The 72089-nt window shown below is 44.8% G+C and overlaps 1 long non-coding RNA gene across 1 annotated transcript; it reads right to left on the minus strand.

Moving 5' to 3' along the window:
* Positions 1-23325: 23325 nt before the first annotated feature.
* On the minus strand, positions 23326-58398 carry LOC142818545 (uncharacterized). The gene is made up of 2 exons (XR_012896053.1): positions 56903-58398; positions 23326-23622 (listed from the first exon to the last, which is right to left on the minus strand). It is a non-coding gene; the product is annotated as an uncharacterized LOC142818545 (long non-coding RNA).
* Positions 58399-72089: the final 13691 nt, after the last annotated feature.

Below are 72089 nucleotides of genomic sequence, written 5' to 3' on the forward strand. Positions count from 1 at the left end.
AATGGGTAAAGTATCTTCTCAAAACACTAAACTGAGAGTGGCTCATTCTTATGGCAGTGAGACTGGGCTGCCTGAGACTCAGAAATTCCTTAAATGATGACTTTTTAAAAACCCATAAACCAGAGATCAACCCAAACTAACCTTTCTGGTGTGTCACTACCACCGCCTCCAAGGTAGAGGATCCCTTCGAAAGGGAGTCTGAACGCCAGCAGCTGGCTACGGAATTCCCTCTCCACTTTCTGCATGGCTCTGTAAATCTACTGCTTAATATTATTCTTAGCTAAACAATAGAAATACCTCAAATAGACATATTACAAAGTTTTTATTTGCTATTTGGTGCTACCAACCCTAATCTACCTTGGAACTTCTTATCTGCTTTGGGGTGGCTCTGAAGTACCATGCGACTCTAAGGCCTCTATTTCTAGGTTTGTAGCAGAAGCCAAAGAGAAATTAAAGATAAAAGGAAATAAAATTGAAAAATGAGACTTCATTTAATCTCATCATGGTATTTTCTCAGGTGACTAAACACTCACTTGACACCTATTTTGATTAGTGCTGAATTTGTTCTCTGTTAGGACAAATACCATTTGGATACTAACTTGACCTCTGGAGTCCCCTTATCTCTGCTGTTTGCTCCAGTTATTTATCAGGTCAATATGTGTGCACAGATTCCCAGAAAACTGAACAGAGAAACAAAATTAGCAAGAAGACAAACAGAACTGGAGAAGTCATTTGTTGACTCAGACAAGCAATTTATTACCGTCTGTCGCTGGTATCAGTACATGACATTATGCGTGTTAAAGTCCAGTATCTGCCACCTACAAATTCATTTCATTGGGCATTTGGGGGAGGAGGAGAAGCCTGCTTTGAAAGAATCAGTGACCAGTAATTACAAATAAGATTGGAATTTGTGTTATCCAGGGCAGCCATTCTGGGTGCCCTAACATTGACTTCAACAGATGGACAAGTTCCATTACGGAATTTTTAAAACATTCTAAGTAAATGGTATTTAACCAAGGCTATTGTGACAAAACACAATATTATCTTCCTAATGTGGAAGACACAAATATTTTCCCCTGGAGATGAAGGCCATGTATTTTATTTAGGTAAAGGAACAAGTTTGTGAATGCTGTGGTGGCAGCAGGGCTATGTCTAGACTGCAAGCCTCTTTTGAAAGAGAGCGTCTAGACTGCACGTTGAACTTTCGAAAAAGCGGCTTGCTTTTTCGAAAGAAAGCATCCAGTGAGTCTGGATGCTCTCTTTTGAAGAAGCCCTATTTACATTGAAGAACGCCTTCTTTCGAAAGAGGAACTTTCGAAAGAAGGCGTTCTTCCTCGTGAAATGAGGTTTACCGCCATCAAAAGAAAAGCCGCATTCTTTCGATTTAATTTCGAAAGAACGTGGCTGCAGTCTAGACGCAGGTGAGGTTTTTTCAAAAAAAGGCTACTTTTTTCGAAAAAACCCCTGAGTCTGGACACAGCCCAGGGGAATAGGGCATGTGTGGGGGACTGATTTCCTGATTCAGGGCAAAGTAAGTCTTATCTCTGACCCTTAACTATATTCATTTTAGTGGACATGTTGCTGGGAAATGGCAAGGTGAAAGTTTAAAATGTATTTATATCTGCCTGTGTCAGTTCTTCTGTGCAGTGGAGCACCAGGGAGCCATAATACAGTACAATCAAGGTATATAAAAGATTTTGCTAAACAAAGCATTGCCAATCTGTTTAGCAAAAAGTCACCCTGGACACAGTCACCCTGGACACAGCAGAGAGTTCATGTTCTGCAGAGAGTTCATGTTATAAAGAGAGAAAGTAACGTGGATTTGCAAACTGTTAGCAGTCCCTCCACCATCCCTTGAGAAACACTAAGCCAGATTCAGCAGGACTGAAAACTCTTTATGATAAATGACTTCCAGCTCAAAGTGGGGGTAGGGGGGAAGAGAGGAAGAGAAAAAAAAACTTAGCACAACTCTTACATGGTTTTGGGAAGTTTCTGTTTAGCTAACTTACTTCTTAAAGATACAGAGTGCAAATTACAAGGTCCCAGTTGAGAATGGATCTGCACAAGGCTGGGTCAGCTGGCTTGTGCAGAAGACATGAAGCCTTGCTTAGGGGTTTTCCATGGGAAAGAAGGCTTTAAAAGAGAATGGTGGGAATTTCAGCACTGGTGAAAGTTGCCCAACCACAGCTACAGACACTATGAGCCTTGTTTACCCCAAGAATAAATGAACCACAGTCACAGCATTAGCCTCCCCATATTGTTTTGCAGATCTGACCTAGCTCTAAGTCCATTTAATCTTTGGTGTCTCAGGACCTGATTTCACTGCAACTCAGTTAGCACACTGGAGTTACAGCCCTGCAGCTAGTCCAGTTTGAGTGGGAGTAACCCAAACAACCCGGGTGTTTTAGTCACTGGACCAGCAAAGTGACCAGCTTGGTTTTTGATGAGTTGTTGTAACTATTGCAGTTCCCTTACATTATTAGCTGGTGCGTGTTATATTTCTAGTGCCAGCTGGGAAGGAGATGGACACACACCTGCCGGCTTGGCTAGATTTATTGCTCTGGCAGCTCAACTGAAATTAAACAGGAAAATGAGGCTTTGGAGTGGGGAGATTACAGAGATTCCTGAACATTTCAAAGGACATGACATCACAGAGTGAAGCTCAGTACCTTCAACCACCATCCCTTCCACTTCCCCCACATAGGGTTGCCAGCTGTCCTGTTTTGAACCGGACAGTCCAGTATTTGAGCTTTCAGTTCAGGAAACAAATTGAAAAAAATATAAGTGTCCGGTATTTTCTAAATAAGATGGAATTTAGATTGTGATGCAATGTCAAGTGTGTCCGGTATTTTTGTTGAAGTCATCTGGCAACCCTACTCCCACAACCCACACCCCAAGCCAGACAAATGGAGCCTTACACTGGAGCTAACTTAAGCTACAGATTGTTGTGTTTAGACAGTAGGAATAAGAGATCCTCCAGAAAAGGGCTTTATTCCGGAGGATCGCGCCAGTCTAGATGCTTTTTTCCGGCTTTCCCCAAGCCGGAAAAAAAGCGGCGGACATGTTTATTTAAATCCCGTGGGGGATATTTAAATCCCCCACGGATTTCTCTATTCCAAAGTTGGAAATTAGCATGGCTATTTTGTAATAGGGGCCAGTCTAGACGTAGCCTAGGAGAGTTAGTGGTAAGGCTTGAGGTAGGACTTGAGCCAACAGTGCAGTGAAGACACGTCCTCCACTGAGAGTGCTACCAATGACAGTTGGGGCTACAGTATTTATGAGATTGACATCTGTCCACTTGGAACTGCCCTAGTATCCATTGCCTTTTGCCCATCAGAACTTCCAGAAAAAGAATGAACAAATTTTTTCAAGAAATGAGGTAGACCCTTCAGCACAAATATAACCCAGGACGTATTGGCATTCCCATTTTTTGGATTCCCTGTTCCACATCCTCATTTCTTAACTGAGCCTAGTTTTATTGACACCAAAGGAATTGTGCCCATGTACAGCAGTTAAGGATCTGTTCCCATGTACCAGGGGTAACAGGTAATCTTTGCTAACTGACATGGATCACATCATCTACTCTTAGCATTGCATCATATGAGGGATTTGTGTGTAACAGATGCTATCATTAGTTGGAGAACTTAAGTCACCCTTTCCAGTGCCCATTGGATAGTTCATAAAAGTAGTTCTGTAAATGGTCCACTCAATGCAAAAACAGCAAATTCTTTTTACAGTATTGTAGATTAGGAACATGCTGCTTTCTTCAACTACACAAAGTTGATAGTGACAGTCACTTTTCTCATCCTCTCTCAGAATTCTGCATCCTTTTTTGCCAAAATATTCACTTTCCAGCTTTCCTTTCAAATGTAAATGTTTGGCTTTATGGGGAAGAAGGGTTCTCCATCTTGGGGAAGTTGCAGTTTCATGAGTTTAACAATGGCCTTTTTCAGTTGTATGGCAGTTTCAATAATACTCACAATGCTACCTCTTCATTCACCTGGTCAAAGGATTTTACCTCCCACAATGAATGCGGGTGGTAGTGGCTGATAGGTTATTTTAATTATCTTAATGGTGGATTTTTAAATCTCATTGTCACTGAAATGCATTGCCCAGATTCCTTGCCACAGCCACAAGGCCTGCATGCCTGGATTCTTGCTTGGGCAGACGTCATCTTAGTCCGATGGCAACATCCATTGTTCAGGATTTTTGTGAGTGCAGCACAGCGTGCTGACATAGACTGCTCGTGTGAAAGATACATGGTCTGCCATCTGTTCCTCTTCTGTTTTATGGTCTTTGAATTGCACTGTAATAATTGCCTGGCTGTCATTCTGGAAGGAGAAATGGGCAGAGCAAATTCTGCTGGCTAGCAAGACATAGGTGAGGAAAGCGTTCAGGCAGTAAACTTGAGACTAATTTTAACATTAGTTCTTGGAGGGAGAGGGGATGAAGGCAGCATCACGTGGGTAAGCCAAGAAGGATATTTTCTGGAGGCTTCCAATCTTCCCTTTAATTTTTGTTCTTTTTATATCATAATACAGAACAAAACTATTTGAGAATATACTAGTTACAGCAGCCCAGCTATGGCCACCTCTATAAGTCATCCCAATTCTCAAAGGATCTGATTTCCCTCTCTGTCCCCAACCCATGGAGGGTGGCTCTGGAGAAGGAAGAATTTGGTTGAACCCACTTATAAAATGGGGGATGGGACAGTCCTGTGTCTCTCCCTCTCACATCTACAGTAGCTATGGGAAGGAGACAGATGATAGGGCCCACCAAAAACTCTTTGGGTCACAAGTCCCACTAAAAGCGGCGAGGAGTCCTGTGGCACCTTATAGACTAACTGAAGTGTTGGAGCATAAGCTTTCATGGTCAAAGACCCACTTCATCACATGCATCTGATGAAGTGGGTCTTTTCCCACGAAAGCTTATGCTCCAACACTTCGGTTAGTCTATAAGGTGCCACAGGACTCCTCGCCGCTTTTGCAGATTCAGACTAACACGGCTACCCCTCTGATACTTAAGGTCCCACTAGAGGCTAGAGTCACCACGCCAGAGGACTCATGCCAGCTTTATCCCCCACGAGTTCCAGAGAGCATGGCTGCCCCTACCAGAACTGTGCACAGTTGTAAAGGAAGATCTCTGCCATGGAAGGGTTCTGCAGGAAAGATAACACCCCCTCCAGCAGGTACTTGTCTCACATTTTTCATAGGATGGGACAGTGCTGCAGATGCAACTAGATATCCTTTCGATGCAAATGGGTGGGGTGGAAGAGCCATATAGTAATAGTACTCTGTGTGCAGATCTAGAGGGCACAGTCCCACTCTATGAAAAATGTGATATAAGTGTCTGCTCTACAAAAGACAGATAAACATGGGAGGGCAGGTTACCAAGAGAGCAAGAACGTAGGGCAGTAAGACATTTTGCTGACGGTGACCATCCACAGGCACGCCCCTCCCCACCTCAGCTCCCGGTGACTGTGATTCACCATTCCCGGCCAATTGGAGCTGTGGAAAGCGACGGGCCACAGGGACATGGGGGCTTTAAATGAGCAGAGCGAAGCCACCCCCGGTGAAGTAATAACTTTATTGGACCAACTTCTGTTGGTGAGAGAAACAAGCTTTCAAGGTTACACAGAGCTCTCCTTCCCAGACCTGAAAAGGAGCTCTGTGTAAGCTCAGAAGCCTGCCTCCCCCTCCAACAGAAATTGGTCCAATAAAAAATATTTCCTCACTAAGGGCAGCTGACAGACTTCCTTGGTCAAGGTGAGGGGAGGGGCGGGAACTGTGGTGGGACATTGTGCAGAAAGGTCAGGACTGGGAGCCTAGCCTCCCACTCAGCACCACCCAGGGCTCTAGTCACTGTTGTTGCCACTATAATGTCCACAGGAGCTTTGGGCTCTTTAAAAATCACCAGGCCAGCTACCCCCTTCCTACCCAATTTGTTTGGGTCACTTTTAAAATAGAAAATTCCTGGGTCATATATTTGAAATTCAGAGAGGAGAGGGTGCTCATATTTTTTTCTAAAAGTGAAAAAAAAACTTATAGAAAAGGCAAATGTTAATAGTAATAAAAACTGAAGAGAAGTAAAGGTTGCATTACACATTTTTTTGAAAATCAGAAAGGCAGAAAACAGTTTCCAAGAAACTCTATGCCAGGATTAACAGAACACACAGAACATGCACTGCAAAGGAGACAAACAACAAGAAATGTGACTTTGGAATGAATCAAATACAGTAACTTGTCAAGTCTCAGAGGGGGAGCCATGTTAGTCTGTATCTGCAAAAATAACAAGGAGTCCTGTGATATCTTAGGGTACATCAACAGCTAATTCAAAGTGAAAGCGGCATGTTGGTCTATGTCGGTAACCCTGCTTTCATGAGGAGGGAGAGAAGTCAAAGGAGAGTGTTCTCCCTTCAACTTCCTGTAGTGTAGACAGAGCCCAAAGCTGAGCTAAGGTACTTCAACTTCAGCTATGCAATTAACATAGCTGAAGTTGCATATCTTAATTCGACTTTGTCCTGTAGTGCAGATGTACTCTTTGAGGCTAAGAGATTTATTTGGACACCTGACAAAGTGTTTTTTACCCACAAAAGCTCATGCCCAAATAAATCTGCTAGTCTGTAAAATGCCACAGAAGTCCTCGTTTTTGCAGTAACTTGTCAGATCTTTGGGGTTTGAACTATCTTTTGTCTGTCTGCTTGATGCCTAGCATACTTGTGTGATCAGAAAACAATCATAATAATGGGCCATTGTGTATTATCAATGCCTGAGCAGAACTCCCCATATGGGGTAATCACCCCATTGCTGTATCAGGTCCCTGTCTTTTGGCCACCCAATTGATGGGTTTGCTTCTCACTATCAAAGTTAGGCCATATTCTCTGGGGATTAATGGTCACAGCATGATGGATTTTCAGAGTTTAAATCATTTGCATCAGTAGAGTTTTGGCCCATTAATTTTAACATAAGTGAAGGTGCCCAAAAGAATTGGTAAGCGAAGCCGGTGGCACCAGCTATCCTTTTCTGAAGGAAGATTTTAGGTTGGATGCAGCAGGAGCAGAAAACACATTGCACTCAGCTGAAGCCTTTATCTGATGGTCATTCCACCTGAGATTTGTCGCCATGGAAACAGCAAGTAGTGAAACAAGCCGTTCTGCCAGAAGATTAGTGTCAGCAGACCTGCGGTAGGATCAGTCCACTTGAGTATTGCCCCCAAGCACCTGAGCCAGCTTTGTTTTTCTGTTTGCCCTATGAAAACAAAAGCTCATCCTGCAATTATGTCAGTTTTAGTTGACAAATCTTTGATTAACTTGGCTTTCAGCATGGGGATTCCATGCATGGGAGCTTTTTCATGGTGTGAGGGGATAGCAAAGTAGGGGGCAGTAGTGGACAAGTTCAGAATCTAGTTTGTCATTCAAAGACTTCATTTAAAGTACACATTAACCTTTTTCAGTTTACATTTTGAGGCACTAAAACAGCAAAACATTTGACAGTATCACCTCCATGGAAAAGAGGAAAAAAAATAGAAACCCTGTGAAACTGGATTTTTAAAACAAAACATAATTGACTTCACTACAATGTCTCAGAGGGATAGCAGTGTTAGTCTGTAACTTTAAGAACAAGTAGTCCTGTGACACCTTAGAAACCAACAAAAATATACAGGCAGTCCCCGGGTTACGTACAAGATAGGGACTATAGGTTTGTTCTTAAGTTGAATTTGTACGTAACTCGGAACTGGCTCCAGATTCAGCCGCTGCTGCTGAAACTGACCAGGGGCTGACTACAGGAAGCCCGAGGCAGAGTTGCTCTGCCCCCAGCTTCCTGGAATCAGCCACTGATCAGTTTCAACAGCGGCTGAATCTGGAGCCTGGGACAGAACAGCTGGGGCACTGCCGGGTAGGTCCCCCCAGGACCAACCCGGCAGCACCCCAGCTGCTCTACCCCAGGCGTCCACAACAAAAGCCTGGTCTGCTGGGGGGGGGGGGGCGCACTAGCTGCGCCCCCTCCCCCCCAGCAGACCAGGGAGACCCGGAGCAAAGCCGCGGAGGCGGCAGAGTCCCGCGCCTCCAAGGCTTTGCTCCGGGTGTCCCTGGTCCACTGGGGGGGGGGGTCCCCAGCAGACCAGGGACACCCAGAGCAAAGCTGCAGAGGCGCGGGACCCTGCCACCTCTGCGGCTTTGCTCCGGGTGTCCCTGGTCTGCTCTGGGTGTCCCTGGTCTGCTGGGAGGGGTCCCCAGCAGACCAGGGACACCCCGAGCAAAGCCGCAGAGGTGGCGGGGTCCCACGCCTCCAAGGCTTTGCTCAGGGTGTCCCTGGTCTGCTGGGGATCCCCCCAGCAGACCAGGGACACCCGGAGCAGCTTTTCTCGCCCCGGAGGATGCGGTGGTGGGACCACTGCGCGTCTGGGTGGTCCCGCTACCCGCGAGTTCCGGGGCGAGAAAAGCCCCGTTTGTAAGTGCGGATCCGACATAAGTCGGATCCGCTTAACTCGGGGACTGCCTGTATATAGTATCATGAGCTTCAATGGGCAAAACCAGTGATGTCACACAACACACACGGTTGTTTCAAGTTCTACCAGACTGAAATTTAGTGTGCACACACTGAAAGCAGATGTCCTCTTTGAAATATTTCAATCTTTGGTAACATTATGGTGACCTTATTTTCTGAACCAAAATTAGGGACATGTTAGCAACATCCTCTAGCCCCCATTAGCCACGCCCCCTGCCACAAGAAGTCCCATCACTGGAGTTAGTACTCCCAGGGTCAAGATGGACACATGACCAGAAGTAAGGGTGTTATTTGACCCCTCTAAGAACTCCTCCCCCCATCCTCCTACCAATAGGGATGATTTTGGCCCCCACAGGGCCAAAATCAACTATCCTGCAATTGCATCCCCTTTCCTAACACCTCCCCCTTCCCCTATCCACCTTCCCTGCCTCTCTCCTCTGGTGCCTGTCCCTCCCCTCCATGTGTCTTCCCTTCTGCTTCACCCCACAATCACCTGGCACCTGCATCTTCCCTTATCCCTGAACTTTCATGGTACCTCCCCCTTCCCTCACTGCCCCTGCCCTTCTTGCCCTCTTTCTCCCTGGTACCCACCCCCTCACCACCCTCTGCTCCAGTTCTCCTCATGCCCTTCTGTACCTGCATACATCACTTGCTCCATCTTCTGCCTTCCTCATGCCCACCTCTCCTTTCAACCCCTCTTCTCCCAGAACCCACTCCTCCCATTGTCTCTTCCTCCTTCTTGTCCCCATTGTTCTTCCCCTCCCCTTTCCTCTCCCAGCATCACCCTCTCCCCTCCCTTCTCCCACTCCCACTGACACCTTCCCTCCTGTCCCCCTTCCTGCCCTTTTCCTCAGTGTCTCCTCTTGGCCCCCTGGCATTTGTGTCTCCTCCACCCTGACCCTTGGTGTCTTCCCCTTTCTCTCCTGCCCTGTGCTCCTTCCCCTCAGCATAAGTCCCTTCCTCTCCTCACCCCCACCTCCTCGTTAGTTCTCCCTCTGCCCCTTCCCTCACCTTCTGCTTTTGAGTGGGGGCCGTGGTGCTATTTTTATTGCCATGGTCTGGCCCCAAAAGACCCTGAAATCCCAGCCCCAGCTGCTCCCAGGGCTGGACCATGTGCTGGGACTAGAGCAGAGACCACCTGCAGTGCTATTTTTAATACTGCGGTCCTGGTCCCCATGGGCTGCTCAAACCCAGCTGGAGTTAAGCAGCAGCTGCACGAGGTCCGTTCCAGTGAGGCTGCCCCCGCTGAAATGTGCTTCGTGCAGCTGCCACTTGATTCCAGATGGAGCTGGAGCTGGAGCCGCCCGTGGGGACCCGGACCATGGTACTAAAAATAGCACTGCGGGTGGCCTCTGCTGCACTCCCAGCACCTGCTGAGCCGAAGCACGCCCCACACCGCAGCACCCCAGCCAGGCTCCATGCGGCTCCTGTCGGGGCTCCAAGGCAACCTGGAGGAGGATGAGGAGGAGGTGATGCCAGAACAGGACCCCATGCAGCAGAGGTGGTCCTGCAAAGGGAAGGGGAGAGGAAGGGGCTGCAGGCCACCAGAAGCCAACCCAGATGCCCTACACGCCCTGTTGGGGAGGGAAGAGGAGGCGGCTGCTGCACTGCATGAGGAGCAATGGCACGGCACCATTGGTCACTTCTTCCCACAAGCCGGTGTCCCCATCAAATAGTGAAATGTCTCTTGGGGCTTTCCAGGACATTTCACTACTTGATGGGGCACCGGGACAGAGTATTTAAATTCAGGATTGCCCCAGAAAAATCAAAACATACCTTCAGCGTAAGTAACATGAAAAGCAAATAGACTAAAAGAGAAGGAGTTTGTTATTTTTGTTTTAAAAAACCCCACTTGATAGCTGATGAAGAATTTTTTCAAATTAGCATTGTGTTTTTGTGATTTTATATTTTTGTGGCTTTGTTAACATTAATTTTCATAAAAACATATAAAAAGGAAAACAACTTGCATATAGTGTTATTTGGTGACATATACAAGCTGTAATTTTACAAGTTTAAAGTTGCAAATCCAGGCAACACACACACACAAAAACAATACTGTATTGCACACTTTATGGTGGGGTGTAACAAAAAAAGACATTCAAAAAGGAAAAAAGGAAGGAGGGAGAGAAAAGGCAGAGAGGTCAGGTGGAATGGAAGTCTGGAATTATAGGACTGTGTCAGCATTCTTTACCCAAATTCACTGGTGGTCAAACTCGATTGTTTATAGCAGAGTTAGGCCATTAGAGAATTTGTCCAATCTTCTTCCATAACTCATGATGGGCCTCTTCCATAGTCCACTGAAGTAAGTGGAAAGACTCACTGAGTTCAATAGGCCTTATGGATTGTATATGTCCACAATAATACAGTCTCTCCTAAAATAACCAGGTTTTGACAGACTCACAAATTACAATGACTTAAGCATGTCTTTTTCCCTTCTTTTCACTTATTTGAGCATCTTAAACCAGTTTTCAGCCACAATCAGATTACTGTTTGTTTTCAATTATAGTCTTTTTTGTCTTCCGGGCATCTCAGAATTGCTAGCTCACCACATACCTCTCCAGAATAGGGATGTTAAATTTTGATTCACTAATTGAATAGTCAGTGAGATTTCCATCGACTTTTCGATTAGTTGATAAGGATTAGCGCAGCATTCCGACTTTGAAATAAACAAGAGCCCCAGCAGGGGCTCTTGTGCATTTCAAAGACTGAAATGCCCTGTGGAGCCCAGCACCAACAAGAAGTCCCCTGCTGACCCCGGGCTCCAAGTGGGTGCTTCCGCTTTGAAATGTACAAGAGCTCCAGCAGGAACTCTTATATATTTCAAAGGTGGAACGCTGCCTTCCCATGGAGCTGGAGCTGAAGGGAACTGGCTTTAAGCCTGCTCCCCCCAGCATCCCTTTCTCTTCCCCTCCCCGCCCCCATTGCTGTCTCTTTGTGATAGAGGCAGAAAGGGGTGGAGCAACTAGTCAACTAGTGTATTGACTGTCTGTTAAGCTTTTGCTTATCGGTTAGTTGACTAGTCAAATAGTCACTTACATCTCTACTCCAGAATCATGGCTCACCATGTGACCAGCTCTAATAGAGGGATTTTTTCTATTTTGTAATTGTAATGTCTATTTTAAATCAAAATGCATTGTACCTAAGATTAAATAGCATCACGTGAAGGAATGAATGCTCTAGAATATATCTTAGAAGCCATGCAACAGATGACAGAACTATTATTACTTGAACTTAGTCTCTCTGTTTGTTGCTTTGGGGAAGACTAAATAAAAATATATAAATAAAATACTTTAAACACAGGCATGTGAAATCACTCATCTGTGACTCATTTTTCCACTGGGACCCAATACTGCACAAGAAACACTGATTTAACTTGAAGTTTACCTCCTGTGCAATGAGAAAAATAACTTTTAAAAATGCAGGAGGAGACGGATTCTAAAATTACCTCTGGGATTGGTTTTTCAGTTCACTGGTGTCCTAATGTTTTGTGAACCTAGCATTTAAGATGTTGACTTTTTTATGCCCCCATTCAAGGATGGAAACCAGTGTTTATAGGGTTGAAGCTAATCCCCTGGCAAATACTCTTTTACCCAGGTAACATCAGAAAGGGATTGAGCTTTCTGAGGAGCAGGGGGGGAGACGCTGTACGACAAGATGAGCTAAATATCTACTGTGCTGTTCACAAACCTCACATTTTACGGAAACTAGTTTCCAAGTACAGAACGTTGAGTATTCTACTTGTTCTCAAGGCTTTGCACTCTGCCTGCGATATCTCCGTTTTGTTATATAATTCTATGGATGATTTAAGTATGTCTTAGGCTAAGCTTCAGCTATCTCATCCACTTCATGTCCCTTTTTTAAAATATACAGAATATAGAACAAAAGGAAACTACAAACAACCTTTATTAGCTTGTATCACACCAGATAGCTCATGCACATGGACCCAGTAGGTGTTGGTTGTATAAACCAATGATTGAAAACACTTGGCTATTCTGTCATCTGAATCATTCCTACTTACGATGCTACATAAAGTAATAGTACTACAAGTGTAAGTTATGCTATGGAATGCCCAAGCTATGCACAATGAATTAAGAGGTTTCAGCCATGCCTTGTTCCTGCAATGAGTACAAAGGACTGAACTTGATGACCTCTCGACATTCTTCCAGTCCTAGGATTCTAATTACTTAATAAAGTATTTTTGTGCTTTATCCCAGCAATCTGGGGTCTTTTATGCTATATGAAGAATACTTATTATTTGTTATGTCAGTTCACTTGCCAGGAGTTTAGTACATAAACTGTATGGCTGACTCAATGGCTTAGTAAAAACTTAAAAAACAACAAATAGTCTTGCAGCACCTTAGAGACTAACAAAACATGTAAATGGTATCATGAGCTTTCATGGGTACAATCCACTTCTTCAGATGAATGGAGTTATTAAAGGTCCAGTTTCTAAATAAATAGGGAATGGCAGGGGGTGGGAAGAGAAGGGAAAAGAAAGAAAAAAAGGGGAAAGAAATAGTCAATTAGAGTGCCTGTGCTATTTGAAGCTGATAGAGAAGGTACTAATTATTCTTAAGTACCCATTGTTTGGTTTTTTTATGTCATTAGGATATGGGATGTAGTGGACCATCCAGCCAATATCTTTACTCATACTTCTATTATAGGAATCAAACTTGTAAATGAAGTTAAGTTCTAAGACTTCCCTGTGAAGTTGGCTTGTGAAATTGGCCTGAAACAATACGGTGACTTTGAGATCCATTAATGAGTGCCTGGGCAAATTTATATTGACCGTCTCCTCAGATCCTATGCTGCCAGCACAACTAGCTCTCTTCGAGACACCACCGACTTCATGAGGAAACTCCAGGACATCAGTAATCTTCCTGAAAACACCATCCTGGCCACCATGGACATATAAGCTCTTTACACCAACATTCCACACAGAGATAGATTACAGGTTGTCAGGAACATCATTCCTGATGACACCACTGCACACCTGATTACAGAACTCTGCGACTATATCCTCACCCACAACTATTTCCAATTTGGAGATGATTTATATCTTCAAGTCAGCAGCATAGCCATGGGCATCTGCATGGCCCCACAATATGCCAATATCTTTATGGCTGACTTTGAACATTTCCTCAGCTCTCACACTGTAGCACCTTTACTCTACTAACACTACATTGATGACAACTTCATCATATGGACCCACAAGAAAGAGACCCTTGAAGAATTTCACTGGGATTTCAACATCTTCCACTCCACCATCAACTTCAGCCTGGATCAGTCCACATGAAAAATCCACTTCCTTGATGCTACAGTACAATTATACGACGGACACATTTCCACCACCTTATACCAGAAACCTACCAACCGTTACACTTACCTTCATGCCTCTAACTTCCATCCTAGACACATTTCTCAATATATTGTTTACAGCCAAACCCTAAGATACAACTGGATTTGTTGCAATCCCACAGACAGAAACAAACACCTACAGGATCTATATAGAGCATTCCTAAAACTGAAATACCCTCCTGAAAAAACATATTGACAGAACCAGAAGAGTACCCAGAAATCAGGTACTTCAAGACAGGACCTGAAAAGAAAACAACAGGACACCACTTGTCATTACCTACAGCCCACAACTTCAACCCCTTCAGCGCATTATCAACAATCTACAACCTATCCTGAAAAATAACACCTCACTTTCACAGGCTTTGGGGTACAGCCCAATCCTCACCTACAGACAACCCCCTAACCTCAAACAAATTCTTTCCAGTAACCACGCAGCACAACTCTGTCATAATCATCCAGGAACCCACCCCTGCAATCAGCCCCAGTGCCAACTCTGTCTACACATCTATACCAGTGATATCATCACAGGACGTAACATAAACCACCACATAAACCACATAAACCACCACATCAGAGGCTCATTTAACTGCACATCTACTAATGTGATCTATGCCATCAAATGCCAGCAATGCCCTTCTGCCATGTATATTGGCCAAACTGGACAATCTCTACGGGAAAGAATTAATGGACACAAATCAGATATCTGAAAAGGCAACACATGGAAACCTGTTGGGGAACATTTTAACTTTCCAGGGCACTCATTAATGGATCTCAAAGTCACCGTATTGTTTCAGGCCAATTTCACAAGCCTACTTCACAGCGAAGCCTTAGAATTTAACTTCATTCACAAGTTTGATTCCTATAACAGAAGTATGAGTAAAGATATTGGCTGAATGGCCCACTACATCCCACCTCCTAATGATATACAAAACCAAACAATGGGTACTTAAGAACAATTAGTACCTTCTCTATCAGCTTCATATAGCATGGACACTCTGATTGACTATTTCTTTCCCCTTTTTTTCTTTCTTTTCCTTCTTTTCCCTTCTCTCCCCACACCCATCATCTCCTATTTATTTAAAGGTTCAGTTTCTAATAACTCCATTCATCTGAAGAAGTGGATTGTGCCCAAGAATGCTCATGATACCATCTACATGTTTTGCTAGTCTCTAAGGTGCTGGGATACTATTCTTTGTTTTTTATGTTTTTCAAGTTACAGACTAACTCGGCTACTTCTCTGAAGTCAATGGCTTAGTGTTAAATTACATCAAATGGGACAGTTTACAGAGTTCTTGCTATCAGTTCTGGATATCTGCCAAGCTACTGAAAACCAGAAGAAGATGATGAGGTAAAAAATATTTTGTACAAAGGTAGAACCAGCTTTCATGGAAAATTAAATAAGGACCTGTCTACACTCTGAGGAAGATCCATGCTGCTGCTGTCGATCTTCCAGGGTTTGATTTAGCAGATCTAGTATAGACCCGCTAGATCCAACTCAAAGGGTGCCCCCATCAACACCAGTACCTCTGTTCCTTATGAGGTGTATGGGAAACCAACATGAGTATTTGCTCCCATCAGCCTTCTGCTGTGTAGATAGCGCAGAAACATGATGTAAGAAGTGTTGACTCCAGTATGTAGACGTAAGAGATGACTAAGGATAAAGGAGGGGCAGTGCGTTTAGTAACAGTCTACATTTACTAGAAGTCACAAACACTGCTAGAAGCTGATGTAAAAAGCACCAAGAGAAAGCCATTTGCATTTAATTATCCTATGTGTTCCTGAGTGCCATCTACTGGCACTTTCTCTATTAACGATTTAGAAATTCAGGGTATGTCTACATTGCAATACAAGAACAAATCAAGGCTCAGAGCCCAGGTCAACTCAGCCTCATGAGGCTTTGGCTTCAGGGCTAAAAATTGCCATGTAGACATTTGTGCTCTGGGTGGTGCCTGGGCTCTGAGACTCTCCCTTCCCCCTTCCCCCATTGTGGGTCTCACAGTCCCGGCTCCTGCCTCAACCCAAACATCTACACTTCCATTGTAAAGCCCCACAGTCTGAGCCCCAGTCTGCTGACACAGGCCAGTCCGGGCCATGCAGGGGTCCTTTTTTCACAGTATAGACACACTCAGGATATGTCAACACAGCAAAGTTATTTTGAAATAACAGCCATTATTTTGAAATAACTTTCCTAGCGTGTACACAGCCAAATTGCTATTTCAAAATAAATTCAAAATAGCGGAGTGCTTATTTTGAATTTGATAAACCTCATTCTACAAGGAATAACGCCAAATTCGAAATAGCTATTTCAAAATAAGTGCTGTGTAGACACTTATTTTGAAATAGGGGGCCTCCAGCCTTCCCAGGGTGCCCTGGTGGACACTCCAGCCTCAACCAAGAACACTTCTCTCCCTCCCCCCCTTTCCTGAACCCTTAAAGGGGTAGACTCTGGCCACAGTGCCTGTGCCAACTTCAAGCCTGCCAGCCTAGAGCCAGCAGTCACTGCCCCGATCCAGTGGCCCCAAAACATGAGCCAGCAAGCCACTGGCAGCCAGCCCCTCCACCGCTCCCTAGGAGCAGTCTGCCAGCTCACAGGAGCCTGCCAGGACCCAGAGAAGGCGGGCACCTTCCTGGTCCAGGGTGGAGATCATGGACCTTATTCAGGTTTGGAGGGGATGCCCCCAATGTCCATGATCTCCACACTAGATGGAGGAATGCAGCCATCTATGTCAGGATAGCTGCCAGCCTGGCCACCAAAGGCCACATGCGAACCCAGGAGCAGGTTTGCATGACAATCAAGTTGGTCCAGCAAGACCCCCAACCCTGAGCCCTGAGCTTCCCCTCCCCCTTCTTCTCCTTGCTTCCCCCTTCCAGCTCCCTCCTCCCAGGTTTCCCCCTCCCCTCTTCCACCCTCTCTTCTCCCCTCTCCTGCCTCCTTTCCCCAGTCTCACCAGAGTTTCATTCCCTCCCCCCCAGCTTTGTTAAATAAAGAGAGTTTGTGTTCATGAAAATACGTGTATTTTATTTTACATCAGGAAGGGGGGTTAGGGAGGGGTAAGTGGAAGGATGTGAGGGAGGAATGAGGCACAAGCTCCCAGTGGGGCAGACCAAGGAGACTCTTAGTGCTCCTCAGGGTGGAAGCTCTCCCACAGGGCCTCCTGGATATTGACAGCCCCCCGATGGACCTCCCAGATGGCAGCCTGCAGAAAGTGCAACCGGGCTCGCAGCAATGCATCCAAGAATGTCCAGGGGCAGCTCCGGCTCCATGTTGCAGAGTGCTGCGGTGTCCCAAGTGAGGGCAACCAGAGCACGCAGAGACAAAATGCTTTGTTGTCCCTCATCAAAGTAGACAAGCAAGCAAGGAAACCTGATAACTGGCTGTCCAGGGGGGGTCCCTTTAAGCACAAACCTCAGATAGCCTCAGGCAGCAGCCCCTCACAGTAAGTCCCAACCTGGTGCCCTGTTGGAACTGGTTCTGGCCAGCCTTAAATGTGTTTCAGAGTCCACTCAATGTGGACGTGCTATTTTGAAATAAGCAATTTTGAAATAAGATATTTTGAAATAACACTGTAGTGTAGACATACCCTCACAGAGCACTCTCCTAAAAAAACACCACGAATAGTGAGAAAGTTCTCTGTGTAGATCAAGGGGTTACATCTGGGCACAATAAGATGAAGTTATGAAATGGAATAGGTCGACATTCAGAAAAGACTCTCTGTGAGAGAGCACACTCCATATTGGCTGTGGAGAGACTTGCAAGCAAGGGATGGAATGGTAGGGGGAGGTGGGAAGTACACTAACATAGTTCTGGCAGTGACAGAGAGACTGAATGGATGTTGTAGCAAGACTTCTCTGCCTCTGGCTTCTGATTCAATCAACCCTGGCCTGCTCTTTTTTGATTATTGGCATGTTTAGGATCCTGGAACCCACTCACAAGTTTCTGGAACAATAATGGCAGTCACTTACTGTTGCCTGGATTAGAATTAAAATGGTAAGCACTTGAGCTCAGGGACTGTTTCTACTGCAGTACCTGGTGCCATGTGCCTCTGTCCCATACTGACAAACCTCTGTACCTCTGGACCCCTTACTCCATTCATCTGAAGAAGTGGGCTGTGCCCACGAAAGCTTATGATACAATCTACATTTTTTGATAGTCTCTAAGGTGCGGCAGGACCATTCGTTGTTTTTTCTGTGCCATATTGTAATACAAGAATAAGATTTATGGGCCTAGTGGGTTTTTCTGCTCTATTGCATATTTGAGTGTTATTCCGTCCGGACTTCCTCTCACATAAGGTATTCACAGTTGCTGATTCAATATGGGCCTAATACACTGAGCATCACCACTCACTTCAGTGAACACCAAAGACTCTGAGCGGGAGATTCAGAGCACACTACAGGCTGAGGCCACAATGCTAAGGTTATGTTAGGTGTTTGCATGAGAAGCATGGTAACAAGTTTGCTGCTCCCAAACATTTATGGGCTAAGTCCCTTTAAGACAGAAGTAGGCAATAATTTTTGGGGGGAGGGGCGTGCTGCTTGCTGCAGCCCAAGATCACTTAGAGCTGCAGACTATTCCCTCCATGTGGCTCTCAGCTCTGGGAGGGGGAAGAGGCTTGTACTGCCCCTATCATCCAAGCCAATCTCTCAGCTCCTACTGGTTGGTTGTTTCCAGCCAATAGGAGCTGAGAGATTGGCTGGGGTCAATTCCTATTGGCCAGTTGTTTCTGACCAATAGAAGCTGAAGATTGGGCTGGGGGCAGGGAGACCACACGAAGCCTCCCCCCCAGAGCAGAGAGCCACCCAACTGTGCTTTAAACCTGTGGCATCTGTGTGCCTCGGGGTCCCACTAGGATGGTCCGTGGGTTGGATCCGGTGGCTTTGTGGGCTGGATCCGGCCCCTGGGCCATATTTTGCCAAGCCCTGCCTTAAAAGCATCCCCAATATAGACCCATTTTACTATTTGGAGTCTTGCTGATGTCAGGAAAGCTCTGCACAGGAATACAGGATTCAAAATGGCATATTCATTTGCAGGATCAGGGCCTAAATCAGATCACTGAGGGTTAGGATTGGGATTTTTGTAGTAGTCTCTCCTGCCATAGAGTTTTACTGGCTTCCTTAAAGTAATTCTAATTAGAAAACATTATACAAGACAAAGCAAAGATGGAGGGAAAGAGAGAAGAGATCATCAGAAACAAACAAGCTGTATTTAAAAAGGGTGGTTTCATACAAGTATGGATATTTCTGTGAACCCCGACAGAACTTTCCAGATTCAAATATAAATTACACAGATTTTTTTCTGATGGCATTTTGGCTATATTGATACATTAAGCCAACAACAAAGTCTGATGCATTTTTTAATGTCATAACATTTATGGCAACAGTTAGAAAATGAACAGTCTTACAATGTGCAAGACATTTTAATTTAAAATTACTGTCATTGAATGACCTATTTATGATGATTTGCTTTGTTTGAGTAAGCAGTTTATCAGGACATAGGAAACATCTAATTTTTGTCTAGCAAAATATGGTCCAAGATACCAGGCTTTTTCAAAAGACTCTGGAGTTTTATTTTATCTCACTTTATATTTGTTCAATTGTTGTTTTGAAGTCAATAGCAAAGAGAACACAAACTGTGTGCATTCTATTCCTTCAACTTTTGTCAAATGGGAAAAAGTACTCAAATCTCTAGAAGGGCATGAAGATGAAGGAAATGCAATTTGCACAGGCTTCAGGGAAGTAGACACCAGGGCATTCAATGAGTTTCTGAATGAAGAAGTTATGCTGACAGCTCATTTGTTACGTCACATGGAGACCAAGTGTTTCCTAGAGTTATATGCCCAATTGATAGCATAGTACCACTGCTTTGCCTATCTATGCACACAGTCTTGCACATAAAATTGCATGCAGTTGAATTTGCTACCTGCCATGGAGCTTGAAGTCACTATTAATCCACAGGGCAGATGCATAATTAACAATGGTGATGCATGCTTCCATATACATGTATTGAGAGAAGAGCACCACTTCCCATGTCCACTTATTCATTAGTTCCCTGTTGAGGCCCTCCATAATGGGCACCCATCTCTTATACTGTGCTGAGGCTATCAACCCATTTCAATTACCGAACCAAAGAGCATTTAAATTCCCTTTCCATCACTAACATTCTGAGCTGGATTCAAATACTTGTCTGGGCGAGATGCTCCATTTCTGGGTGATAATTCATTGGCCAAACCAGTCCTTTATGCGTATCAAATCCAGCTCTGGAACTAGGCACACAACCGAGAGTGTCTGAGGGTATGTCTAGACTACATGACTCTCCCCTTTTTGCTTCTAATGCCATTCAGCTGAATATAGATCATTCTGTTAAAGGGAGATAAATATATTGCCGTTGATCCTCCTTATGGGCATGAGATGTATGGTGTGATCAAGAGAGCAGCTTTCCCCTCTGACCCTCAGTGTATGTCTAGACTACATGCCTCTGCTGACAGTCAATGAAGTGGGGATTTAAATATCCCCCGCTTCATTAAAATAAAAATGGCCACCATGCTGTGCCGGCTCAGCTGATTTTCGGCACAACGCGGCAGTCAAGAAGCAGATCAGTGGACAGGCAACCGATCTCTTATGCCTCATGAAATGAGGTTTACGGGATCGGTCGACAATGGCATTCCCTGTCAACCGATCTGCATCTTGACTGCCGCGTTGTGCCGACAATCAGCTGAGCCGGCACAGCATGGTGGCTATTTTTATTTTAATGAATCAGGGGATATTTAAATCCCCGCTTCATTGACTATGTTGGGTAGTCTAATTTACTATGTCGGGTGGTCTGTCAGCAGAGGCATGTAGTCTAGACATGCCCTGAGGGTCAGAGGGGAAAGCTGCTCTCTTGATCACACCATACATCACATGCCCATAAGGAGGATCAACGGCAACATATTTATCTCCTTTTAACAGAATGATCTATATTCAGCTGAATGGCATTAGAAGCAAAAAGAGGAGAAATACCAGAAGTAAACCCTAACTTGTATATTCTCACCTAGAGAGAGTTCATATTCTCATCACTCAGCATATCAGAATGTGAATTTGTGGAGCAACCTCGAGAATATCTGTAGCTATATACATCATTTTATCAGTTAAAAAAGATTTACTGTTATCTTTAGTTGTAGGGTTTAGTTTGAATAGAGGACTCCTGTTGAATCTACTGGAGCATATGGGAGATAATGACATAGCTACTTGACACATCCCTACTAAAATATAGCAGCAATTCAAAAGGAAAAATATTTGATCTGTACAGGTTCAGCAAAATTCAAATTATTCAAATAGATGGAAGAAAAAAAATAAGCTCCAATCAAGGGAAATGTCTTTCAGACCCTAGAACTAGCTCTCATCTATTTTTAAAGTACAATTCAACTTAAATATTCCACATGCATTTTCTACTCTTATTAAAACTTCTTACAGTAAGACAAAGTCAGAAGCTTAACAAAGAAAATGTTGAATACCACATTATGGTATCTGAACACCAAAGCCCACTGACGTCAATGAAAAACTTTCCATTAGTTTCAGTGGGTTTTGTATCAGGCCCTACATTTCTTGAATAATGAAAAAGTCACAGAACTGAGAATTTTGGTTGGTTTGTTCAGAATTTTGATTGTTTTTAAACATTCTTATTTTATCATTAGAGTCTGAGTCTCCTCTTGCTCACACTGGTAAATGCATTGTAAGGAAGTTCATTTAAACCAGGCATGTCCAAAGTCTGGCCCGCGGGCCAATTGCGGCCCGTGTTCCGGTTTAATACGGCCCCCCAGGTAATTTGGCAATATCTATCTTTAAAGGCCCCCAACGAATCCATATGTATTGAGATGAATACATTGTAAAATCTCAGTTAATGTCAGTTGGTCTAAATCAGTTATAAATATATTTGGACACAACATGTATACTTGGTGTTATGTTCCTGTTCATATTTTTTGAACTTAAAAGTTGACAGACAACCTTTATTACCAATAATATGTAATGTACTTTACAATGTTCCTGACATATATTTCAGCTTCCTGGATTTTTTTTTCATCTGGCCTTCAGATATGAAAGGCAGAGTGATTTAACACCTGTTTAGATTTGTCATCCATGTGACGAAATGAAAAGTATGCTGTTTGCAATAAACTTTGCATAAAATAGTTAATTTGCATTTAATTTTAATGGTTCAAAGAATGTCAGGCAAAATGGTCGGCCCTCACACATGTTCACTTCATCAAATCTGGCCCTCTTTGAAAAAAGTTTGGACTCCCCTGATTTAAACCTATGGATTCATGCCCCAGAATAAGACCAGTGTGAGAAGAAAATCAGGCTCCAACACTTTAAAATCAAAGGGACAACATAAGTGTAACTGAAGGCAGAAGTTGTCCTTAAGAAATCAAATGAAAAATGCTTTCAACAACAGCTACTCTTTTAAAACCAAGTGTTCTATCTATAACTTTGGCACTAATGCAATGTTTCACCTCTTTGATCAGGGAATCAAGTAAAATATCTACAGCCCTATACTTGTAAAAGGGTTAAGTAAATAGTACTGAAGAGCAATTTCAAACATAGATGCATGCTGAGCTGAAAACAAAAGATAGGAAACAAAAGGTAAAAATAAATGGTCAGTTTTCACAGTAAGCAGTGGTAAATAGTGAAGTCCCTGAAGGATTTGTAGTGGGACCTGTAACATTTAAGCAAGTCATAAATGATCCGGGAAAGGAGGTGAATAGTAAGGTGACAAAAAATTGCAGATAATACAACATTACTCAGTACTGTGAAGTCCAAAGCTGACTGTGATAAATTACAAAAGGATTCCACTAACCTGAGTACACCAAGAACAAGGAAATTAAACAGTAAAATCTTTCCGTACCTCATCGGCACTCCACTCCTCCATTCCCCTTCTCGCCCTGGCCTTTGTGAAAACCAGTGGGCTTCCTTGAGTTCCATGTCGGTGGACATTATGGGCCTGATTAATAAGAATCGGTGCAGCCTTTATAAGTGATGTGGGCCACAAGCCCAGTTTTGTAGCAGAGCATATGTAAGTAAGGCCTGGTGTTGGATTGCAAATGGTAGCAATAAGATGTTTCTTCTGTACAGAGAGTACTGAATGGAGGATCTTCATGGTAAATGATTTTCTACACTGGGTCCCATTCTTTAACAGAGAACTTACAGCACTGGTCACTCTCCGTGTGTGTAATTTGATGTGAGACATGGGTATCCATAATAGAATGAAGACTGCAAGTTGGTTGTTTTGACCCTTTCCACCCCAGCCCATTCCACTATCCCACTCTCACTGTCAAGAGCTGTAGGGCCAGGCCTCATGAGATATGTTGTTTTTCTCTCTGCAGCATCTCTGAATTCCCATACCCTTGTCGGAGAAGCTGACTGGACCACAGTTGTACTGGGTGAACAGCTCCCATTCAGCATATTGTTTGAATTATTTAATTATTGCATATGCTGCCTCTGCATTTATTGATTTAGACACTTGAGCAGTAAAGGAAATTTACTACTGGTTACAGCATGATTTGTTTGTGCTTATATTTACAGAGCATGCCATGGCAGCCCCATTGTCTTATAGATAAATCAGACAAACTGCTGCTGCGACTCATATACTCCAATATATTAAATGCACCGTTGTCTCGTATATCCTGTAGGACAGAGGACAATCTCGCGTCAGCAGCAGAGATCTTTCAGAATGTCATTGAAAGTCAGCAATCAGGAATCCATGGAGTACTGAATGTCCCTGAGGATACTGTGGAGAAACAGAAGGTAAATATGATACCAAACTAGCATTTGTACTCCAAGGGCTGCAAGAAAAGACTAACTTAGGGAGAAGCAAATTGTAAATTACAGAAGGTTATGTGAGACCACATCTTGTTACAGCCCCTAGCACAGTCCTGGGTCTGTTTCTGGTCATATAAATATCAAAAAATAAAAAAAAAGTTTATATTTGAATTTCTTTCAGTCAGGTTGCATCATTATTTTCTTAATCAAAACTATCTGAAAAGAAAGAGGTGGATGTGTTATGTTTCTGATACACAAAGCGCAACCATAAATTAGTACTATGCATTTTAAACCAAAGAAGACAACAAAACAAGAAGAGAGAGAGAGAGCATGAGGTTGGTCACCTTGGTAACATACTGCATCAACTCTGCCTCGCAAAATGGCAGCTGCTCTGGCAGACTGCTGGAGGTGCCAAGGTGAAGTGCTCAGAAAACAAAATCATAATGTTGTCTGTCTTCTGCAAAGTGGGAGCAGAGTTCAAGGACGTGAAGCTCAGTGTCTTGCTGGAGGAGAAATCGGTGGCATGGGGTCCCAGTGTTCTCTTTGTGCAGACTGTTTTAGTTACATCAGAGACACATCAGTCCTTGGACAGATGTGGTCAGTCACCACAAGCCAGCAATCGCAGCGAAATATTACTGCCCACTTCCCATGGAGCAGCTCTGCTAATTAAAGAGTTTAAGGCAGAGAGGAGAGTCTCCTGCTTCTTGCAACAATTCCACCAAAGAGAAACAGAGCAATAACGCAGCATTTCTTCAAAGACTGTGCACTGCCCCTAACTAAAGCACACCCCCACCAATGTGCCTAATAGGTGACTCCCACCATAAGAGTTCATAGCTACCTACATCTCCTAAGTAACAAAGGCCAGGATTTAATTTTATAGTTGCATTGGTTGGTGTAAGAAAGGAACATTACATGTAACATGTCACTGAGACAAAGATTGCTACGAAAGCAAGAAATCATCTGGGTTTCATTTATTATTGCTCCTGTTTCACTCCACATTTAGCAACCAGTAAACAGCCACAACATGATTCGACAAACAAAGACCAGCCCTGGGAATTGGCTGATAGACACAAAGATGCTTGTATGCCTTTAAAAGCCACGATAACAAGTGATACTCTTCGCTTATTTTAATTAACACCAGCAGACTGAAGTAATTGTTGATGCCAATGCAGTTGGGCTAGGAGCTATACCAATCTAAAAGGACAGCCAACATTCTGACAAAGTGAACATTGTTGCATATGCTAGCAAGTCACTCTCACCAGTGGGGCAAAGAGATTCATACACTAGACTAAAATGGAAGTATTAGTGACAGCCAGGTTGCCGGCATTTCCATCTTCATTACTCTGAGCTCAGTCTTGTGTTTATGGACAAGCCAGCACAGGCACCCTTTAGTAATGCCACTTGCATGTCTCCCTGCTGAACAAGAAGGATGGTATTAAGGCCAGGCACTTGACTACCAAGCAAATTAAAAAGCAGGAGAAAACATCCACTGGGCCTTTATATTAGGGATATAAAATCCTGCTTCAAAAGTGAATCGCTTAAGCTGTATGTTTACCCAGTTAACCGGCCCACCACATTGCGACATGAGTGGGGAACCACTGGAGGAGACCTGCGACCATGGCACAGCACAGAGGGCCCAGCCTCCACAGGGGAGGGACTGCTCCGGCCAGGCCGGGTAGGGCCTGCCACGCTGGGCTGCAGTGCCCCCCAACTGCAGTGTGGTATGGTGGAAGCAGTCCCCCACCCACAGGCTACTCCAGCCAAGTTCATTGCCAGTTAACCGGTTACCCTGGTAACCATACCAATAAAGCAGTGTTTACTGGGTAACCTGTTAACCTTTTACATCCCTACTTTATATCATAACCAGCGTTCCCTCTAAGCACAGCTTCACAGGTCATTAATCAGCCCCGCCCAGTCAGTCAGCTCCATGCACAGAGCACCATGCCACCCACCGGGCCATTTGTGTGTGCCCGCCGAGTGAACGGGGCCGACCCCGCCCCCGAGCGCACGGCGCATGGGCGGTGCCGGCCCCCTGGACGCACGGCATATGGGCAGTGTCGGCCCCGGGCGCGCAGCACATGGGCGGCCTCGCCCCCGGGTGCACAGCGTTTGGGTGGCCCTGGGGTGCGCAGTGCAAGGGCTGTGCCAGCCCTGGGCGCAAGGCATATGGGCGGTGCTAGCACCTGGGCATGCGGCACACGAGCGGTGGCAGCTCCGCCCCTGGGCGTGCAGCGCATGGGCTGTTCCCGCCCTAGCATATGAGCAGCCCAACCCCTGGGCGCATGGCACAGGAGGGGAGCCGGCGCCAGCCCCGGGAGTGTAACGCATGGGTGGCGCCAGCACCGTGCATGCGCCGTGTGGGTGGCCCCACTCCCAGGTACGTGCACGTGCACGGCCCTGCCCCCGGGAGCGTGTGTGGCCCCGCTCCCGGGTGCCTGGCATGTGAGCAGCCCCGCCCCAAAAGGTTGGGGACCACTGACTTAGAGAGAACACTGGTCATGAAAACCATCAATGCAATAAAACCATCACAGGCAGAAAGTAGTGGGATACAATAAAGCAGAAACTCTGCTCTATTTTGTCATCTCTCATGCTGTCCCCAGTGCAACGCTACTGGGTGGAATAAATAGAGAGATCATTGATAGCTTGTCTGCCATTAGGGTTTTGCTTCACTAGTTGTCACTGGCAACCCTTGTCCCCACTGCCAGCAATTCCCATCTTGAGTTCTTTTTGCCCCAACGTGTGTGTTTGGCAACTTCAGTTTTGATGTTTTCAAGTTTGTATGTTATGTCTGGCTCTTGTGACAGGTATTGGTTGGATGGATTTGAGGAGGATTGTGCGCTCACACCTCTGTCATGTCCTTTGAGTCTATCGGCTCCATTCAACAAGTCACATCACTCCCCCTCCACTGGCTTCCTCTCCCCTTCTGCTTCGTGGCCAACTCCCATCCTCGAGGTACCCCACGACTCTGACCAGGCCTACATTACAGCTCTCCTTTCCTCCTCCCCCTCTGCTTAGGCCACGTGCTCTTCAAGCTGGTTGCTCCTGAGGCCTTCTCGTCCTCTATTTGTCATGGCACCTTTTTTACACTCCATCCCAGACCCTGGAAATATGCTCCTGTATTCAGGTGCCCTCCCTCTCCTCATACAAATGCCTACTCAAAACTCCCCTTCTTCAGCTAGCTCAGCAGCACTGAACTCAGACTAGGCTCCCCCCCATTGCCACTCCCCCAACTACTAGTGATGTAAGGCACATACAGGGTTGTTGATGGGGGGCGCAAAGGGAGAATTGCTTTGGGACCCAGTGATTCTAAAGGGCCACACGGTGTGCTCCGAGCAGCTCTCAGGGCTGGTGGGGGTGGCATGGCATGCTATGGAAAACACTGAGGGCTGGCTGCCCCAGGCCCCACCTCTTCTGCCAGAGGCCTCGCCCCTTCTGGGACTACAGTGTTGCCACTCCCCCACCTTACCCAGGGGCCCAACATAGCTGTTAGCTCTGCTGGGCCCATAAATATGCCAGCACAGGTTAACCTAAACTCGATGTCACAGACAGACATAAACAGATGCAATTGCACCCCTGCTAAGAATTGAATCATAGCTTACATAGGCAAGGTGGCTGGGATAACAATTTTTATTGGGGAAAAATGCAGGCTTCTTATGCATACACAGGCTCTTCAACAAGTGACCCACCCTGCCTCTCCAATATCCTGGGTCTGACACAGCAAACCTAGAAAAGGGACACAGGAGGTCTAAAATGTTTGTCCAAAGAACCATCAAAGCTGAGCAACTAGCAGGAGTCTCTCTCTGCAAATATTCCTTTGGCAGCAAATTTTGATTTGTCTACATTCTCAACCCTTGTATGTGTGCTTTCCATGGTCATACAAACACCAACCCATACACTCACAGAAACGGGAATTTGGGACCCAATCCAGTATTCACTGAAGTGAGTACAAAGACACTCATTGACTTCAGTGAGTGGTGTCTCTGTTCTTTGGGCTCAGATTGGCAAGGTGTTAAAAATTCATACTTTAATCCAGCAACGCATTGCAGTTCCAATACCTAGAATATTTGCTGAAAGCATATTTTGAGTTTGTATATTGGTTCGTAATATTTGAAATTCACACTGTGTTGGGAAACTACTCTCTCTATGTTATCCAATCAAGGAACAGAACTGAGTCAAAAGATACATGACTTACACAGCTGATATTCACACTGAATTGTTCACAAGAAGTAGAAGCTCTCAAATAATTTAGAATAAAGGACTTATTGGAAAATTTAGCAGTCTCTTCAGAGGCAGGTCTCAAAAAGAGAATAAAAATTAAATTTCTCCAATGATTGTTTGCTTGTGTCTGACAATACTTTAAGCTGTACCTTCCATAAAGGTTTCAGAATGCTTCACACACATGAATGCAGCCACACTGCTCTGCTGGGACATGGGAGATGTCTTGTTATCTCACATTTGTAGAGGAGGGGGTCAAGGCACAGAAAAGTCAGCCAGCAAATCCCTGATAGATCTGGAGGAAAACCCAAAGACAATAATTTCCAAAATGAGTAGTAACTTGGGGGACTTAGCATGCGACACCTTTGAGTCAGAGAAGGGGGAGGAGGTTCTCAGGACAGACCATCAGGAAATGGTTTTCTAGCCCTGGGAGAGTTTGACATTTCAACTTTGCCTAGATTGAGGAGAGAATAAATTTTGAAATCTCAAAACTTTTTACAAACTGATAAACAAAACAAAAGCACAAAAGTCAATTGAAACGTGTTTTGATAATTTCAAAGTATCATTCTGATTTTTTTTAAAACCTTTTTTTTTTTCATATAGATTCACTACAATTTCAAAATAAAAAGGCATTTGGAGCCAGAAAATGATCATTTTTCATTTTGACAACTTGGAATTCTTTCCCCTCCCCCCCAAAAAAAATTTTATTGGAAGATTTGTCAAAATAAAATGTTTCCCGCAAACACATTAAAATTGGCGGCTTCCTATAAAAGAAGATCTTGTCAGAAAATTCCCACCCAGTTCTCAGGATTCATCTTTCAGATATTGCCAGACTGCTGTAAGGCATTTCAAGTGAAGCTCCGAAAATCTCTAGACCCTTTGGAAAACAATGAGCCAGATCTCCGGACTCCCAGTTCAGTGCTTTAACCACAAAAGAAAAACAAGCATTCCAGAGAGATTTTCTAACAGATATCATGGCACTAGATATGCCACATAGACTGTGATTTTCCCTGCCTCTTTCCAAGAGGGGCACCAGCTGTTTTTCTTCTTTCACACTCAGACTACAGTTATTTAACCCACTGCAACACAGGGGAGCAGAGTAAATTAATGTTTCATAAGGGAAAGAAAGAAGAGAGTCAGAAAAAGCTCACTCAAGTGCAGCAGCTTCATTACTGCTCACAATAATTATGTTTTGAGTGGTCCTAAATTTCCAAAACCAAGCAAAACTAGATCTGATCTTTGCCGGCTGCTGTCTGTGAACTCCAGAGGAAATGGCTTTCATTTTTTGTCCAGGTAGTAGGGACTTAAGAGTGAGAAACCTAAAGCAGGGGGCTTTTCACTAGTACTAGTCAAAATTTTTCAAATGCATTTTTTGTTGTCAAAAAATGATCTTAAGTGAAAAATTTCATAACACTTTTGGGAGGGAGGCTGAAAGTTTCCATTTTGTTCAGTGAATCTTTTTATTTTTTCAATTTTCGTCCTTCCTCCTCCCCTTTTATCCTCTTACTGCTTTTCACTTGCAAAATGGAAATGAGAGGGAGAAAAAAGGGAAGGGGGGGAGAGGAGAACCTCACCAAAAACACTAAAAATTTCATACAAAACTATTCCCTTTTCAAACCGGCAGAATAGAAATTAGTTCAAAATTTTCCATATAAAATGGTATAAACTTTCAAATAATCTCTTATTCTTACTTATATACAAACAACTAAAGAAATCTCAGAGAAATGAGGCACCTGTCCCTTTAGAAAATGCAAAGCAGTATCTTGCATTTCAAAGGACTTTTACTGGCTCTGAGGGCCGTTCCTGGAGGGCCCAGGACCCAGACCAACTCCCTTTCACCCCAGGTGTGGGGAAGCCACCCCAAACCATCCTATGGATGGGACAGCTCTGCTGGCTGTATTTCTCAGCAAGAATAGCACCTCACCGACCTACATTGAAAACCAAAAGGAAAGGGCTCAAAAAACAAGGACTTGCCTCCATTTTTCATCAGAGGCTGCTACTGACACTTTGAAGCAGGTAGAAGTTATATACCTTGTGCCTCTGCTTTTAGCTCATCCCAGCCCTGCAGGCGGGGTGGAAAATGTAGAGAGACAATGCAACTGGTACTCTGAATCAGCACAGCACAGCACAGCAGGAGGAAAACTAGGTACTCACTATTGTGGCAGTGTCTTAAATACATGAAATGCATTGTGCTGCTTTGCCTTTGTCTCAATGGAGATGCATGAGTAAGAATAGAAACGCAACTTCATCACCTCACAGTTGAACCCACTACTCAAGTAACTGAAGTGGATTAAAAATAGCCACCAACCACCCCCACCACCAGACCCTGCTAGTTCTTGTAACTACCTGAACTCATTCTGAGTAAGTTCATTGACACAGCTACCCTTGAAGATTTTGTCTTCTTGGAGCACTATGCAGATTCTTGATGAGCTAACACCTTGGAACAGCCTAACCTGAACACCATTGTGGTGCAGCGTGATGTTGCTCAGACTGGTTTAAGTGTGATATTAAGTTTTTTCTCTTCCTTTTTTCTCCAAAATATAAAGCTTTAAATGTGATCTCAGACTGGAGGGCTGCAGAAATAATCATCTAAACTCCAAGGCTACACCCAACCTCATTTGCATACCTAATGAGCCGCCATTTTGCTGAAGGGGCTTTTGTGCAAGAAGAAGCTGTCTACACTGCTCCTTCTTGCGCAAAAACCCCCTCTTGTGCTGGAGCCGTTCTTCCTGAAAATAAGCAGCAGAACGGCTCCTGTGCAAGAGGGGGGTTTTGCGCAAGAAGGAGCAATGTAGACAGCTTCTTCTTGCACAAAAGCCCCTTCCGCAAAAATAGCGGCTCATTTAGGGTTGCCAGGTGTCCGGTATTGCACTGGACAGTCCGGTATTTGCGAGTTCTGTCCGGTAAAAAAAATCAGAAAATACCGGACATATGCAATGTCTGGTATTTTCTGATTTTTCTGGCTGAGCACCGGATGAAGCCTGGCGTGGGTAGGGGAGCGGCTGGGAGTCCCAGCTGGGAGGGGAAGCCTCCTCCTCGCTCGTGTGTTGCCGGGAGCCTGCGCAGGACAGGCAGCAAGTGCCAGGTCAGTCTTGCTCCCCGCTGGCCAATTTGCTCACCCCCCCCCCTTCCCGGCCAGCCAGTTCTCCCCCATTTCCCCTCCTGATCTTCCCCAACCACCCCCCTGCACCGCCCCCCAGCTCTGCTTCCTGCCAGCCCGTTCCTCTTCCTTGTCTCACCCAGCCAGCGCCGCTGCACCTCTCCCCGCCCCTGCCAGCTCTGCTTCCTGCCCCCCTTTTCTCCCATCCCACCCCCGCTGCACCTCCCACGACAGCTCTGCTTCCCGCTCCCCCTTCCTCCCGGCCAGCACCGTTGCACCCCCCCACCCCGCCCCGTAGCCTGCCAGCTCTGCTTCCGGCTCCCCCTCCTCCTGGCCACCTTCGTGGCCCCCGATCTTCCCCCAGCTGTGCTTCCCCCCCCTTACTCCTGGCCAGCCCTGCCCCCTTTCGGCCGGTCCCTCCTCCCCCGATATCCCACTGCCAGCCCCGTTCCACCCAACCCTCCTCCCCCCCCCACGACCAGCCCTGCTTCCCATTGGCCCCCATCTCTTCTGGCTAGCACCATTGCTCCCCCCCCCATTAGCTGTTTCCAGACCTCCCCCCTTCTCAGCCAGCACCGCTCCCTTCCTGGTTGCCCCCCCATCCCACCCCCATGAAGCGTGTTCAGGGTTTGTTGTTGTTTTTTTTTTAAATGATAACCACTAGCAGTAATCCAGGTTCTCGGAGGTTTTTTTTTTGCTCAACAACTTTGGTCGTCCCCGCCCTCCCCCCCCCCCCCATTTTTTTCCCTTCGACAAAATTTTTTCCTGGTGGTTTTTTTTGGGGGGGGGGAGGGTGTTCGGTATTTTTCTTTCAGCCATCTGGCAACCTTAGGCTCATTAGGTATGCAAAGGAGGGGCAGCAATATTCATCGCCACACCTCATTTGCATATCTTCTTGCGCAACAATGCATAGCATAGACGTAGCCCAAGTTTCTTGTACGGGTATGACTAGTCAAGCTGCAAATGGATATCTAAGGCCTGGACTTTTCCATTTGTCAATGTTCCTGAAAGGAAAGAACTGATTATCAGAACCCTTGTGATCTCGTGAGGTTGGGGGTAGGGGACTGAGGATTGGGAAAGCAGGTGGAGATGATCAAGACAGCAAAACTGATTAATATACAGAGTTGCAGGTGTGCAAATACTTAGTCATTTTAAATCTCTTCACGAAGGAAAACACAGTGGAGCAGTGCACACCAGAGGAGGGAATGCACATACCATGGAAGAAAGAGTGACCACAGCCTAGGGTTGCCAGATGGTTTCAACAAAAATACGGGACACACTTGACATTGCATCACAATCCACATTCCATCTTGTTTAGAAAATACCGGACATTTCTATTTTCTCAATTTGTTTCCTGGACAGAAAGCTCAAACACTGGACTGTCCGGTTCAAAACTGGACACCTGGCAACCCTACCACAGCCTCCACTTACAAGAGTTACCAGACTAACAACCCTTCCGCGACATGTGATCTTTCAATTAGAGCAGAGATTGCAATGACTGTGCAAATAGTATAATACTGTAGTCCAGGAGTGGGGAGCCTCAGGCCCAGGGGCCGGATGTGGCCCATGGCTTGCCTGGATCTAGCCCCCCAGCATTGGGGAGCCTGTGCTGGCACGCCAGCCTCCTTGCCGCCCCCTCAGTTCTGGGGTGCAAGAAGAATGTGGGGAGTGTCTTTCTCCTCAGTCAGAGGCTTCTCACTTTGCTTCTCACGTGTGTGCGTCCCCCAACTGGTTTTTCTGTGGGTCAATGGCCCCCAACCTAAAAAAGGTTCCCAACCCCTGGTGTTGTCCTTATTCAGCCTGGGCTCTGAATGTGTCCAATGCAAGTTTTACATGCGTGGGGACTGAAATGTTTTTGATGCAATAATAAATCATTTTTATCATGGAGAAAGGGCTTTGCTCTTGCTCTTCTTTTTGAAACAATCAAGCTTATCTATATTAATAAGAAATACAGCAAAACACTAGGAGAGAAGTATGAGAGTTAAGAGATTTCTTTGATAGTCAGAAGGACTGAAATTTATACCTTGTTATGAGATGCTCAACACTAAAGTAGTGTGAAGCTACAGGGTATGGCTTTTAGTTTGTAACAAAACAATTAGAACTCCAGAGACTGCAGTTTATACCCTCTATGAAGTCTCAAGCAAACTGAGCGTGAAAATAATCACAGATGAATCCCTTTATAAAGAATAGTGTTGTAGCATTATCGACATGGATGGCCAAATCTCTCTCCCCTTATGCTCCCCCTGAGATCTAATTGCATGAGTAAACTAGTTCTGTGTGCTAATATGGGGTAATAAGAGACCATTTTTCAGGATGCAAGATAGTCATGTGACAGCCCAGCAAGGTAAGTTTTCAGTCATTTATAGGAAGGCAAAATCGGCCAGGTGCATTGGTTTGGATTGCTTATGGATCAGCTTCTGTTCGATTGGGGTTTTGGGAGACTGTTGTTTCTATCAGTTATTGATTACTGCAAGTTGTAGAAAGCCATATTTGATGATAATTTGAGAGTCTCATTTACACAATTAACACTACAGCCAGAAGTGTTTTTATTCAAATCACACAGTTTTCAAAGAAGGAAATAGGTAAGACTTTTCTATTGTTTTTCAGTGACACTACAAAACTGTTCACTTCATCCAGGCTACTTTGAGCAGCAAGGTTCGATGGCCAAATTAAAATTCATTGCTGGGTTCAATTAAATGCTTTCAAGATCTTTTAAACATCTCAAATGTGAGGCATAAAATCCAGATTGTGCATAAAAGAAAAACAAGGGGATATAAGATGTTATTTGAAATCCTAATGTTTATCTGATTCAAAAGTGCTCCAGTAAAACAAAGCTAAAGTGAAACATTCTTTTGAGATTAAAGGCAGTTAAAATTTCAGAAGATTTTTAATTACCTAATCCAGTTTTTAAAACACATTTTATTTACACAAAAGGGGCTTAATTATGTTGCATAAAGTATCTCTATGTACAAAAGGAAAATCAAATACTTTAATTAAGGTTTGTGTGGTAAAGAGTCCTCATCTAGATAAACTCAAAAGAATGCACTTCCAAGACTTTCAGAATCATTTCTATTCTTCCTCTCCACACACAAACAGCATCTTAGAAAAAACTGGGATAATTTGCTGCTCTGAGGCTTCATGGTGACCTAAAACTTTTATGGAAGAAATGAAGGTTTTTTTATTTTAGATGTTAAGTTTTCAATGCAGTCTGCACATGTAACGTGGTCACCACTTTGCTGCTGACTTCCTTCTAAACATTGTCACCCCATTCCATTTGCTAACTCTTGCATCCCACTAGCTCTGAGTGGCAGTTTGTTTCAGGCTATCTATTCCAGCACTGTTTTGCATCCCAAGTGCTGTTGAATACAGAGAGCAAGCTCTTTAATCTCTTCCTCCCTGGTGGTGAATCTGGCATTGCCTGCCCACAAGTTTTGGAATGGCTCCGCTGTTGCATGCTTCACATTTTCCTTTGTGTGATGCTGCTGCCACTTCCATTCCCATCTAATTTCTCTCTTTGTCTCAGCTTCACTCTTGTCAAGTGTTAAAACAAATGGCCAAATAAAAACAGCATAAAAATTAGCTTTTGAGAGGACGGGAAGTGTCATGGGTTTCCCTGCAGAAAGAAGGGTTTTGCGTTCCCAAAAAGTGAGCATTGCTTTCAATCTCACCGCAGCCACAGAGAGCAGAAAGGGCCCTCCTCATGCAAGCCCAGGTCTCCACACAGCTAGCAAGGTCTCCCCTTCACTCACAGCTATGGCACTCTCTCAGGATCCCTATTGACCTCAGCCCCTTTTACACTTCTATCCATTCCCTCACAACCCACAGAGACTCAGCTCAAATTGCATCTCTTCTTTCGATGCTATTTCGAAATAGCTTATTTCATCATTTGATGCTGTCTGCACAGCGCCAAATTTCAAAATAAAGCACTATTCTGAAACATCCCTTAAGCCTCGTAGACCATCCCTTACAGCAGGCATGTCAAACTGGCATTTGGAGGGCTGCGTGCTGCCCGATCAACATTTTTTGCGGCCCCCAGAACATTTTTATAAAAGAATGAAGTGCGGCCCCCGCTCGCCACTCAGAGCACGTGGCCGAGTGCCTGCTCACGGCCGGCCATGCTGCGCGCTCCAGCAAGCACTGACAGATGGCCGCTGTGCTCACACTGCCCCAGCGCCTCAGGTGGCAACATCGACTCTGGGACCGAGGTATTAGGTTGGGGGAGGGGCGGGGAAATCTGGCTCTGGGGGCAGGGGAGGCATTAGGTTAGGGAGGGCTGGTTCTGGGGGAGGAGGGAGACATTAGGTGGGGGGGGCTGGGAGTGCCTGGCTCTGGGGGAATGGAGGGGGATTGGGTTAGAACAGGGGTATGGGAGTGCCTGGCTCTGGGGGAGAAGAAGGGGTTATTTTGGTAATATTTTGTTTATGTATTCCCAAATAAAAATCACAAAATGTATATTTTATAACAATAAATATGTCAATTTTTTGCAATTGCATGAATAATTATATCTTTATGCAAAATCTCAAACTTACAAAGTATCTGAAATTTTCACAGAAGACTGTTCTATTTGATTAACCATGGTACCTGTTTTTAGTTCAACAAAACAAGTTATGTATCATATACAAAATGTAAAAGTACCTTGAATGTATATTTAAATTAACGATTATGTAAAATTAATGTAAAAATTATTTAATGAGCAAATTACAATTTTACACATCAAATTATATTATTATAAAATATACCTAAAACGTAATCTATAATAATATATAACTACAACTTTCCAACAAAGTACATTTTCTTTGGTGGCCCTAGGGTTGCCTTGTGCCTTCTGGCCCTGAAAGCTATCAGTTTTCGTTTGTGCAGCCCTCAGTAGGCTTCGAGTTTGACATGTCTGCCTTAGAGGGACGTTGGAATAGCAAATCCAAAATAACGGGCTTGCTGTGAAGACATGAGATAGCTATTTTGAGATACTCTAGTATACTGAAATAGCGTGGCAGTGTGGAACTACCCTCAGTGCTTGATCCATCAACACACACATTAAACCCCTTTGAGGCCTTAACCTGAGTAAACAACATTAAAATCTGATCATGTAGCAACAACAATAATGCTAATCCTGATGTGCTATTCTCAAACGGCAGATAAATCCAATTATTTTCAGTGGCGTGCCTGCAGAGCATCTTCATTCTTTGTTACTAAGGGTTTCGGGGGGAGGAGGGGGAAGGGCTGGGTCCTCAGCCAGTACATATGGGCTTTATTAAAGACAGGGGATGCTTTGGATTGGACCTAGTCCAGTCATTGGATCATACTCATTCACCCATTCCTAATTTTTGACCATTCTGTCAGTGACTTCAGAATAAACTCCTGGATTCTGAGACCTGGTTGCTGTGAAAACAGTTTTGATGCCACATATACTTGTGGCTTCCGATGGAGTTAAAGCTCAAGAGATAGCTGCATTCTTAAGAGACCAATCCCTGAATTATTGTTTCAGAGTAGTATCATGTGTGTGTCAAGTCAGATGTTGGGGTGTTCTTTAATCAATGCTGTTTCGGAGAGAAAAGAGAGAGAGAGAGAGAGAGAGAGAGAGAGAGAGAGAGAGAGCGCATATTAACACCTCAGCTTTCATATATATTTTTCCAATAATTATACTGCCTTTTCACCATAGTATTTTTTGGGGAAATAAATGACCAGACTCCAACTAATGTCTCACATATTCCAACTAATTCTCAGGATACAGCCTGGCTCTCTCTCACACTGTTGCTTAAAAAAAATTAAAAAAAAAAAAAAAAAAAAAAAGATGTTCTCTGCTGTCCACAAGAAAGCAAAGCAAACTCTAGCATAGTGATCATGCACAATCAGTGTGTCTGATTAAACTAGAGAAGCATATTTATGCATCTGAGGAGCCTGGATCTGCCGAAAAGCCTTCTGGGAGTGACTTGAAAAGAGTAATGAGAGTTTTCCTATCACTGACAGTGAATGAGGGAATTAGGGGAACAATTTTTCTTCCTTCACCAGTGCTGGAAGTACTCATCTCACACTAGTCTTCTGTATAGCAGTACTCAATGGGACAGGTACCACAGCTGGGTCAAATCCTTCCTCTCCCTCTGTAGCTGTGAAAACTTTTTTGGCTGCAAAGTGAAAATGTTCTGCTGCGCAAGTTGCCTGTGGGTCAGGATTCTAGGTACAAATCTCAGGTTCTTTGCAGGTTTCTGATATGGGCAGGCCAGGAGATGAGACAGTTTGAGGATGTGTTGCTGGATGGATGTGCTAATGCTGCCTCAGAGGGCAGGGTCATGTAAGGAGCTACAGAACCTACCCCAGTTATGGGATGAGAGTAGCCCCTGAGGAAGCCTGGGAGATTTATATTCTTTTACAAACACCATATGCCCTTCAGTGTATTTGTGGCTATGTCTACACTGCAAACCACAATTTGTGTAGCTTTTTCCACTTTTTTCTTCAAAAGAGGCTTTTCCGACATTTGGCCCGTCTACACTGGGCCAAATGTAGGGGACTTTTTTTTTTTTTTTAACATCCCTTCTTCCTCATAAAACAAGGTTTACATGGATGCCAAAAAAGCATGCCTGCTCTTCCAAAACAAATATTCCCTGGACGTGGCAGAGTTTTTCCGGGATAGAGGAAAAACTCTGCAGCATAGACATAGCTTGTGTGTTATCATCCTGTCTGAGCCCTCTGGAGGTCAATCTTCTAGCACTCAATTTAGCGGGTCTAATATAGACTCATAAATCGAACGCTAAGGGCAGCCCCCACCAGCATATGGTACTCCTCATTCTGTGTCATACTGTGTACATAGCTGCAGTTGCGTCCCTTAAACCGACCTGCCTCACAGAGGAGGCATGGGGGAGAGTTGTCAGCTGCTGCAAGGTGACACAGACTGACTGATCATCATCTGCAACAAAGCTGTACCTTATGAGACACAATGTTCCCTCTAATTTTTTCCATCCATGTGCAGAACAAATTTTGTTCTGTACACCAAGATGTGCAGATGCGCAGCATCAGTAGAAAGAACTGCTGTGGCTGTGGGCTCTCTGTGGCTATGGGCACTCTGCTAATTTCTTCTGGGTGGCACCAAGAAAATTAGGTCTGTGGACTGAGAAGTCTCTCAGAAGTGTCAGCCTACCCAGGAACCATGATGGTGTGGCTCTTACACCTTTCAACCCTCCTTCCCCTCCCCAGCACTGCTTCCCTTTTCTCTCTGTGCTATCAGCCCGTTTGAAAACACGTTGTGTTTATCTGCCCAGACACACCAATATAGAGGAATCATCAATCAGTGTAGTGTCAACTAATTTCAGACTCTCTTCACTTTGACAGCAATAAAGTAATACCTGAGTCACTGCTAAAATGACCAGCTTTATTACTTTGTTCCATTCCTCCTTTTTTCTTTGTATGTAAATATAAAACACTGGTCTTAGTCTGACACCCATGAGCTAATCTTTGTCTTGGTGTATAATGTGCTTTCACGGAAGTGTTTTATCTTACTCAGTAGTTTCACTGATCCTTTGTGGTGTACTACAACAAAGAGGCAGACAAGTGCCTGTCACATATTTTAGAAATCTAGACAGCAACAATGTTTCTTTCTGAGTGCGCTCTAAATATGAAATATATCGCAGGGTGGGTGGTCTTTAGGACAAACACTGACTGTCTGCACTGCAAATATTAAATTAAATATGGAACTGTGATGTTGTTACTCTCTATATATTTGTGGTTCAACCAGTGCAAATTAACTACCAGCCATGTTCTCTTGATCACTAGAGCAAAGTGGCAAACCACTTGCTACAAATATTTATTTTCAGGGGGGGTTTTCAGCACTGTAGCTAAATCAGTGCAGTGGAGGGTCTGCTGCTTTAAATCCAATGGACAGAGACAGAATTGGGATGAAATACAAGAATAGAGAAATTGTTTTCTTGATGCATTCCTGTCCTACACAGAACTTCATTTGTATGTCACTATGGTTTGCAAGTGAAGGTGGAATAGCATTTTGGGGAGGATGGTACAAAGGATCCTTTGTTGAAAGGTAATATGATGCGAATAAGCAGCGTACTGGAAGTTATGAATTCCCAAATTCTAATCCCAGCTCACCTATTATCTCACTGTTTGACCTTGAGTCATCTCTCTTTCTATTTTAACAGCCCTATCTGTCAAACAGGGACAACAATGCTTCCCTGCATCGCAGAAAACTTGGGAGGATTAGTTATGCAATGTTTGTAAAGCACTTTACGCATATAAGCACCGTGGGTACAATTTTCATAAGGTGCCCAAGTGACATTGAGTTTAAAGGACTGTGAGGCACTCAGTGACTGACCCGGTTTCAGAAGAGTAGCTTAGGCCCTTGAGTCTTATTTTCCTGAAGTGCCGAAAGGGCTTGTTTTCCCTTCACCCTATGGTCAGCGCAATTTGTGCCTACAGCTCCAAGCCCCAAATCTCCTTTCAAAAGCAGCCAACACACTGAATTTCTGCCCCACCCTATTGGGGGCCTGAAGGAGGAATATTTAGATGCCCCCCAAAACACATATTAAAGAAACCAAATAAGAGGTCCCCCAATAAGCTGCTCAGGGCTCTAAGCAATTGTTTAGGCTGTGTCTACAATGCCACTTCCAGTGCTAAAACTTTAGTCATTCATGGCTGCGGGGGGGGGGACCCACACCCCTGAGCTGCAAAAGTTTTAGTGCTGAAACGCGTCAAAACTACCACTCACCCTTTTTTGTTAATATCACCAGGGGAGCTCTCCCCCAGTAATGAAGTGTGATTATACTGCCCATGTCACAGCACTGCTGCGGCCCACTGTCACATGGGCAGTGTAAACAACTTGGCTGTGTCTACACTGGCATGAATTTCCGGAACTGCTTAAAACGGAATACTATTCCGTTTTCAGTTTTTCCGGAAAAGGAGCCTCTACATTGGCTGGCTGCTTTTCCTGAAAAGTTCTTTTCTGGAAAAGAGCCCCGATCGCCATTTTCGCAATTGGGGCTTTTTTCCGGAAAAGACTACTGGGCTGTCTACACTGGCCCTTTTCCGGAACAGTGTTCCGGAATAAGGACTTATGCCCGAGCGGGAGCAGAATAGTTTTTCCGGAATAGCGGCTGATTTTGTACAGTAGAGCATCGTTGCTTTTCTGGAAATTCAAGGGCCAGTGTAGACAGCTCGCAGCTTATTCCGGAAAAGCGGCTGATTTTCCAGAATAAGTGGCCCAGTGTAGACACAGCCCTTGTGTCCGCTTACGCTTAGTGCCAGCACTGCCTGTATCCCAGCCCTCCATACAGAGATCTCATGGAGGCTCACACACAGTACAAATTCACAGGGGTCAAAACACACATTGGGGGCATGGCAAGGGAGGCTGCTCCCACTATTTCCCAATTTCTCCACTCCTGTATGATACAGCACCACTCAGGAGATGTTGACCCATGGCAGGAATGGACTCAGCAGGCTTTGGACCAGGCTTAGCGATCACAATATCGCTGGGTGATGGGTTCTTCCACACCTTATGCTCTCAGAATTTCCTCTGAGAGCAAAAATTCATTATGCTCTTTGCTGGAGTGGATTAGCCCTTGCACACAATGGGCTATGTTCCCTTTTCAGTCGCCCTGCTGTAAATCTTGTCATTCCACTAAGTGCTAGTGAGATCAGAATGTGACCTCAAACCTGTGTCTGGAGAGCAGGCTAGTTGCGTTCAGTGCGTGTGGCCTTTAAGGATTAGTTTTCCTTGTATTTTCCAGGATACTCTTTTAATTACCTGATTTGAATTCTCATCTCATCTCCCAGCCTGCCTTGATGGTAACAGTACACACAACAGATTCCAACGTTCAAATAATTTTCCAGTCACGTCTCATAGATGCAGTAGGAAGGTTATTGATACTCTTATTAATTCTTTCATTTCAATCTATTTTTGTGCTCTTTTCCCAGCAAGCCCTCTATGTGAAATTATGTTCTGTGCGGTTTCCAGCCTGCTCCTGAAGTTACTAGGTTGATCCGGAGACAATACAGATGTCATTTCGCAAGGTTCCCCTGCCATGCTTTGATGAAACCAAAATTGTAATTTTGATGTTGCCAAATTATATGAGCCTATTAAGCTGTCTGTACTGAGTGATGATTTTTCTTTTTACAGGCGTGGGGCTGACACAACTCCACACACTGCAATGTTTAACATTTCAGCTCCACCCAATTGCCTTTCATTTGCCTTCGTTCAGTGCATGTTATAGCACCAGCAAAAGGAAGTAAAATCCTCACAATGACTGGAGGGGGGTGGAAGGAAGTATCCTGCTTTTAGACACAGGATATACTTGGGCAGGAACTGTTGGCTGCACAACTGACAGGAACAAGACCCTCATTCCTTATGTTTGCAACACTCAGCTTTTGGTCACTACCTCTGGGGCTTGTTGCAAGGTTAGAAATGTTTTTTCTTTGAGGTCTGGGATAGATCATCTCCATGGTATCTGGCCTATCCCAGACACAGCCACTTGCCACCCGCCTGCTCTCTCCCCTGCTGACTGCTCATTGTGCTGTTTGCTCATCACATCTCTCCACTGCTGCCCTGCTGGCTCTCAGTCACCATATTCTACCATCCACTCTTTGGCTGTGACTTCTACCCATCAGTCTCAAGCGATTTCAGCTTCCAGTGATTTCAGCTCTTAGCAAACAGGGTAGAAGAAGCACAACTCCAATAATTAACATAAGAGAGGGTATGTCTACACTACCCCGCTAGTTCGAACTAGCGGGGGTAATGTAGTCATCTGCAGTTGCAAATGAAGCCCGGGATTTGAATTTCCCGGGCTTCATTTGCATGAAGCCGGCCGGCGCCATTTTTAAATGCCGGCTAGTTCGAACCCCGTGCTGCATGGCTACACGCGGCACGGAGTAGCTAGTTCAGATTAGGAAGCCTAATCCGAACTAGCTACTCCATGCCGCGTGTAGCCGCACGGCACGGGGTTCGAACTAGCCGGCATTTTAAAATTTAAAAATGGCGCTGGCTGGCTTCATGCAAATGAAGCCCGGGAAATTCAAATCCCGGGCTTCATTTGCAACTGCAGATGACTACATTACCCCCGCTAGCTCGAACTAGCGGGGTAGTGTAGATATACCCAAAGGGGCACCTAATGATGCCTATTTAGCTCTGTTCTTAGAACAGTGGTGGTGTGGAGAGAGAGAGGGGAGAAACAGTCCAGGCAAAGTAGGGTTCACAGCCTCCTTACCAGAATAATCTTCTCTCACCTCTCTCAAAGCTCTGAATGTGGAGCTAGAGTTGCCAGATGGTTTCAACAAAAATACCAGACACACTTGGCATTACATCACAATTTACATTACATCTTATTTAGAAAATACCGGACATTTATATTTTCTCAATTTGTTTCCTGGACAGAAAGCTCAAACACTGGACTGTCCGGATCAAAATTGGACACCTAACAACCCCACATCAAGCACCTGCATTTGCAAAGTGATTCCTGCCAACTGAGTCCTTTCCTTTGGAACAATTTAGCCCACTCCTACTTTTCTGTATTCCCACAACATAAACATTGGTAACCATATTTCAGCTATCCCTGCATTTAATACAAACATAACTGGTGTTGGGTCACAAATTGAGTTGATTTCAATGAGCAAAATACTCCTCCATCTGCTGAATATCTAACACATCTAAGCAAAGCAGGAGCAAACTGTATTTACATAGACACACCCAGAGTCTCTCCCCACTTCCAGCTAATTCTAAGGGATGCATCCCTTCAGAACCTACTTACACGTACAACCAGCGCACACCTCACTTCCTGAGTCCTTGCTTTACATGTGTGTCACTTTAGTAATACCAGTGGGGTAGGGGGGAACCCCACAGACAGAAACCAGTGTAATCTGGCAACCCTGCATGTGGGCAACAGCAAACAAAATGTCATGTACGCCACACATAGAACCCCAATGGGCCGCATGTGGTCCTTGGGCTGCAAGTGACCCATCACTGGTCTACTGGCTTTGGAATGTGTGTCTAGTTCACTGATTTCCCCCCACACATTTACAAGAGAGAGCCTGTAGAAAAAACAATCATTTATTCTAATCAGAACTGTCTCTTTTGGACAACAATACAGATTACCAAGAGTAAACAGTCACTCAGATTTATTTTCAGTAGCTTCTCCTTACAACCCATTTTTCTGCAATTGCTTGTAAGAACTGCATTAGTCATTAGCCTGTGACTGCAAACATTGTAACAGAATGCTTTAGTGGTGGGGGGCAGATCAAGCCTCTGTTTATACCCCCCTCATTCTCTTCACCCTTTCTTAGACAGTGATGCCTTAGTACAGTGTCTGATAAATGCCAGAAATATCAGGAGGGCTGGGGAAACAGAAGCTGTTGCATTCAGTGATAAACACAGAGCAGTTCACCATTAAAATGCTGCGATTGCCCAGTTACAGCCACCACTAACTTGTTCTCTCTGCAACTTCTCTCCTGTTAAGAACACTTGCAAATGCAAAGCTAGCTTCTATAATTGGACATGCCTGCGCCCTAGCCACTGCATGGCTATGTAAGGTACTTCTACTGCTTAAGTCATTGCTACAGTATAATCTAATGTGTTAAAGTGTTAGACCAGCACTGCAAATGAATAGGTACCATAGTTTTGTTTGTCTGAGTTGCTCTGCCCTGCTCAGTACTCATTGCGTGAAACCAGTGCTTAGGCTCAGTCGCACTCAGACATGTCATTAAGAGAATAATTGTTTTTGCAGAGTGGAGGTACCCGTCTATCACTAGCCTGAGATATTCAAGAACCTTGCCCATGTTAGACATCACAAAAAAAGAAAAAGAAAAAAAGAGGCAGGGGGACGCAATAACACAGCTTCCAACATTCATCTGTAAGAACACCCCTCCAGCAATCAAGCCTATGGATTATGGTGCAATTTTGCCTTTGAGACAAGGGTCAGACAATGTGGCTCTCTCTTACACTTTCCTCTCAAACACTCCAGACATTTGAAAGCTTGAAGGTAGTTTAGAACCCAGGTAGCTTTTCTTTTAGTGGTGCTTATTCGGAAATGTATCATTTGCTTTCACATTCACTTTGCATATTTCCAACTAAAAGTCTCTGATGCAACTTGAGAAACAATTGAACCATTCTTACACTTGCATTCTCATTGCTGACTCTCCAAATAGCCACTTTAAGATAGCAGAGAATGTTAAATTAAGTGGCAATAAATAATTTTCCAGGAGAAAGCAATGAAAACAATAGCTTTCTGTTCTACTCTGTAAGTCCCAATGCAAGCATGAACAGTTTCTTTTTATGCACAGCAGAAGCCTCTCAAGCATCCAGTAAGTTGCACTCTAACAAGCTGAAGCATCCTGTCAGGTGCAATCTCTGCCCAAATGGTTCTTTTTCTCCAGCTGGGTCAGGATTTTCTGGCCTTGGCATCCACAGGACAATGCCCACGTTACATGCCTACTGTGACATATTTTCAGTAAGTTCGGCATTGTGAAAATCACTGACTATATGTCTGGCGGTTTGCCCTGATTCCACCCCACTCCTCCTTGTTACTTCCCTGTCCTGTGCAGGCAGTCCGCAAGATGATATTTTCCTACTTCATCCATGCATGTGACTGGATCTTCCCTACTGAGAGCAGACCTGTCAGCTGGCCAGATATGCTGGGACATATACAGTTTTCCATTTGACCTACAATTCTGTGATGATGGGAGCACTTTGCTGCTCACTCTGCTTGGCACCACACGCTGCTCCTGCGCCTGCTGGCTCATCCTGGCATGGAATTAGTTTCTCTGGAGACCATCCACCAAGGTGTAGCACAGCCGGTAGGAGGACGAACTCCAGAAGCCCACCTGTCATTGCTCTGCTAGTATTACTACTCGCGAAGAACATGGCTGGCTCAGAGCAGATTTGCTTTTTTCATTACCACAGTTTTGCAACATTTTGTGCCATATGCCGGACTCACCTGCGCTGCTTCCAATTCCATCACTACTTCAAATATTGCACAAATGGCCAGCCAGGCTTTTCATTTTCATAGGGCAGCCCCAGAGGGACCATTGTTTCCCTGCTACTAGCCTCCCTCTACTGATGCCAGGTGTCCACCCCCTCAGCTGATGGAGCAGCAGATCATGCAATGTGGTCTGGCGCACATTTGTTAGAACAAGGTAAAAAAAAACCTGTGCTGCAGTAGAACGCCTATCTAGGTACTTTCACTGCCCTCATCACCACAGCACCTGAGCACACAGCAAACATTGGTGAATTTAGTTCAGAACATGGGGCTGATGGGAGGTTGCCAACCAAGGCACAGAGAGATTTGATACCTTACCCAAAGGCAAGTCTGTGGTAGAGCAAGGAATTTTGAATTCAGCTCTCCTGAGCAGGCCAACATCTTAACCATAAGGCAAAGTGAGAGGGCTTGAACACAGCAATAAAGGGCTGATAACGCTTTGCAATGATGTAACAAAGACGTCGACATGCTTTTCTACCTGCATCAGGCCCATTTTACAGATGGGAAAACTGAGACACTGAAAGATGGGGGGTGATTTTGTTTGCAAGCTCATGCAGCAGGTCAAAGGCAGAATTAGAAACAGACCCTGGAGCTCTCGACTACCAGCTTTCCTCAACTCTCGTCTCTAAACATTCTGCCTTGGAATAATTATTTCCTTTTACTAGACATTTCACGCGCCATCATGACAATTCTCTACGTAGGCCTCTGACACCAGACAATGCAGCAGCAAAGGTAGCATCTTCAGGTTAGAGCCATGTCTCTTTCTCTCTCACTGGGTGTGTCTAGACTACATGGCTCCATCGACGGAGCCATGTAGATGAGTGTACTCGGCAAAGGGAAAAGAAGCAGCGATTTAAATAATCGCCACTTCATTTACATCAAAATGGCTGCTGCACTGTGCCAATCAGCTGTTTGTCAGCACAGTGCAGTAGTCTAGACGGGGATCAGCCGACTCCAGAACCCTTTGTCATCAGAGCCTTTATGTCTTGTGAAGCGGAGCCATGTAGTCTAGACACACCCACTCTGATTAATTAATCAGAAAAATCTACAACGTTTACGAGAGTAGAGCCTTTGACAACAGGGGAGGTCATTACATTTTTATGACTTTTGTGTTGTCTGTGACTATGGCTGGACGCCATAGTACTGATGAGACCTCGGTGCCGTGTTGACAACCACACCAAATGTAAGTGACAGATCACAGTCACAAGGGCAGCTTTCAGTGTTCCCTGGAAGTGGAGAACTTGGGCAGCCACCCATGAGAGAATCAAATGCCACACAGCTGATTAGCAGAGTGCCCACAACATGTGTGTCTTCGGGCAGTGCACATCCACCCATGCCTTGGTGCACATCAAATTTATTCTGCACAGTGATGGAAAAAATTAGAGGGAATTTTGGAGGCTTTGAGACAATTTTGCCAAGCCCAAGCATTCAAAAATCATGAGCCATGCCTCAACCTCAGGAAGCTAACTTAGAATCATCCAAAAAGATACTCCAGGTTGGACCTCCCTCATGCAGCATCCTCGGGACTTGACTGGTCCCGAATTAAGGAATTTGCTGAACCAGGGGAGGTCAACAGAGGACCCCCTGCCCGGCTCTGCTCCCGGCCACAGCTCACCCCTCCACCAAGCCCTGACTACCAGCACCACTACCAGCCCCAGCTGAGAGGCCAGCCTCAGGCTGCTCTCCCCAGTCAGACTCCCAGCCCAACTGCCACCACCGGCAGTGCTCCCTCTAAGCTGCTCCACAGCACAGCTTCACGAGTGATTTATCAGCCCTGCCCAGTCAGAGGCTCAGGGCTCCATGCATGGAGCTGACTGCCTGGGCAGGGCTGATTAAACACCTGTGAAGTTGTGCTGTCTCACAGCTTAGAGGAAACACTGACCACCCGCCCCAGCTGGGACTCAGGCACTGCTGCCGTCACCAGCCCTGTGCAGGTAGATGCTGCTGGCCCTGGCTAGGATGTCAGCTCTGCTGCCACCACGAGCACCCCTGGGAAGCTGCTGCCATCCTAGGTGGGCTCTTGGCCACTGGCTGCCATCCCAAGCCAGACTCCTGGCTGTATGCTCTCTTGCCGCCCCCAATTCCTGGCCCAGCAATATCTGTGGTCCAAGTTGCCAAACCAGAGAGACCCAGATTTTAGACGTTCAACCTGTAATTAAAACCTGGAGTGTCCTTTTTATTTGTTTTCTGGTTTCTGAACCTCTAGCATGCTCTTGGGGCACGTTCTGAAGTTTCCTCCCAAAACTAAAGGTTTAAGCTGAAATTTTCATGAAGTAACATGACTCTAAGGGTATGTCTAGACTACAGAGTTTTGTCGACAAAAGTGGACTTTTGTCGACAAAACTATACCTGCGTCTATACTATCGCCGAGTTCTGTCGACATAACGTTGACAGAACTCGGCAGTTTTGTCGATGGCGGTAAACCTCATCCTACAAGGAATAACGCCTTTTGTCGACAGAGTTCTGTCGATAGAAGGCATTATTGCATCTACACTGTCCTTTGCGTCTACACTCTCATGTGGACAAAGCGGCTTGCTTTGTCAACAGAACTGGATGTAGTCTAGACGCTCTTTGTCGACAGAAGCTTTGTCAACAGTATCTGTAGACAAAGCCTCTGTCGACAAAAGCCTATAGTCTAGACGTACCCTTAGAGCTGGGACTTTAAGAAACATCCCAAACAACATGAGTTGGCTATACTGCTGTAGCTTGATGTTCCATTAAATGAAGTGTCTGCATATAGTAGTAACAACGAGAAGTCCTGTGGCACCTTATAGACTAACAGATTTATTGGAGCATAAGCTTTCGTGGGCAAAGACCCATTTCATCAGATGCATGACGAAATGGGTCTTTGCCCACGAAAGCTTATGCTCCTATAAATCTGTTGATCTATAAGGTGCCACAGAACTTGTTGTTTATGCAGATTCAGACTAACACAGCTACCTCTCTGATACTTGCATATAGTAGCGAATGTGTCCGTTATTAGTTAGTTAATACATACACAAACTATTAGCAGAGCTGCTGGATGCAGACCCTGAACACGGACAGGGAATTCAGTAATGCAGAGTTTTGCCATGGAATTTGTTTACAAAAAGCACAAGATGAATGTGTGGACAGTGCAGGGAAGAGAGGGCTGTTAGAGAGAACGTGACCAGGGTAAAAATTGTGCCACACAATTCTGGTACTCTAACCTCCCAGAACAGGCAAACATTTCATTTCTTTGCTGCCGGGACTTGCAAATTACCCCAGAGCACCATGGAGTGTTGGCAGGATTATCTTCCCACAGCTGGATAAATATACCGGTGTGTGTATAGCAGAGCACTTAGCTTTAACTCAGGATCTCTCTTCTCTCCCTTGGAGACTGCTCAGTGCGGTTCTTATTTTTCTGTTTATCCAAACGGAATCAAGTTAGAGGCAGTTTTAAAGAAACCCTGCTGAACAGGACCTGGCCATGGCAGGGTGCAAGAAACCACAGCTGGAGAATGAAAGCACTGCCCCAGGCTCACTCTTCTGTACAGTGTACGGGGGTGGGGTGGAGGAGACAGGCAGGATCTCTTCTGGCCAGTAGAACAGCACAGCCTGCAGGTGTGTCTTCCCCACAGACTTAATTTGGGTGACTGGCCTCTGAGGCAAAGTAAACTGCAAAGTCATACCCAAGTAAGCATCACGCCTGCTCCGCTTACCAGTGTGTGCTGCTAGTGAGAGGGACTGTGCCTTTCAGAGGGTCTGGCCCAAGCCAGTTGGAACCAGCTCCGTGCTATGCAGAGGTTCCTGTTGAGCATTGCCAACCAGTTAGAACCCAAAGCTCTCTTAGGCTATGTCTACACTTCCTCCCTCTTGCGCAAAAGCCTATGCAAATGAAGTGCATATTAACATATTGCCGCACTTCATATGCATAATTAGGGGCCATTTTTGCACAAGAGGCTTTTGCACACAAAGGAGCTGTGTAGACAGCTCCTTTTTGCGCAAAAACCCCCTCTTGCGCAAGAGCCATTCGTCCTCATTTTTTCAGGAAGAACGTCTCTTGTGCAAGAGGGAGTTTTTGTGCAAAAAGGAGCTGTGTAGACGGCCCCTTTTTGCGCAAAAACCTCTTGCGCAAAAACAGCCCCTAATTAATTATGCAAATGACGCATGGCAATATGCTAATCTGCGCTTCATTTGTATAGGCTTTTGCACAAGAGGAATGCAGTGTAGATATAGCCTCAGACTCCTTGGCTTTGACGAGAGAGCTAGGACTTGGAGAGCCACGTACTTCACGTCCGAGACAGAACTTCCACTGAATTCCATGGGAGACGGATCAGGCCCAGGATGGTGTGACTTTTAGAAACCCGGCTGTAAGCACTGAATGAATGGGCACCTGTCGAGCCAAGCACAGAGATAACAAAGGGCATAGTGCAGCCTGCCACTCCTGGAAGCTGTGCCTCTCACATGCACATGGTCAGATGTTCAGGGGCCTAAATAGGAGTACCGCTTCTTTGAATATCTGCACCACGCTATTCCAGTTAGGAGAGATGCAGCCAGAAGGGTCACTGAAGATAACTGTTCCCACAATATTATATATATATATACATACACACACCTCACAATCTCTAATGCACTTACCTTCCCAACACCCCAGGAGGTAGGTAGTGCTATTATACCCATTTCGCAGATAAGCAAGAGAGAGAGAGTGAATCACACCAGGTCACACAGGAAGTGTACATTGCAGCTTGGAGCTGAAGTCAGGATCCCAAGTCCAAGACTAGTGTCCGATACACTAGATCATCCTTCCAACTCCAAAATGAATTACTTATAATCCCCTATTTAATACAGCTCCTTTCCAGTGGAACCTCAGTGATAACTAAAACCATCAACAAGAGAGTTCTCACTCAACTACTGAAGAGTTCTTCAAACAGCAGAGAACCCTTCAAACAGAAGGGTTTGAAAAACAGTCTAAATTGTTTTCCTAGGTTTTTAAAATGTGGGATTGTTTTGTGCAACGAACTGCCTGCACCAGAGACAAACAAAACTGAAGCTGACTCTCCTGGAGCAGTCAGCTAGTGGCTTCTGAGAGAAGAAAAAACTGTAACTGTGAGGAATCCTAGAAACCAGGGGTAATTTGTCATAGCTGCCCAAAAGAAATTGCATAAAAGTAACAAACATACACACGACTCTGTGTGGCAAATCAGTCAAAGCTCTCCATACTGTCTGTATCTGAGGTACTCACCCAGGTAATGCAGGGAAGGACTAATAGACATTTCAATCTGCTGAAGAATCTAAGGATAAAAGATGCTGCTTTATTTGGCATTTACCTGTTGTGATTGCATTTGTCTTATTCGCTAATGCCATCCCAGGTTAAGGGTGGGAATACATTTTACACAGCTGTTTTGCCTCTGTCTAGGTATTAATTGTCAGTGGCTGCCACCTAGTGAATACATTGCTTAACAACTACAGTGTTGTAGCCGCCTTGGTCCCAGGATATTTGAGAGACAAGCAGGGGGCGGGCAAGGTAATATTTTTGCACCAGCATCAGAAAAAGAGCACAGCGTATCTTGAAAGCTTGCCTCTTCCATCAGTAGAAGTTGGTCCAATAAAAGAAACTGCCTCACACATTAACTTGATCAAACACTGCTGGGACTCACCAGGACCCAAAGAAATGCCTAAAAGCAAAAGGAGGAAAGCAAAAGGTTTGAAATTCCAGAAGAGTTAGGTACACATGCACGTATTAAGAAACAGGCAAGCCATAGTGTTTTAAGATCAAGGTCAAGTCAACAGTTTAGTGTCCAAAATACATCTAAATCACAAGGGCTTGCAATAATTTTAGCAGCATGCCCACGGAAGGGAGAGGATTCACCATTTTGTGATACTCAATCCCTATAGCAAAATGCAGGACAATGTAGCACTTTAAAGACTAACAAGATGGTTTATTAGATGATGAGCTTTCGTGGGCCAGACCCACTTCCTCAGATCAAATAGTGGAAGAAAATAGTCACAACCATATATACCAAAGGATACAATTTAAAAAAATGAACGCATATGAAAAGGACAAATCACATTTCAGAACAGGAGGGGGATGCAGGGGGGGGAGGAAGGAAGGTAAGTGTCTGTGAATTGACGATATTAGAGGTGGGGAGAGTGGGATGTTTGTGAGTTAATGGTATTAGAGGTGATAATTGGGAAAGTTATCTTGATAATGTGTAAGATAGTTCAAGTGTTTGTTCAATCCTCTTTGGAATCCCTATAGTGAGCTTTGTTTTGACCGTGCTGAGTACTATTTGATAGAAAAGGCAGAACTGCAAGGCCAGCTATTATAGCTGATTTTCCAATGAGCAGTTAGCTAAAGGACCAATGCTACACAGGGTTCAGTGATACTGAATTGCAGGGAACAGGTTATCTTGCTGCCTCTTTTTGCTCTCAGCATTGGTAGGATCCAAACTATTGGAAGTAACAGATTTTTAGCAATCTGTCCTGCCTGAAACAGATGGCCAAGCTCTAGGTTATATTTGGGTCTGAAGAATGAGTGACAAACTCCACTGATAAAATGTCAAACATCCCAGCAGGCAGAAATAAACTGACCAACCGGGCTTCATAGCATGGGAAAACTCTTCACGGGGCTGACAGAAACCAAGGGTAAGACAGAAGTAGGTAAATGTTCGTGCATCCTACAGGGAGAGAACTGCAACTTTTGTGAATGTCTATAGAAAGGCTGGAGTTGTGGCAAGCAATATTTATAACCAGAAGTTGACATTACCATGTATATTAGTTTGTCCTGTAATAGTAATTAGACAAAGAACAAGCTAAAATAAATTCTGCTCCTAAAATGCACAACACTAGCAGCAAGAGCAGATAGAAGCTTAGAAACTACATAGTGCAAATGGAAACAGGAAGGAACTGCCCCCCAGAGCAACTCTGTGACTAAAGCAGTCACTTTCTTGAGGCTACTTCCACAACAGTTTTATTCAGCCTTTAGTTAAAGACTGTCACGAACAACCATTTTTGCTCGTATGACTCCTCAAAAGAAGGTTTCATTGTATTCAGTAACTTTTTGCTCACAAACTGAAATTCACACACCTGCAGTCAGGGCCATCCAGGCCCCATTCCTCTTCCACCCCTTCCTCAAGTTCCTCCTGCCCCCCCCCCCCCAACCCATTCCACTCCTTTGCCCTTTCCTCCAAGCAGCATGGCCTGGGGAATTATGGGGGGCCTGGTGTTGTGGCAGCAGGGGTCCTTCTCCTCCCACCCCACCACATGGGTGGCAGGAACCAGAGCGGCTTGGCAGCCTGCTCTGCCCTGCCGTGCCACTCTCTGGGCCCTCTGCACCCTGCTTTTCCACAGCAGTGGGAAGCGAAGCTTCCTAGGACCATGCATTCTGCTTTCCCCCACTGCAGAGAAGCCAAGCACAGCTGGCCAGGAGGGCAACGCGGTGGGTCAGACCATACTGGTGGGGGGGCTCCAGCTCCTACTGCCCAGGTGGTAAGTGCAGGAGAGCAACCCCTGCTGCCACCCCGCACCAGGCCCCTGTAATCCCTCAGGTCCTTCCTGTCCATAGGATGGTTGGGTGGCCACTGCGGAACCCTGAAACGTGCGGACCTGTGACGGCCGCACCAATTCTTCCTATGAGCGGGATGGCTCTCTCTGCCGTCTCCGTACCATTTGTGCCAATCCTATTTACCTACAAAAATTCCAAATCCTGTTTTTAGGAGACAGCTCAGGGCACAGGAGCCTTAAAATCCTCCTGCCCTGCCAGAAGAGGATTTTTTTGGAAAAGAACTCAGTATTACGTAATGGAATTCCACCTGCAGGACAGATGGAATCGTAACCACCAGTGCCACTTTGTTCTCCTACAGCAGCTGGCCCACTAGGAAGTTAAAGTCTTCTCTTTCTTTAGCTTCGGCAGCAGCATTTTGCACTTATAAATCCAGACGTCCCAAATTCAAGCCTTACTTCAAGCACTGCTGCCCACATCATCCAGTAAAGCTCCATTGTGGAGCTGTGTTACTTTGGGGCATGCTCTTTCATGGGATGATCTGATGATTCAAGGTTTATGATCCTTTATATGTGTGACTCATTTCAGATAGCTGTTATATAAACATAGGTAGGCCTGAAGTCAATATAGTGGGACTAATTACAGATGAAATTGTTAGGATTCTCTCTCAAAAGACTGTGCTTCCCAACAAAAACAAACAGCAGCTCTTTTCAGGGGCTGTGCTCTTAAATGTCTTGATCTTTCCTTTGCTAGCACTGGAAGATTACTTGACATTTACTTGGTATGAGCTAATCAGGAATCATTGTTTTCCCTGCCTCTGAGATGCTTCTTCAGAAAAGTATCTTATAATGGTTAATTCAGTCAGCACAACAAAGACGACCATTTCCTTATTGAACAATCCTTGCCCTCTTCAACCTCCTCCACCCCCTACATTAATAGCAATAAGCAGTGTAATAGAAAACACTTGGTGAAATATGCACCAGGTAAATCCCCCATACACAGTAATGGCTCTGTGTGTGACATAAAGAAGATAAGAATCAGACTTGTTTTGTTCACGTATTTACATTGCAAGCACGTCTGGGAGAACATGCAGAAAACAAACACTTCTGGATGCTTAAAGCTTCCGTTAGAACTTCAAAATATGCCTTAGTCTAAACATGTGGAACAGTTGTGGGTGGAGGGGTATCATTAAAACCCTTTCTTGATGCTGTTTGACTGCTAGTCATGACCTCTACCCTACAATGGGTATACAGTGGGATTTGCTTTTCTTGTTCTTTATGCAAGTTCTCAGAGTCTTTTCAGGTTTGAAAGGCATCAGGTAAAGGGAAACATTGATGGGGGAATGTAAATTTAGCATCTGAGAGTCTAACTACCATTAAAACTAACTCATAGTGAAATACACACTAATATAAGGAACAATAGCCAATCTCAGAAACAATAGATAATAAGAGCCATAAAAGAAACAAGAGACAGAAGAAAATTACCTGTCATAAGTAGCTATTAAAAGCCCATATTCTAGTAAGAAAAAACCCAGGCTCCCTCAAATTCTGCTCATCAAAGAAAAATTACAATTTCCAGCTGTCTGCCACTTAAGAAATACCAAATAAAAGGGGGAGCGTATATACAGCAAAATGCCACTTTTGGCACTATATTCTACTAAGGAAAAACATTTTTTGACGGGGTGACCTTTCCATTGAGCTGTGTTTGTACTGAAATGTGTTTCACAGACCATGAAAAAGCTGCCTTTTTGACAAGAGAACTCTATAGACAGAAAATATTTAAGAGAAATTGCATTAAAAACAGTGGGTGGCCGATGCCAATTAGTTTTCTTTTTTTCCACTGTACTGATGGAAAAAATGTCTCTCCACTAATCACACTGTGCCTGAGATTACAACAATAGAGAAGCCAAGCTTTCTATCTGGCTGCTTTTTCGTTTAAGCTACATAATGCATTTTCTGTGTGTATCAATGTCTCTCTCGCACACATTCATATAGCTTGTCATTTGTTCTTTTCCCATTCTGTTTTTAAACTCAGCCCCTCAATGTAAACATATTTGGAATGTGAATCCAGGGAACTTGTTCACCTGCAGAGATTTCCGTAGGGGTTTTGTTTTGGTGCTTGAAGCTCAGGATTCAGTTAGAGAGAATGCAAAAGGAGAATGGTTCCTTCTAATAAAAAGGAAGCGTGGGCCACCTCAACTAGTGTGAATCTGCGCTGCATCCTCTGGAGTTTGATTGACACTTGCACTGAATCTGACTCGTTTTCTTTAAAAGACTAATCCTTGTCTCACCTTGACACACTGAAACGGCTAATGGGGGGGAGCCTGTGAGAATGTTGCCAAAAATAAACGACAGGTAGATCCAGAACAAGTCAATCAGCTGACAGCTCTTCCTCTGACATCAATCAAGAGGAAAATGCTTATTGCACCCTTGAAAATGTGCATTTCCCTAAAGATTTAGCAAGGCCAGGAAGAGAGAGGAGCCCTCAAAGGCACCAATCTCCATGTGGGAGGCAGCCCAAGGTGGCAGGGAAAGGGTTACACCATTGGACAAGAAGATGACATCACACACCCTTACCCTGGCATCACTGACTATAGAAGGAGGGTTACCAAAAGCACACGATACAATTTGCAACCAGGAAAGCCAGTAAGACACTAAGCAGACGGTCTGATGGTGTAAATCAAAGTAGCTTTACTGAAGCGTTTGCAAAGATGCACACCCTCTCTCCCAGGGAGGTCGGGGAGGAATATTGTCCCCATTGAAGTCAATGACTAAATTGGGTAACACTCATTGAGAATCCAGGCCACTTCTAGGCAACAAAGCTAGGGGAGACAGCTGGACCGTACAGCAACCTGCCAGGAAGCTTTAAATGTTCGGGGCCCATCAATAGCTAACCACACTCTTCCTTTGTCACCAAAAAAGGCCCCAAACCCTAAGATTCAGCACCAGGAAAAATTTATTTCTCTACTGACACCTGGAAAATCCTTATAAGATTCAGCAACTCTTTGTTCTATACAAAACCCTGGAATATTGCCTTCCGGAGGAGCTCTGCCCAAGGGCAGCCCCCCTGCAGGACCAAACCATTTTCCACCTCCATAGCTAGAGCTGGTGCTAACAAGTCACAGTCAGCTGAGGGAGGCTTCCAAAACCACAACACACAATTGGGCACAAGCTCCAGGGGAGTCACACTCTTTCCCAAACAGCCTCTGGATGGCACTGCAGACCTGACCCTCCAGAACATCAGCTGTTCTGCTACTCCTCTCCCCATTCCCGACATGCCCCCTCCCACACCTAGGTAGCAGACTTTGCAAAGCGGGGAGGCAGTAAGGGGCCTCTTACATCAGCCCCATGCTTCTTCAGCACTGAGGGGCTTCCCTCACTGCTTTTACAGACCCAATATGCAGCCATGGTTTTTAGTTCACAAACCAGCTGGGAGCCTTTTGATGCTGTTACAGCACTCCCAGTCAAGTAGGTGCAGGTGCACTGTTGAAGGGATGGGCTGTAATTGCAACTTCAGCTGAAGGCGGTGGGCCAATCTGTGGCCTTACTGCATCAATGCCAGACCAATTTCCATATCCCTTTGGGAGGAAAGTGCTTGGGATTCAGGAACTATTTCAGGACAAGGCCTGGCTACAGTGTGCCATGTATGCTCTGGCACTGCCACGACCAGGGCAGGAGAGATGTGTGACACCGCTGAGTTGTGAGACTCTGCCAATGCAGCGGTCACCCGTGCAGGTGGCAACACTCGGCAGAGAAACACTCCACAAAGAGTTTTCCTGCAGAACTATCTCCAAACCATTCCCTGGCTGAGGGAGAGGTGTTGGCCTCTCCTATTCCCTGGGGAATGAATTAGGGGGGCCTGCCCCCGGGGAACATGCTGGAATCACACTGCAGAGGACGTCTAGCATCACACATGTATGGGCTTCTCTCTGCCCCATCTCCACTGCCACCATTCAGCCAGGGTTTCCTCTGAAGAAAGCTGCCTCTGGTCTCCCTTTCCCCTCTGCATTGTTGTTCAGCACTGAGCTCTTCAGTCAGCAAGGACTTTTGGTCACTCCTTGCTTGGGCTGGATCGCAGCTAGGGACAAGAGGTGAAAGATTGTTTCCCCTCTTACTGATCACCAGAGCCAGCCTCTCTCCTAAGGATTTCCTTTGAAAATAGGCATTTTGAGTGTTTATTTCCCCTCCTCAGTTTAACTGTTCACTTAACCCATTCTTAGTTTCTTCCTTTGTAGGAATGGGTGGGCTCAGGATAGGCCTGCTTTCACTCTTTCGACCAGAGCCATCTGCTTCACCAACGTGCTACACAACTGATATGAAATCATGCCAACTAAGTCTTTCTGTGTTTCTTTACCCTTGCCATGGCCCTTCACAAACTGGGAGTGGGAGGCCAGGGGAAGAAGAGATTTGTCAAGCAACAAATACCCGATTGAGGTGATTTTGCATCACTTGGAGGATAGGCCAACTCCTCACTCAGGAGAGAAAAAGAAAACCAAGTCTGAAGCACTTACCAGCAGGAACTGCAGCAAGTCTCCACTGAATGGCTGCATCAGAGCTGCAGCTGCTTAGCAGTGACATATTTCAGTGAATCAGCTGTTAGTAAAGAATTATGGGAAAGATTCCTATAAGGTAGGTGTGAGGAACCTTTTTTGGGTAGGGGGCCACTGACGCACAGAAAAAATCAATCAGGGGCCACACACAAGGGAGAAGCAAAAAAAATTTAAAAAAAACCCACACAAACAGACCCCCACTTACCTGGCCTCTGACCAGAGTTCCCTCTAAGCTGGGTGGCAGCACAGCTTCACAGGTAATTAATTAGCTCCTCCCAGTCAGTCAGTTCTGTGCATGGAGCCCTGAGCTTCTGTCTGGGCAAGGCTGATTAATCAGCTTAGAGGGAATACTACCCCTGTCTGAGAAGGAGAAAGACACTCCTCACATTTCCCTTGCACACCAGAGCCTAGGAGTGTGCAGGTTAGTAGATTTCATGTGCTCCAGCCACAATGCTGGGGAGGAGCCCCGAGTGCCAAATCCAAGCAAGCTGGGGGTGCATTCAGGCCTTAGGTTCCCCACCTCTGCTATAAGGAGTGGCCTGAGATCAAGGCATTTACTCATAAAAACAAGGGCCTGTTAGGAAGCACTGGGGCTATGTCTACACTGGTGGGTTCTTGTGCAAGAACTGCCGTTCTTCCGCAGAGCGTCCACACTGCCTGCCCGCTCTTGCACAAGATTTACAGTAAAGCGTGGTAAGAGAGGGCTTCTTGTGCAAGAGCTACACTCTTTTCTAACAAGTGTAAGCTCTCTCGCGCAAGAGATCTTGCGCAAGAGGGCAGTGTGGACGTGCGGCAGAGGTTTCTTTCACAAGAAAGTCCTATGGCTAAAATGGCCATCAGCGCTTTCTTGCGCAAGAGAGTATCCACATTGCCATGGATACTCTTGCACAAAAGCACATGGCCGTGTGGATGTGTTCTTGCACAAGAACCCTTGCACAAGTGTAAGTGTACACTTGTGTACACATAGCCCTAAAGTCCCACTACTGAGTGAGGAAGGGATATGATTGTAGTATCCTGCGGCTCTATAAGTCTGGAGCCAGGTGTGTATTCTTGTGTTGATGATATGGCCAGACTTTTCAAAAGGGCTCGGCACCTACAGTTGAGATTAGAGATTTCAGAAGAGCTGAGCTCTCCTGTAGGCCTATGAAAATCAGAACCTGAGCTCTTTTGAAAATCTGGCTCTATATTGAAAATCCTGGGATGCAAGTTTGGCATTAGCCACTGCCTTTGGTTAGCATATTGCAGGGGGGCATTACATAGTTATGTTTGCCAGGATGCAGGAATGAGGAAAAAAGATATATGGGGTCTCCAATCACCCATCCCCAGTGGGTCTATCCAGTGGAAACCCGACATATTTTATGGATTCTCTAAATCTCTCGGCTACGTCTACATTGGCAAGATTTTGCACAAATACTTTTAACGCAAGAGTTTTTGCATTAAAGTATTTGCGCAAGAAAGTGTCTACACGGGCATGTGCTTTTGTGCAAGAAATGTGCTTTTGCGTAAAAGCATCCATGCCAGTGTACACGCTTTCTTGCACAAAAAAGCTCCGATAGCCATTTTAGCCATCGGGCTTTCTTGCGCAAGAAATTCATGTTGCCTGTCTACACTGGCCTCTTGCACAAGAACACTTGCACAAGAGGGCTTATTCCTGAGCGGGAGCATCATAGTTCTTGCACAAGAAGCCTTGATTTTATACATTAGAATGTCAGTGTTCTTGCACAAGAACTCCCGCCAGTGTAGACAGGCAGCATTTTTTTGTGCAAAAGCAGCCGCTTTGGCGCAAGCAGTGGCGGATATAAGGCAGGGCGAGCAGGGCGGTCACCCCGGGCCCCGTGCTTCAAGAAGCCCTGCACATGCGCCGTGTCAAAGGGGGGGGCCCACAAAATTGTGCTGCCCTGGGCCCCGCAAAATCCTCATCTGCCCCTGGGCGCAAGATCATGCCAATGTAGACACAGCCCTCTAGTGTAGAAACTGGATTGAAAGTTTCATAAATCTTTTGTGTTCCTGCCAATCATTTCTGGTTCCAAAGGGGTTGGAAAAGCCATAAGGATCACATGGGGGCAACTGCCCCAGGCTCGGTGACTCAAAAGAGCCCAGGACTTCGAGCTCTGGACCCTTTAAATTGCCTCCAGAGTGCTGCGGTACAGAGCCCTAGGCGGTGCACTCCAGATAGAACAAAGGGATTGGGGGGGAACAGGCACAGTCCAGGTGGGGCTGAGAACTGCTGTCCCAGCCGCACGTGAAGCTACTCCCCTCTGTCCCTTGCCCAGGAGCCTGGCGATTCTGTCAGCCCCCCTGCACTAGGTACTAAGCGCCTAACTCAGGGATGTGGATTCTGCTGGGTGGCAAAACATATAAAAGCATCAGTATTGCCAGGTGAGGGAGTCCCAGTTCTTGTGTAGGTCTAGCACCGAATCCAGAGAACACCTCACTCCCCTTTAGGCTGTCCGTTTGCCTCACGCAGTTTTAGTACTACCCGGTCCAAGTTTTTTAGAACCCCAAATGTTAGCAAGCCCTACAAAATGAGCATTTATTAGATAAGATCCATTAAGTCATCCTCAGCAGAAGGTGGTACGTGCGTGTGGTGCATTTGTACACACGCACTCTTTCTGCGTGCAAAGAAGGGAGCAGGGAATGCTTTCTAGATCTCATGGGCTCTGCGTGCAGAATCTAAAACTATCAGAGGAGAGAACCAGAATCCCTTTTCTACAGATCCCATGTTCACATTAACCAAAAAAGACCCCAAGAAATCTCGATTAACAACATGAAGCTGGATACGTGAAGCTGTGGGCCAGGTCATGGTTTTGAAACTGACAACTGAGCTGGACAAGCTTTCTTTCCAAATTAAACCTGAGCTCATCCCAGAATAAGGATGCCAGGCAGTTAAACGAATCAGGACCACAGCAGACACTTGTTTTTTGGCTTTCCTTTCCTGGGTTATAGGACAGTCAGTATTCAGCACACATTGTACAGAATATTTTGATACCACTTTGAGAGGTATTACTTCCACGTTAGAGATTAGGACTGAAAAACGGAAGTTAAGTGACAGGTCAGAGGCCACAGAAGGAGTCAGTGTCAGAGCTGGGCTTAGAATTCAGTTGTTCCTGGCTCCCAGGTTATGTTCAGACAACATACTTTTCTGACGAGCAGTTCTTGTCCTCCTTCCACAGCTGCCAGCAGTGCACCCAGTGTGATCCTGCTGTGTGGAATTGAGGCAGTTTGGAGGAGCTGGCATAGGAATCCACCCTGCCAGAGCAATCATTATACACTCCATTGCCTTGTACACATGTTTATTCTTTGCTTGAGTTAGCAGCCAGGCCAGAGAGGTAGGTAGGTAGGTAGGTGGGGGGGGGGGGGGGGGGGGGGGGGGGGGGTGTGTGTGTGTGTGTGTGTGTGTGTGTGTGTGTGTGTGTGTGTGTGTGTGTGTGTGTGTGTGTGTGTGTGTGTGTGAGAGAGAGAGAGAGAGAGAGAGAGAGAGAGAGAGAGAGAGAGAGAGAGAGAGAGAGGGGAAGATCACTTGAGAAGTACTGTAAGGCAGTTTATTCCCCCAGTCTGAATGCGCTGCACTGCTCCCAGCTCCCGCTAGCCCAGACGTGCCAATAGGAGGTGCTACTATTAATCTCTCTCCAAATATTTAACCCTTTGGGTACATCTAGACTACAGGCTTTTGTTGATAGAGGCTTTGTCAACAGATACTGTTGACAAAGCTTCTGTTGACAAAGAGCATCTAGACTACATCCAGTTCTGTTGACAAAGCAAGCCGCTTTGTCGACATGAGAGTGTGGACGCAAAGGACAGTGTAGATGCAATAACACCTTCTGTCAACAGGACTCTGTCGACAAAAGGTGTTATTCCTTGTAGAATGAGGTTTATCACCGTCGACAAAACTGCAGAGTTCTGTCAACGTTATGTCAACAGAACCCGGTGGCAGTGTAGATGCAGGCATAGTTTTGTCGAGAAAAGTTCACTTTTGTCGACAAAACCCTGTAGTCTAGACACACCCTTTGATACTAATCACTACCCATCACCCCTCTGTGGTTCAACATTGGGAGAGACAATAAACCCCCGAGGATTTCTAAATGCATTCTGTGGAATTTCCCCATGCAGCTGCAAGAGCCACGTAAGCTGTGAGCATCTTTCTCCAGACCCCAGGTTATGGAGACGGTTCCTGTCTGACAGTGAAAAGAGAGGGAGTGCGCTGCAGGGGCTGTGAACAACCCCACATGGTGAACCCTTCATTGCAGCAAGCTGACTGAGAAAACATAACCAGTCACTTGAAATCCCTGGATATGTGCCCTGGTGTGGGGAGCATGAGCAGGTTTTGTCGAGCTTCATTCTTATGGCAGTGCAGGTCACACGTGCCCAGAAGCGATGGGGAAAAAACAAAAACAAAGGAAACCTAGAGAACCAGCAGCCAGACACTGTATTTAACTAATGCCTCTTGTTCAGAAGCATCCAATGGCCCTATCTGCGCATTTATACCCTGCTCCTGATTGTAGCATCTTGGGTCACTCTCATTGGGGTGAAGCAGTACTTAGTCGCATGAGTTGCTGTAATATTGACATCAATGGGATTCAAAAGGCAGTGCTGCTGGGCACGACTTGCAGATTTTGGACCCTAATGCCCTGACCGGAAGCCCACGGAGGTCAACAGAACTCTTTGGGTCAGGTTTTTAACATACAGGAATGACCCTCTCATGAGCAAATTGGCATAGAGATTCATTGGAAAGAGCAACCCGTGTTCGACACATATGGTATCATCAGAGGGCAACAGCTTGTGACACTGCATGGCAGCTCCATCAGGCATCATTAGGTAAAATAAACAGCCAAGCGTCTGGCTTCCAGCAGTCACCCGGAGACAGCTTACATTTCCCACTTGTAAATCCTCTCTATATATATGGAAATCAAAACCAGAACTGAGCATCTCCCAACTTTTGGGTGTTTCAAATCTGGCTCCTCACCTGACTATTCTGGCTTGAGCCCATCTGCCCATATTCCTTTCTAAGTGTTATTTAAAATCACCCACACTCAGGCCCATCCCACCCAACAAGCCTCGCCTTGAAAAACCACCGGTCTTGAATTGAAAGGAAAAGCACCAAGATATCTCCCACCATGGCCGCCTGCTCTTTTCCCTGTTAGTTGCCCCCGCGTCCTGACCTTCAGCCTGATTCTGTATATTTCACCATGTGGTTCCTATCTGATCTCAGGGGCTCAACTATTGTTCTAGGCAGATGGTTCTGATTCTGTCTAAGGCAATTCTACACTTCTTTGTGTGCTTTTCATATTCATATTGCAGAGATTCGTTCCCACAGACAATCTTTTTTGGCTCCTCACAGGTTTTTGTCCTTTATTTCTACTGCTGGAGCCAGAGATTATTATCTATAAAACATTTTTTTTTCAGTGACAGCCTGTTTCTATTAAGTCCTGGTTCTCCTAGAAGATATTTCCCATATGGCTGATATGTTGCTATTGGAAATTGGATGTCATGTCTGGGAGTTTCTTTGCCATGTGGTGGAAGCTCCAGGGAGCTAGGATGCTGCAGGGAGGGGTTCAGAATCAGCACAGATACCTCCAAGCTCTAGTAGGTTTTAGAGAATCATAGAAACAGGGGGCTGGAGGGGAACTTAAAAAGCCAAATAGACCAGTCCCCTGCTACTTCTTCAAGAGAAGAGGGAACCTCTTCTCGCTGGGACAAAATAAAAACAATCCAGCATTCCAGACTCACCAGCAGGCCCCCTGTGACTATCTCCACCTGCAATGATAGTGGCATAGGAGAGCCTTTTGCCCCACACCCAAGTGAAGCAGCACGGGTCCCTCTCCCTTAGGAATTGCATGGTGGAAGCATGGGAGGCCCTGGCACTTCTGTAGCCAGTATAATCTGCATGGCCCAAGTCAGCTGCCTCTTCTCCTTCCACACACTGTGCTATGGTGGGCTGGTATGACTAGGGCTACCCTACAGCAGCAGATTTGGAAGTTAACACTCCATTGAGATGTATGAGAAGTTCATTTCTCTGGGAGCTTGTGATTCGAGCTGCTTGCAGAGCCAGGTAGCCCACTGCCACGGTGTCTACACCTGGATCACATGTGCAATTTTTTCTTCACAAATGTGAGAAATAGAAACTTTTAAAAGTGCTGAGTCTGATGCAATCACATGTCTCCATTAGCTAAGGCCAGGTAAATAAAGCCAGGCCCTGTACACAAGCCTACATGACCTCTGCTTTAATTCAGACCTGCCCTTTTCCCTACGGATGTGTGCACACAGCAAAGTTAAAGAATCATTGCCTGGAATCAAAGCAAATAGGGGAAACAGAGAAAAGTAAAACGCAGGGCTCACCCCAGCTCACAAATGGTAGTGCTGGAAATAGAACCAATAGCTCCTGATTTCCAGGTCAGTGCATGATCTGCTAGACCAGAAGTGGGTAACAAACCTGATGTGGTTTGCCACAGTTAGCCCCTGGCAGACTACCGGTGCTTTATTTACCTGCGCTCCACAGGTAGGGGCACTTGAAGCCAGCTGGTTGCTGATCGCCATTCCCAGCCAATAGGAGCTGCATGAAGCAGTGTCCAGCTCCCATTAGCGGGGAATGGCAATCCATGGCCAACTGGAGCTTCAAGCAGCCATACCAGTGGAGGGCAGGCACAGGTAAATAAAGCACTAGTAACCTGCCCGGGGCTAACTCTGGTGAACCACATCTGGCCCAAGGGATGGTCATTGCCCACTGCTGTGCTAGGCCATACTACCTCAGAATTGCACACTGTAATGACGATGTATGTCAGCTATGAGGTTGATGTATTATTTACTATATTTGTTCTTCTGTCTGTTTCTTCTCATGGTAAGAGAGGGTTATAATCTGAGTGACAATACCTCCAACTTGCTCTTCTCTCCTGTTTTGCCTCCAGGTTTGACCTCTGATTCCTTACAGCATGCTAAAAATAAGTTCCTATCTGTACCATGCCTTTCATACCCAATGGCATCCTAAAGGCTTTTTTACCATATGTAGTCAGAAGCACAGAATAAAGCAAAAACTGTTGAAAGCCAACTTTATTTTCAAGCAAACATAAGAACGGCCATACTGGGTCAGGCCAAAGTTTCATCTAACCAAGTATCCTGTCTGCCAACAGGTGCCCAGAGGGAGTGAACAGAAAAAGTAATCATCATGTGACCCCTCTCTTGTTATCCAAGAGAACTAGATCTCTGGAGCCCTTCATTTCTATGATTCTCTGATGAAAGGGTTAGAATCAGAGCTGGGGCTGAAAACAGTTTTCTTGTCTCTTGAACATTTTTTAGAGTTCCAAAAAATTCCCATCTCAAACTGGAAAGAAAAGTCAACATTTTAAAAATATTCATATACCAAAAATAACATCCTCCCCAAAAAAGTTTCAGTTGGGTTAATGTTTTGATTTCAACCTCTAAACAAAAATTCATTTTGAATCCAGTTTTTTGAAAAAATGTCAAAGCAAAACTTTCTGATCACTTTGAGACACTTATTTTCAGCATTTTCTCAAGTTGGAAGGTTCATCAGATCTCAGCCTGCTTTGCAAACGGTTTTGGTTTTGATTAATAGACTTTTTCAAGAATAAAGTTGACAACACATTCCTGACCAGCTCCAGTTTGAATAGAAATGCCTGCTGCATCATCGCTTCTTGAGCATTTCTAAGATTCCACCATCATTGTATTTCAGGCCAAAAGAGACCATCAGATCATCTAGTCTAGCCTCTTGTGCCATGGTGTCCAACACACTAGTTACTAGCCATATGTGGCTATTTGGCTAGTTGAGTGTAGCTAGTTCACTAGAGCAGTAGCCACTTGTGTATCACAGGACACCACCAACACCCAGCAGCCATGCACTGAACCCAACCACCAGAATTAAACCAAGACTTCCAACCTTCAGGAGACTAGACTATTGTGTGCCATTGGCAGAGACTGGAGGAACCAAGGTATATCAATGCCTGTGGCCTTTGCAATGGCAGGGAATTGAAATATACCCAGATAATCCTGGTAGGTGACACATGCTGCAAAGGATGGCAAATAAATAAATAAATAAATAAATAAAATCAAGGTTACTGCCAATCAGACCTGGGGGAATTATTTCCCAACCCCTTGTATGGTGATAAGTTAGACCTAGAGCAGGTAAGCAAGAACCTGAGAGAAATCTCAGTAACATTTCAGTCCACCCTGGCCAGTCTCCAGGTGGGATCATCTCTGATGCCAAAACCAAACCAAAATGAGGGTTTATTGTGGGCTAGAGCCCTTCCTGACTCCTGCAGGTGACTAAGGTGAAGCCCTAATGCATGAGACTTAGACACCTGAAATCTGAACTGGCAGGGACCCTTGCCCCAGAAGGGATCCCATCTCACAATCCCTCTCGTAACTATGTCAAGCTCTTTCTTAAAACAAATGAAGTTGCTTGCCATGCCCTTCGGGGTGATCTTAACCAAGGGGATATAACATGGTTCTATGAGGAGTATTGTAGAGGCTCCAGGTTGGCGCACTGGAAATAACAGAATGCCTCAATGCTCACAGTCAAGGGGCTCTGGAAGAACAGGAGGTTTTAAGAAAAGATACCATTGACTGAAACATGATACCTCTGCTAAGAAACTAGCCAATGCTACCAACGCTGTGCACATTAGATCCCTCCTTATGGGCACAAGTTAAAGCCCATTGAAACCAATACAAAGACTCACGTTAATTGCAATGGGCTTTGAATTCAAGTCCTAAAAACCCACTGCTATGCGCGCATACTGACGGCAACTGAACTCTTGGTTTATTGCTCTTTTTTACTTCACCTGTTTCTACCTGTTCCCACAGACTGTGAGCTCCTTGGGAAAGAGACGGTCCTTTCTTGAATGTCTGAAAAGTGCCTAGCACAATATAAAAATCTAAGAACAAAGTTAAAGATGAAGCAGAAGAAATCCAGGCCAACTATCATACAAAACCAACTATATTTAATTTCCAAATGACTGCTCTTATCTTCCATCCAGTATCCAGGGCCTTTTCACATATTGACTGTAAAGTAGCTTGGGTTTGCCTGCTTGTCAAGAAAGAGGACCAAAGCTCTTATGTTAATGACCTACAGTCCTTGGATTAAAGTTTACTTGTAATAAATGAAAATGCCTTCATCCCCCTAAGCTGCACCAGGCATCTTCAAGCCAAGACTGTTACTTAGTTAGGGCCGGATTGGCCTGTTTGGAAAAGCCCTGCATTGCTGCCATACTGCATTGGGGTTAGGGATGTAAACGACTAATGGACTAGTCAACTATCCGATAAGCAAAAGCTAATCAGACAGTCGACGCACTAGTCGACTAGTCACTTAGAGGCGTCAAAGGGGGGGGAGGAAGAGAAGGGAGTGCTGGGGGGAGCCATCTTAAAAGCCGGTTCCCCCCCAGTTCCAGCTCCATGGGAGGGGGCAGGAGTACAGTGGTGGCGTTCCACCTTTGAAATGTACAAGAGTCCTCACCGGGGCTTTTGTACATTTCAAAGCGGAAGCGCCGCATGGAGCCTGGGGCCAGCACTCAGGCTATGTCTACACTGCAGCCTTTTGTTGGCAGACACAATGCAAATGAAGTGCTCATTAGCATTTGTCACACTGTCATTTGCATATTCTCTGCTTTTGCACAAGATCCTGTATACCTCCATTTTTGAGGCATAAGGGATCTTGCACAAAAGGTTTTTTTGGCGCAAAACAGCCCCGTCTACACTGCTCGTTTTTGCACAAAAACCTCTTCCGCAAAAAGCATCGGCAGAGAATATGCAAATGACAGCACGATAAATGCTAATGAGTGCTTCACTTGCATTGTCTCTGCTGACAAAAGGCTGCAGTGTAGATGTAGCCTCAGAGTCCCCCGCTGACCTCAGGTTTCATGCGGTGCTTCCTGTTTCAAGTGTACTAGAGCCCCACTACAATGTGGCCCTTCGCTTCAACAGAGCTACAGTAGGGAGAAATCTAGCCCAGCCTCATGATACTGTATTTAGGAGTCCAAAGGGAATGACCAGTGCTGCAGCCAAGTGCCAGGGGAAAGGGTGAGGAAGAGTTCGGGACATGGTAGCTGCTTACTTGATGTGCTGGCAGGCAAAATGTTAGAATCCCAGCCCTGCTGGTCACTCCCTTGGTGGTATGGCTGCCCCCAATGGGCACTCTGCAGGATAGATCTCCCCTGCGGGTTCGCTGCCCCCAGTGGCCGCTCTCATATTATGTCCCTCCAAAGAGCAGCTCTTCCCTTTGCATATTATGAAAAACTGTCCCTTTCCTGGGGCTACTGGTTGTCCTGAGCACAACTACACCCTGACCTTGCTTTAAGTTAGGAGAAGAGGAAGCTGCCCATCAAATTTGGTAGCATACCTCTTATCTTAAGAAGATGTTCTTGAACAAACAGACTCGCAGACAGATTCAGACAGACTCGTGCTAAAATATATAGCGAGATCTATTATATATTTTAGAGAGTTTGTCTGTTTGATCAAGAACTCTTCCTAAGCAGCAAGAGCTAGGACACTAAGTTCGGTATATAGCTTCCTCTTATATCTTAAGGTATCATAAAAGTTTGATTGTGCCAGGAACACTGGAAGTGCCTGGAATGGACTGCCTCTCATAAAACCAAATAGAAGAGAGAGAATCACCTAAATCAAATAAAATCCTCAAAATTAACGTAACAGAGCAAATGTTGAAAGAGACTGAACCAAGATGAGACACAAATAGGATGAACCTGAATATGATTGCTTCTCAATAAACCTTACAGAAGAGATAAAACAAAAGTAGAGTAGTGCTCTGTTTTGGCACAGCTAAAGCAATGCTTAAGGTTTGAAAACTAGAAAACAATGTTATTGGAAACTAAATTGACTATAGCCCTTTGTTGTTAAAACATAGTGAATGATAAGAGTTTATAGACATGAAGAAAAAAACCTCTACTTGATGGAATTCCCATTTTAAAAAATTACTAAAAAAATTAAATGGACAAATCTTAATTTTTATTTTGGATTTCTTTAAAAAAGATTAACTTCATAAAAATAACACTATTTCAGTAAAATACAATCATTTAAAAAAATTGAGTTAAGGAGGTAGACAAGCTGGGTAAATCTGCAAGTCTAATACAAAAGTGAAGAACCCTTCTGTTGTCACACTGTGCTATCATGATACCTAATGAGAGATAAATATGCCACACTGTAGCTAATAAGTGTCATTCATATCAGTATTTATTCCAAACATGTTTATCTCTCTATCACGTCCGCTTAGCTCAATTCTGAGCACCACTAAAGAGGAGACCTTTATTTTTAGTGAATTAGGCAGGCAGGAGACAGAGTGTTAGCAATTAAAGCTGATTTTTGTTCAGTTTAATTCTTTTTTTACTTCAGCTGTCAGGGGAACACGTTACCCACTTCAGCAATATTGTTCTATTTTTGTTGTGTTCACCTGCCAGCTTTGGATTCCTCTTTCGTTGATTTGCAAGGCGAGCTCTTGCCGCTGTATTATGGAACAAAAAAGGCTACAGATATAAAATGACTTTCCCTCCCTACCCCACTGTAATAACAATGCAGGTAGTAGACCCAGTTCTGTGCTGTTCTGGCACTGCACACAAAGCTGGCTAAACTTGGTCCCTGAACACTGGCCCCATGTAGGACTCTCTGGGTGACACAAAAGGTATTTAGGAACTTGCCTCCAATTGAAATCTGTGCACCTAAATACCTTTGAGGAGCTGGATATAGGGTCTTCATTGTGACTATAGCTATAGGACACCTCAGCGGAGCATATCTAGGGAAAACAAGATATGGGTGGGGCATACCTACAACCTGGTAATTGGAGGTGGCTTTGGAGATGTGGGCAAGCAAGCATCACAGAACGGACTGGCTTAAAACCACCTTTGTTCCATACCTTGCTCAAGAGGACATCTTGACCAGGTTAGAGGGGTTTGTCCACACTAGCAAGTGTGCTGCTTTAACTACGTAGTACAATTCAAGAGACAAAACCCACCTAGTGTGGATGCCTTTGCACCAATATAGATGTGCTGATAGCTATAAAACTCATTCTGATTTGGGAAGCAAAATAAGCCTAGGATTGTATTATTGTAACTATTTAAAACCACTGCTGTAGCATTTTAAATGTAGACATGTGGGCTATGTCTAGACTGGCACGATTTTCCGAAAATGCTTTTAACGGAAAAGTTTTCCGTTAAAAGCATTTTCGGAAAATAGCATCTAGATTGGCACGGATGCTTTTCCACAAAAGCACTTTTCGCGGAAAAGTGTCCGTGCCAATCTAGACATGCTTTTGCGCAAAAAAGCCCGATCACCATTTTCGCGATCGGGGCTTTTTTGCTCAAAACAAATCTCAGCTGTCTACACTGGTCCTTTTGTGCAAAAGTTTTGCGCAAAAGGGACTTTTGCCCAAACGGGAGCAGCATAGTATTTACGCAAAAAGCACTGATTTCTTACAGTAGGAAGTCAGTGCTTTTGCGGAAATTCAAGCGGCCAGTGTAGAGAGCTAGCAAGTTTTTCCGGAAAAGTGGCTGATTTTCCGGAAAAACTGGCCAGTCTAGACACAGCCGTGGAGTCACACATCCTGTTTTGAGAACATATATACCCGTTTCACCCAGAGGGACACAAGTACTTAAGTAAATCACATAATCAGTAGTGGGAGAGCTGGGAATTGACCCTCGTGTACAGGATTGGGAGCCAGGAATCCTAACTACTAGTCAACAAAAACACCATGGATTATGCTTTGATGCGCTCGTTATGGCCTGAGAATAGTTACTCTTGCCATTGAAAACACCGAAAAAGTTTGAGAGACCATTAACATGAGCTGCAAAAGAAAGTGTGGGGGGTGGGGGAGAGAATCAGGCAGTATGCAGACATCCTTTCACCATTTTCCTGTCTCACTGACTGCAAAATCAAAAGCCTAATTCTCAAATAGTCTGGTTATCTGCAGTGCTCATTGACAACGACCTTTGCTAGTACGCTCAGCACTCTGAAAAATCAGACCGCAAGAAGGATCTGTCACAAAGCAACTGACACAAACTCCAGGATCCTTGAGGCTCTATCCATGGAGTTAATGAGAGTGGGAGACAGTTTAGAAATAAGTTCATTTCCTTTTAATGTCACTCTCTTACCTGGCTTTTCACATTCTGCTTCTGAGCTTAATCGTCTCCTCTGTTTCTATCCAATTCCAACAAGTCACAAAATCTGCCCAGATCGGTAATAAGCAACAAAAATGTTTACAAATACTTTCTCCCTGTGATCCAATAGAGTGATTTCTTCATTCCTATAAACTCTTATCATTCATCATTTACCAGTAGAGTAGGAAACCATGGAACCTTTCATATAGCACATATCTAGGCACAATATGATTACACGTTCTGACTGTCTACACATTCCTTTCTCTTTCAAATTTTCATCTACTAAGGCAATAGACACATCTAGGGATCACAGACTGGTGACAACTACAGGTTTCTGGAAGAATACAGTTCTCCCTATACTGAATGACATAATGGTAAAATACAAGGATCCTTTAGGATGGAAGAAATCAGTAGTATAACCAGGAACTAAAGAAGGTATTTTAGATCAGGGACTGGATTGTGAAAGGGAATTCTTTATTTTATGATGCTTGCTTAAATATTGTTTATAATTTAGCACCAGCCAAAGCCTTTCCCAAAAATCTTTCAGATCAATTATCTTCTTTCAGAATACAAAAAAAAAAAAAAAAAAAAAAAAAAAAAGATTTATTCAGTGCACATACTCCTCTAGTTAACTATGGCCTCCACAAAACAGGGGATCAGATGTAATGGCCAGGTGCCAAGGAGCAATGAATCCATACAGAGCCATCAGATATAATTGCTAGATAAATCATATACGTTTACTTGCAAACTGTATCTTGAACCCTGCACCTTCTATTTCAAATCACTCCACTAACATACCAGGCAAACAACTTCAAATGAACGATTCTTCATTTCCAGACACATTACAAAGTGGTGTCACTAGACTTAATAGCACGTTGCAACTTACATTGCTTTACTACAATTTAGTAACAGGTTTGTGACTTGATATTAGCACATTCTATTAACTTTTAACATATTCACACTGCAAGAATTGACCCCTTTGAAAAAGCCTATGGCTAAACTGACTAGGGAAACCAAATTCTGAAGTCACAGCCCTAAATAAGTGGAATAGCATACCTGTTCCATGAAAACATGCAGCAAACCAGCCTAATATTAAAGAACATTTTATTTCTATCTTATAGAAGGTTTATCACTGTAAAAAGAACAGAAATTGAGTGTTATGACTGTTGGAGATACTGAATATCCTGAATTCTTTTGTTTGCATGGCACTGAAGTATGATCAGCTAATACTGCATGACTGCAGTTAAATGTTTTGTTCTTGTGCGTACATCAGGGTCTCTCACAGAGCTACTAGAGGGAGCAAAGAAGTTAAACTTTTCTGCCTGGAGCTTCTGTATTTGCTTCTAGGTGAGGCCTCTAAAGCACATTGCGCTTGGCCAAACCAGCTGATGTTTTCAAGTAATTAAAACTGATGGCACTCATTTTTTTATTACTGGCCCCCTATTCCTGCCTTTGCTGTTGACTTGAGGAGTGGCATTAGGAAAGTCACCTATCTGTGTAACAGAAGTAATAATTCTGACCTACATACCTTACAAGGGTATTGAGAGACATGGGGCATTGGGAGGACAGTTTGAAAAAAAGCTTTGAAATCTTCAAATTAAAGGTATTGTAAGGGGGAAGATACTTACTATAAAGTTGCATATTTCACAGGTATATGAGACAGACCCTTTTTAAATATTCTAGAACTCAAAATACAGATGGTACAAATGGAGCTGGACTTCCTGCATTAAAGAAATTAGTTAGAAATCCGGGGGGGGAGGGGGAAAAACAGGAAGAGTTAGGTGGAAATTAGTGACTAGACAGTCATAAGATTGGTGGGGTTTTTCCTCAAAACAGAAACACAAGTCTAAACAGGTAGAATAGTACTCATGTATGTTAAGATTTCTAAATTTGATGCAGGAAACTTTTGTAAGAATAAAATCACAAATGGAACAGTTTTCCCTGCTAGCCAAGCTTCCCGTTTGTTCATTAATGTCTCTCTCCAGCTGTGTAGGAATTTCATTTAGGTCAACACGAGTAATTTAATGAAATGTTATGCCCCA

Source organism: Pelodiscus sinensis, chromosome 16 (assembly GCF_049634645.1).
Source record: "Pelodiscus sinensis isolate JC-2024 chromosome 16, ASM4963464v1, whole genome shotgun sequence".
NCBI classification, from domain to species: Eukaryota; Metazoa; Chordata; order Testudines; family Trionychidae; genus Pelodiscus; species Pelodiscus sinensis.